Source organism: Benincasa hispida, chromosome 7 (assembly GCF_027475165.1).
Source record: "Benincasa hispida cultivar pf3 chromosome 7, pf3_genome.v1.1, whole genome shotgun sequence".
NCBI lineage: Eukaryota > Viridiplantae > Streptophyta > Magnoliopsida > Cucurbitales > Cucurbitaceae > Benincasa > Benincasa hispida.
The window spans coordinates 47,740,944-47,813,032 of record NC_143484.1 but is presented as its reverse complement, the minus strand read 5'-3'; the positions used below and the strand labels follow the sequence as shown (position 1 = coordinate 47,813,032).

The window sequence follows — 72,089 nt, the reverse complement described above, 5'->3', positions numbered from 1 at the left end:
ATGTTTGAGGACAAGCATTAATAAACATCGCATTGGAAATTCATCGTAGAACTAGAAGTCATAGAAAAATAGTCTAATCTCAATGAATGTTGGCCAACGCATGGTCTCAATCATTTAAAATCTAAGTATGCTTCATTATATCTTCTCAAGATGTATCATATTATAGCTTAAAACACATTTTGAAGTTAAGAAGCATACTTAGAAATTGTAGCATAAAAATCACTAGAAAGCATTCTTCATTTTACATTTAAACTCAACATTTTAAAAAAAAAGGGACTATGTGTCCACACATCAAACTATTTTGGTTAAGGGATGTATTAGGAGATCACTTAGTAAAATCATGTTCTAAATATGTAAACACGTCGCAATTCAAGTATTCATGTGTTGGAACTTCACTAAAACATGTGCCTTAGTTTATAGAAATCAATTCAAGATAAACGTTATGAAAACTAGTCGCTCACTATCTTATGCTACATCCCCAAGGGTTGTAGGCCTCTTCTATTTGTGTTTTCCCTGTGACAAGAATAGGTATCCTTGATTAATGTTATTAGCTCCTTTTTTTTTTTTTAATCTTAACTCTAGTATTCAAACTTAACATCTCACTTAGGAACTCTTACAACTCAACAACGTTTGGCCTATCTCAATGCATCAACCACACTTAGTTATTTACCTTGCAACTTGCGCATAGGCTTGGGTAAACGTTAGGCTACGTTCACCAAACTTAGGCATTAGGCATTTGTTGGGAATCGCACTTAGCGCGTCTCAGCTATTGGTACCTTCTACCATATAACCTTACGCTTCTCCTTGCACACACACTCTCGCCAATGTATAAGCACGCTCATGCACATCTTCGCTTGGCTAGTTACTTGCTTATCCATGGTTGCAGCTACCTGCTTGTTCATCCATCCAAAATTCTATATGTAAGTTTTAGCCTTAATAACATAATTTTCAGACATTATCTCATAAAATTTCCTTCTAAAAATCTATTCTAAACATTTTAATCTCTTACCTTACAATTTGAGCCTCTAATTTCTCTTGGTGAGTTCAGAATTCCCCAATCTTTTCAGCTAGGTAGGGCAATCTAGAAACTTGGAACACTTAAAAATTCTTTAGATTTCAGCTCTCAATCATTGAAATTTCCTCCCAATAGCCAAAGATCTCATTCAGCACTATTTGAACTTCAAATTAGCAGCAACATTTCCCCTTTGGCATGAGAGGATTCAACAAACTAAGCTTCTTCTTCGCAACATCCTTTTATATTAAGCCTTGCATGTTGAAGGTGCCTAATTTAGTGACACCTAGGCCACTAACCCTTGTTTAGGACTCTTAATCACACCACTTAACCCACTAATCGAGTGATTAAGCTAAGTGCTTCAGCTTCACTCCAACGCATAGAGCTAGCGTCCATACTAACACCTCTCTTGGCCAACACTTACTCTTAGCAAACGCCCCATTGCCTGGCCTTAGACACCTTCCTCAAGCCTTATCCGCTCATCCTTACCTCAAATAACCTCCATTGGCAATGCTCAGTGCCCCTCCAAGGTGATGTCGCTCGCCCATACCAATGCCTAGAACCTTGGGCAACCTCAATTTTCTAACCTCTGGTCCTCAACACTATGCCGCTTGCCAACGCTTTCACCTCTTCTACAAATGATCCATACTTAAAAACTCTAAACTCCAATCTAGCCCTCAACACACGCCTTATGCTTCACTTAGCCAATTTTCCTCTTGAGTACTTGGACGAATGGAATGGCATGGCATGACTTCAATTCCCCAAGCTCTCCACTTTCCTTCTAAGTGTTGAGTCTTCCCATTCCACCCAAAAGCCTCAAGTTACATACTTAGAGAATTTCGTTCTCAGTTTTCTTCTCTAAAAAAGGAGAAGAGAGACCACCACCACCATTACAACCATATTAAAGTGGCCACCATTAGAGCTAAATGGAATAAGAAATTGTGACTTGCATCTTGACATTTTTATTTCTTGCTTTTCATTACATTTTTCTTGGCATCTTTATTTTATATTAAGTTGTAGAGATTGAAAAACTCTATAATCTTAATATGAATACAATTTATTCCATATTCTATCCTTCCATATCTTTTTTTGTAAGCATGAGCAACTAAATTCTTAATGAGTTGAGGAAAATAAGCTAGCATTTTTACTAAGTTGGCATAAATAGGCGTTCATCTTGTCAAATGCATACATAGTGAGTTGCTGAGATCGAACCAAGAGATTGGTCTAAGTAGAAAACAATCAATTGCTTGAGAGAGTATGTGATTGTGAAATTTGTTAAACAAGAAAAGGAGTGGCTTTAGAGATAGAGTTAACCTGTTACAATCAAAACTCATTGCATGCATCCTAAAGATAGGACATTGTGGCTTAAAACACTGAGAGGTAAAGTTCATTACTTTATGAGTTTGTAGCATGAATGCATGTCTTATGTACTGCTTAGGAAGATGCTAGTGGACCTTCTCTAACCCTGTCTAATTATTGATATTTTCTCCATTTTTGACACACGCTGCTTCATATAGTGATTGTAATTGTCATCACACATTCACCATCATTCGACGCATTACCATTCACTTGGGTCTAAATAGGAAAACATTGCGTTCAAAGTAAATGATTAATCTCATTTAGGATTCAAAGCACGACATAAGGTTGTCATTCATTGCATAATTCAAAAGCTTAAAAATAATGTATCTATATACTTATATAGTTAATTCTCTTGTTTAATTTGAACAACTCAAATTAATACAAAACTAGTTGATACTTATTTTTTACCCTTACTAAGTTAGCAAGGGGACCTTATGAACCTACAAATTAGAAGCTCTAATGATACGAGATTAATTAATTAAACTCTCTAATTGAATTAATTAACATTCATTAACTGTAGGTCGCTCAACTAAAGACCCATAGTTGCAGTCTTCGCATTGTAGATATATTTCTGTGTCTATGGATATAACCAATCAACAGTTAGTCAAATCTTCACGAATCCCTCTAATGAATAGCTAGATCAATTTATCGTTTTACCCCTGTAATTACATCTAACTTCTTAAGTACCACTAATCCCTCTAATGAACAAGTAGTTCATAGTCCAACTATAAACTAATCTCTCTCAGGCTAGTCAGAGGGTGAGACTTCATTATTCAAGACCTGAAATCAACTACAAAAGGATTCATCTGCTTACCGTAATGACGCGAAGAAGAGAATTCCATCTTGTGTAGCTGTGTTCCAAGGTCCTTACTCGAATAAATCCCCAAAATGGTAGCTTAATGAGTTGGAAAATTTAGCCACCCTCACCTATACTGATCAAATGATCACCCTTATAGACAAGAGTTTACAACTCATCAGGATTAAGGTTGAGTCACCTATGGTCATCCTATTGAAATGTTAATCTTCTCAAGTAGTGGTGTTATAAAGAGAGACAAGTCATTTGGCGGTTCGTTCTTATAAAAACTCTTTATACAGGATACCTCTACTCACATTTCTCCACATGAACGATTAGGATCACATCGTTTGTAACACTGTACAACTATATCCCATAGATTCAGACTCTCCAAGTGACCTTAAAAAACTTCAGTGTGAGAGGCTTTGTAAATGGACCAGCAACATTGTGCTCTAAAGTGATCTTCGTGACAATCATGTCTCCTCAATGCACAATCTCTTGTATAATATGATATTTGCGTTCTATATGTTTTCCTATTTTATGGCTTTTAGGCTCCATGAAATTTACCACAACACCATTATTATCACAATAAAGGGTGATGAGCTTTGACATGTCAGGAACACGTCCAAGTCTATCAAAAACTTCCTAAGCCAGATAACTTTCTTAGGAATAATCTACCTCTATGGTAGATTCAGTAATACAATTTTTCTTTGTGCTTTGCCAGACTACAGCCCCACCATTAAGAGTGAACACTGATCCTAATGTGAATTTCCTAGAATTCATACTGGTCTGAAAATCAAAGTTAGTAAATCCTACAAGGATCAAATCCTTAGCTTCATACACAAGCATGTAGTCTCTCGTTCTTCGAAGATACTTTAGAATGGTCTTAACTGTGGTTCAAAGATCAATCCTAGATTGCATTGATATCTACTGATTATCCCTACTGCATAGTAAGTGTCTAGTTGTGTATACAACATGGCATACATAAGACTACCCACAGCCGATGCATAAGGATTTCATCTCATTGCCTCATCTCTTGAGAAGCCTTAGGACACTATTCCTTAGACAATACAATTCCACGCCTGAAATTTAAAAAATCTCTCTTGGAATTGCGTATCGAATATCTGACAAGCATATTATCAATATACGATGCCTGAGACAAGTCCAACGTTTTGTTTTTACGGATCCCTAATTATCTGGATCTCTAGAACAAATGCCCCACCCAAATATTTCAAATCAAGATGTCATAAGACTTAATCACATTATCAAATGTTATATTCCAAAATTGAGATGTATGTTTCAATTCATAAATGGATTGGTTAATCTTGCAAACCATTTTCTTTTGGCCTTGTTTAATGACTCCTTCTGGTTGCTACATGTAAATGGTCTCTTCAAGATTACCATTCAAAAAAGTGGTATTGACGTCCATTTGTCAAATTTCATAGTCATAATATGTGGCAATGGATAAGAGAATTCAGATCGGCTTAAACATGGCAACATGTGAAAAAGTTTCTTCATATTCCTCCCTCAACCTGGGTATAACCTTTTGCCACCAGTCTAGCCTTAAAGGTTTGCACCTTACCATCTACCCCCTTCGTCTCTTATAGATCTATTTGCAGGCTATAGGTTTTACTCCATTAGGTTGATTTACAAGACCCCAGACGGAATTAAAGTATATAGACTCCATTTTCAGGTCCATGGTCTTAACCCATCCATCTGTGTCCACATCACTCATTCCTGGTTATAGGTTAATGGATCCTCAACGTTGTCATCTAATATGATGGCTAAGGTTTTTGTTAAACCCATATATGGAGCAGGTTGATTCGTAACCCTCCCACTTCGTTAAGGCATCCCCAACTCTTGAGGGGGATGTGTTTGACTAGATGAACTAACATCAACAACTCTTTTTGATGTATTAGCCTCTTCAACGACTTTTATTTAAGTTTCAGTAGTTTCATTGAAAAGCTCATATACCACGACTTTACTGTGCAGCTTATGCTCCCTGATGTGGTCTTTTTCCAAAAATATACCATTTGTCGATACAAATACTTTATTTTATTTAGGATAAAAAAAAGTAACCACTACTCGTTTCCTTGGGATAGCCTACAAATAGACATAATTTTGAACACAGTTTCAATTTCTTTGAATTTTTCTCAAGCATATATGTTGAACAACCTTAAATCCTGAAGTGTCATAAACTACCTTTACGACCTCTCCATAATTCCAAAGGAGTTTTGGAAATACTTTTGGGCAGAACATTGTTCAAAATATATACTATAATTATTACTACATTACTCCAAAATGAGTCAGGTAATTGAGCAGAACTCATCATAGACCGAACCATGTTCAATAGGGTACTATTTCTTCTTTTCTAACACACTTTTTGCTGAGGTGTACCAGGTGTTGAGAGTTGGGATACGATTCCATGTTCTATCATATAGTTCAGGAATCTCAAATCCATAAGCTCTGCACTCGATCTAATCAAAGTGTATTAATGGTTTTACCTAATAAATTCTCAACTTCAACCTTATGTTCAATAAAAATTTCAAGAACTTCAAACTTGTGTTATATTAGATAAAGATACCCATACCTTGAATAATCATCTATGAAATAGATGAAATATTCATACCCTCCTCTTGTCTTAACATTTATTAGACCACAAAGTTCTGGATGTATAAGTTATAAGGGTTTTTTTGCTCTACTCTATAACCTTTTCCAGTAAATGCTCATTTTTTCATCTTGCCTTCAAGGCATGACTCATATACAGATAAAAATGTGTCTTCTAACTCGCTTAGAAGTTCACTCTTAATAAACCTCTTAATCCCGTTGAGATTTATGTGACATAACCTTAGATGCCAAAGATGGACATTTTCTTTAGGAGAGATCTTTTGTCTTTTACTTTGAATTGTTGCAGTTCTGAAAATTTCAATATTGAAAAGCGCTTTAGATGCTAACGAACTTAACATATATAAACTACTCTCTAATTTGTAGAACAAATATTAATACCGTATTTATAAATAAATGCTTTATTTACATTATAATTGATGGTGTAATTCTGTTCCAACAAACATTTGACAGAAATCAAGTTTCTCTTTAAACCAAAAAATACTTAAACATCTTTTAATAAAAGAAAAGATTTCTTAAAGAGTAATTTCATGCCTCCCACTACAGCTGTTGAGACGACCTGTCAAATTCCAAACTGTATAGTCATCTCGCTAGTCCCAAGCTGCTGCCAAAAACTAATTCCTTGAAAATAAGAACGAACGTGATTAGTGGCTTCTAAATCAACTATCTAGGCTGATCTATCATTCTTCACTAGATAAGTTTCCAAAACCAGTAAATCATATTTACCTTATTTGGCCTTATTCTTCTCCACTAAATACTTAGGGCAATTTCATTTCTAGTGCCCTTTCTGGTTGCCATGAAAACAGTTTCCTTTTGGAACCTTGACTTTTTTCCCCTTGTGGGCTACAATTTGGTTAGTTTTATTCCCCTAATTACCCTTCTTTTCTTTCCATTTCTTGGTGCGAGAGGAAGAAGGCACAGACTTTTTCCCAGAGGTTGAACTTCTGTGAAAATTTTATAAGAAGTGGCAATATTTGCCTCTTCTTTCTACCCTTTGACTTTCATCAAGGACTCATAAGTCTGTAGCTCATTTAGAAGGGGTAGTAAAGTTGTAGTCTAGCTTGTTCATAATAGCATTACTATGGAATTGAAGGAAACTCCCAAGAAGAAATTTTAGGATAAAGCTAACTTGATTGGACTCATCAACAATGGTCCTGTTCATTTTCGCCACATTGAAGTGGACCATCATATTGAAAACATGTTCTCACACTGAGGTCCCCTCGTTCATATGGACATTAAAAATGAACTTTAGAACATCGTGTTTGATCTGTGTGGATGATTGACCAAACATCTCTCATAATGAATCCATGATCTCGCATACAGTGACTATGATTTCATGTTTCTTTACTAAGACTTGAGTTAAGCTGGCAAGAATATATGCTCTGGTATTTTCATTTGCCTTCGTCCACCTCTCATATGCATCCTGAACATTTCAAGCTGCATTAGAAACGGGGACCTAAGGACACTCCTCCAGTAAGACAAACTTAAGGTCATCAATAATCAGTACAGTATTTATCGTATTTTTCCAGGTCGTATAATTATCACCAGTTGATTTGTTAGCACATAAGAGGTCAATTGTAGAGCTAGTCAGATTGAAGTTTGTTGAAACCAAACAAATTATTTATATTAGATACATGCATAACCTTTTAAACCCAATCAAGTTAGCAAAATTTTAATGTACCCTATGTGACATCTAATTTTGCAATGATACTTCAGTGATTTAGGGTAAAAGTCATCAAAGGGTGATCAGTCACCCCTTCAATGAAAATAGACACTCTCAACCATTTATTACACTAGAAAAACTACTATTCCTATAATAATCAATCACCATTGATTTAGTCAAGAAACTATTAACTTGCTTAAAATTTTTTGTAAGTATTACCCTTCAATTTAGATTCTAAAGTTCTATCCTAATGAGTCAATCGAAGGGAAAAATCGATCGAAGAAAAAACTAAATTGACCCTATCCATTACTGGAGTTTGAGTTTAATTCTATGCAAACACTTTCCAAAGGGAGACACAAGCAAACGATACCACGAGACCGAGCATGAAATCTCACTATCAAACTAAAGGAGACCATGAGATATGTTGATACACATCCCTCTCCCACTTACTATAAATACTTTTTCCATTCACCTTGATATTGACCTATGATAATACCTTCCTAAGGGGACACGAGCGCAACAAGACCGAGCATAGATCTCATGGTGTGAACTTTTAGAGAGAACGTGAAAAGAAAATGACATATTATATATATCTTTTTCCTCCCACTAAGTGTTTTAAATATAAGGATTTTACTTAAGTAAATCTGGCTAATATGTTATCTAAGTCTTTTGCTAAAATTTGCCCAATATAACTTTTATATTGGATAGTATAACAATATATGACTATTATTTATTAAATACTTTAATAGATTTAATCAAGTATTGCATGCTTATAAAATATTTGACTAATTCACTTTCCAGGTCGGTTCCAAGGTAGAGGTTTCATTTCCATCCGTTTAAATATCTCAATCTTAGACATAACCTTCCTTAGACAAAGGTCCCTTATAGGTAAAAAAATTTTAATTTAATCTTTTATGCTTTCAATTTAATCCCATTAAAAAGAAGAATAAAAGATTAACCTATTTCTAATCATATTAGAAATATTTATAACATAGTCTAGATGAATTAATTTTAAACCATTTAAAACTAATTAAGACCTTATGTTTGCATGCAACTCTTGATTATTTAGATTTTAATCTATTTCATTAAACTTATAACTCTTATAAATTAATGAATTATTAAAACCTATAACATGCATTCTAATCACATTAATTAAATATAGAAATTATATTTACTAATTAATATCATGCTTAATGCATCTTCAATTTCATCATATAATATAACAATTATATTAGTTATTAAAGAAAATCATACATATCCATCATAAAATATAACAACTATATTAAAGTAGAGTGAATATGCTTAATAAAACATGCAATATAATATAACATTTGTATAAAATATGATGCATGTACATGCTTATAACATCATACAATCATATAATATAACGTTTATATTAAATATGATGCATGAATATGTATATCCTAAGGTGGGATTTTAAACTATATGACATACATTACGCAACATATAAAGTTTAATCATACATCATATGCATAAATTAAATAAACAGCAAAATAAACCAAATTTGGCACCCTTAAAAATTAATTAAATTAAGAAAACCAAATTATATCAATTTAATCCATAAATAAATGAAAAAAAATGCAACAATACCGCCAGAGAGAGGACTCGAACCCACGTTTGGATGCCTCCTTACGCATGCGTGTTAGTCTCGAAGCATAGCGACGCTCTAGGGCAGCGTAGCTACGCTACAAGGCAATTTTCCGCAGTGTAGCACTAAGCTGCGGCAAAGCGTTTCTACGCTAGTCATCAGCATTACAACACTATCACCTAGCATCGCAACGCTGTGGCACTGCGTAAGGCACAACATTGCAAAGTTGTATATTACGCTGTAGCACATGATGCTTTCTTCTGCTTCATTCTTTGTCTGATTTGCTCCGATCTTGATCTCCATCCTCAGCAACACTTGTCAAACTTCAAGACACAGACTTACAGACTTGATAGAACAAAATAATTGTCCAAAACACTGGGCCCTTACAATTGATCACATCGAAATTGTAAACTAGGGTGCCAAAAATCAAAATTAACTATTTCACAATATCCTCATACATTATGCAAAAATTCATCCATCTTTTCTCTAAATTTTCGTTTCAAAATTGAAAAACAAAAGCATGACCTGTCTCTGATATCAATTGTAGTTATTAAATTCCAAGCGGAAGCGTGTGAATGTAGTGCCAATATTTATCAATTTTCAAAACTCCAAAAATCAGAAAAACATAGGATAAACATCTGTGATTATAGCATGCTTTTGAGGAGAAAATAAGAGAAGAACATACCCTTGCATATTTTTCTTCACATAAATCATTTTCTTGTGTATGTCTCCACAAAAACACAAACTGAAAACACCTTCGCACGAACTGAACAACATGAATAATAAACTCAACAACGACACTACCACTCAGTTACCTTGCTATTCTCTAGAATAAGCACCAAAGATGTGTGGGCTCCTTGTTTTGGAAGGAAGAGTATTTTATGTTAGAGAGAGTTTCTTGAGAGGAAAAAATTTACAGAGAGATCAACGTTATTAAAAACTGTTTATGTTTATCATTCCTCTTCCTTTTGGTTATCTACACAAGAGAATGAATGAAGGGAGTTATAACTCCCTCCACCACTACACAGAATAACTCCCTCATATATATATAAAGAAATTAATAATGTCAATTAATTAACATTTCATAAATTAACTATTAAATATCACATATTTAATATTATTTGAATCATATTCAAATTATATTCTCTCATATAACCTATAGTTTTAATTTGAACCCTATTCATATTAGTTTTAACCTATAGTTTTATACGAATCTCATTCATATAAACAATATTTGAATCTTATTCAAATATTTATTTCTCTCTTATTATAAAGTACAATTTTGAATCTTATTCAAAACTAACTTTTTATTATAATGTATCTATAACATTAATTGTATCTTATAAAATCAATTCCCTCATTTAATTTAAACAATTCAAATTAATCCAAAACTAATTAATACTTATTTTTACCCTTAATGAGCTAGCAAGGGAACCTTATGGACCTACATATTAGAAGCTCCAATGATACGAGGTTAATTCATTTAACTCTTTAATTGAATTAATCAATATTCATTAACTGCAGGTCACTCATAAAGATCCACAGCTACAATCTTCGTATTGTAGATACATTTTCATGTCTGTGGATATGACCAATCAACAATAAGTCGACCCTTCACGAATTATTACCCTTTTACCCTTGTAGTTACATCTAGTTCCTTAAGTACCACTAATCTCTCTAACGCATAAGCAATTCATAATCCAGCTATAAGCTAACTCCTCTCAGACCAGTGAGAGTGTGAGACCTCATTGTTGAAGACCTGAAATCAACAATTAAGGGAGCAATTTATCTACTTACCCTAAAGATGAAAGAAGTGAATTCCATCTTGTATAGTTGTGTTCCTAGCATCCTACTCGAACAAATCTCCAAAATAGTAGGCTTATTGAGTCGAAAAATCTGGTCATTCTCACCCATGTAGATCAAAGGATTTCCCTTATAAACAGGAGTTCACAACTCACTAGGATTAAGGTTGAGTCACCTACAGTAATTCTATTGAAATGTTAATCTCTTCAAGTAATGACGTTTAAAGAGAGATTAGTCATTTCGCGGTCCGATCTTATACAAACTCTTTGTACAGAATACCCTCACTCACGTGTCTCCACATGAGCAATTATGATCACATTGTTTGTACATATTACAAGTATTGTAACAATTACAAAGCGGGTGTCACCAGGATAAGAGATTGAATTTTATCCATATACTACAGACCATTTAGGTTATTACTTAAACATGATCCATCTATATGTCAACCGCATACATGTTTAGGTTACATAAAATAATCTAGGATTTTAGTTTATTGGATTGAGTTAATGAAAACTAAATGTCGAATAAAATAACTCTTATTTTATTAAATAAATAATTTTTGTACAAAATTTACAAACTACGAGACTCACAAGATTTAGGGTACCAACCCCAACAAGTCACTTAGGAGATGGTAGCTGGAGATAATCAATGCAGTTGGTCGACTGAATTAGTTGTTGAAGTTGGTAGTCGAAGGTAATCGTTGCCGAAGTTGGTTGCTGATGGTGGTCATTGGAGTTGATTGCTAGAGATGGTTGGTGGCAATGGTTGAAAGAGGTGGTCAATGGATGGTGGTAGTAGCGAACGACAACCATAGTGGAAGTAGGGTAGAGGAGTGGTGAGGGTATTTTAGTAATTTTATGTATTATACAAATTAGGGAGAGATTAACCATTAAATATTCAAACATCATTTTCCTAAAAATAGATTTCAAGTATTTCTCTCAGCCAACTTATTTTATGAACTTATTTTTTCAAAAACTATTTTGAGGATTATCAAATATTCTAACTTTTTTTCAAAATATTTTTTTTTTAAGAAAAAGTACTTAAAAAGTTAAAACGGACAAGCTCTTAATCATAATAAAATTAAAGTTTATTTGTATTGAATATAGCACTATTCTCATTCTTGAATATGGCTTGAAACTTATAAAGTTGTTTCTTTATTTATCATAGACATATAATTAAATTTAATAATTTATGGGTTTCATATAAATTAAACTCTACGAGTTTTACTTATATCACACGTATTTCTTACTACTACACAATCCTTTTACATATTTATCCTGCTTATTTATACTGCCTATGCTTCTCTGTTTTGCAGGACACTCTCGACTCTCGACTCCCAAGATCTTAGGATATTCTCCATTGTAACTTCCTTAATATGCCATCGTCGCAATTCGTTAATGTTTGAAAATGGTGCTCCTTTATCCGAGGATCCTGTTGGTTGAGTGTTTTCTCTGTTGGCAGGGTCATTTGATAGCTGGTCTACCTCTTTGACCGTGGGGTACACTAATCAGAATCTTCCTTCGACAAACCTAATGTAGGATATTTTATAAGAAAATGATCAAAGAAATTGATACTTTTATGGATTGAAACATTAATTGTGGTTAATATCACAACATTTAAATTGGATTAAACATCAAATGGATGATGTTTTAGTTACAAATTTAATTTTTATATGTTATATTTGTATTTCATCCATTTGAATGAGTTAAGTTTGATTTTGGTCAAGTAACAACTCAATTGAGTTAAATTTGATAAATGTTTTAATTTTGTATTTATTTGATTTGATTTTTTTTTTTTTTGGAGAATTATTAAGTTGGTAACCTATAAATAACAACTTGTTTTTTCATTTGAAATATCTCGTTTCAATTTGAAGAGTTCTCTCTTTTCTTTCTTTCTTTTGATTTTGAATTTAGTTAAGTACAAGTATCCAAAAGTTCTGCAAAACTTAGTAGTTTGAGGTTGTTGTTCTATGAGATTAGTTATTGTATCCTACTGAGACAATCGTTGTAATTTGTTTGCAATTCATGCAGAGCGAATAATTGTTTTCAGGACAATGTTTTGAATCGTATTTGACTACCTTTTAATCTCCATAAGTTTTTTAGGTTTTTTGGTTAATTCAATTTATAAACCTTATTTTTCCATATGGATTACTTTTGAGTTTGGAAATTATTATTGTATACAATAGTGTGTACTTGTTTGTATCCAATTGACGTGTAGTTAATTTGCTAATGTTATCTAGTTTTATAAATCGTCTTCCCCCAATAACTAAATAGGAGGCGTCTCCTCCTAAGTCTTTAAGGTGAATTCTGATGTTATTGTTGGAAGAGAGATGGGTCTTGGAGCTATTGTTTGTGATTGTAATGGCGAGACCCTCGTGGTCATGGAAAAGTTCTAGCCTTTCATTGGTTAAGTGGAGCTTGTTGAAGCTTTGACCCTCCATGAGGCCATTTCTAAAGATTTAGATAATGACATTCATCCTCTAAGAGTTGAGACTGATTCTTTGATTCTATTCGGTCTTTTGACGAACTCTTCTCGATATTCAAATGAGATTTAGTTTTCGTGGGTTCTTATATGATTTACATCGCTGTGGAATATATCACTGAGGATTTCTACTTTGTTAAGCACCATTTTTATTTTGTAGCTCACGAACTTACTTCTCATATCTGAAGACGTTGGATGTCATTGATTTGACTTGATGACAAACTTCTCATTGGTGGACTCATTGTTAATTGCCAACTGTTACTCTCCTTAGTTCTTTTTCCTTGTATTCTTTAAAAAGAAAAAGTCAATTAAGGATTAGACAATTAATACTATTCTTTCAAAAGAAAAAATCATTAATACCATAACTAACTTTTTTAAATGTTAACTTCTTAAGATTTCATTAATTAAATATAAATCCTAGAAAAGTCATTGATGTCAATTTATTTTTGCAAAGGATTTGATGTCAATTTGTTTCTTAAGATTTCATTAATTAAATATAAATCCAAGAAAAGTTGACATTTTTTCTAATTTCATGTTATTGGACTTATCCCTTCGAATGAAAATTTATTTACTCATACTGCATCTATTTTTTCTCAGATAAAATTTTCACAAATAGAAAAAAATGTCAAAATATTTATAGAAATAGCAAAAAAGTTACGGATAAATATAGACTTCTATCAACGTCTATCAGTAATAGATGTGTATCAGTTTCTATCACTATAGTATCAATGATAGACTTCTATCAATTTCTATCATTGATAGACACTGATATATTTCTATCAACCTCTATCAATAATAGATTTCTATCAGTTTCTATCACTTCTATGTTTGAAGATCTATTAGATATACTTAAAATATAGAAATTTTTTATCTTACATAAGGTTAAAAGTGTAGTTATCCATTAGATATTTTTTTTACGGTCAACGATCCTCTAACTATCTCTACAATGGTATGATATTGTCCACTGGGCATAAATCCTCATGGCTTTGCTTTTGGAACCATGCAAAAAAGTCTCATACCATTGGAGATAGTTGTTTTCCCTTATAAACCCATGATCATCTCCTTATTTAACCGATGTGGGACTTTGATCGCATTCCCATCTAACAATCCTCCCCTCGAACAAAGGACCACCAAGTGTTCCTTTAAACAGTCATTTGATCTCCGTGTTAACTCAACCATGGAGTAATCATCCAGTTGAATTATACTTGAGCACTCTTCCCGTATGAAGGCTCAACCATGAATGGATAGTCTGAACATGATTACATCTTGTTCGACCACTGAGGATTTTTACTGGCAAGGCATGACTTTGATACCAGTTTGTTACAAAAACGACAATTAAAGAATATAAGAGAACGTAAAAGAATTGACACACAAATATACATGGTTCACTAATGGTGTGTTAGCTACGTCCACGAAGCAGAGGGGGAACCGTATTATTAGAGAGAATGTTTTCTAAATACACAAACGGCACCTCTAGGGTTAAAGAGTTTATATAGCGCACTACTCTAAACCCCAAGGCCATAATCGTAAATAACTACAAATAAATAAATGTGCTAAATACGAAGTCCTAATAGATTGATTGGTCGAAGCGCCAACAAACAAATTCAAGGTATTCCAACAATATATTAGACACAAACATGAAAAAGTTTAAATATTAAACTTGTAATCTAACTTTTTCTTTCTCTATTTGATAAGTATATCTACATTAGTTAAATTATGATAGGACTAAGGTTATTTGAACTAATTTTGAAAATCTTTGATACACTTATCTATCCTTATCACTCAATAATTTAAACAACGGTTATATTACTTATTAGATTTAGATACTATCATTTGTCAATGTTAAGGATCTCACATTAAAAAGATTGAGCGACTTTATAATTTTTAAAAGATACATGAATTACTCGTTTCATCGTCAATTAATTTTAGATATATTTATTTGATATAATATCAAAACTTATAAAACTCAAACAAAAAGGGTTGAATTATATAAAATTTTGTCCCATACCTATACGCATATTTTTCTTTCATCTCTACCGCCCGCCTATTCTTTACACATTTCAAAGACCTTTTCATGTATCGCCAGCAGAAACCACATTCAAAATGAAAATCATACCATTTTTTCCTTTTCTCGGGAAAGTAAAGGAATTTTCTATCACTTTCTCACTTTTTTCACGTGAAGTTTGATTGCAGTATTTTCTCATCTTCATCTGAAGTTTTCATTTGAGATATTTAGGAGAATGACGTGAAATTAAATGAGTTGAGATATAAACTCAACTTATTATTTGGGAAGTCAACTTCATATGTCAACGATATTTTATATCATGTTCACTAACTGTGCATTCAACCCCTTATCACCACTAATGTCTCGTTGGTCAACTCTGACAACCACCTTGGACGACCAACTCCGACGACCACCTCCAACAGCTAACTTTGACAATTACCGCCTGCGACCAACTCAGACAGCATCCAACCACCATTATTTTAAATTAAACTACTACAAATTTGACTGGGCATTGCACCAACTCCAACGGCCATTATTTTAAATTATAACTATTATAAATTTGAGTTTTGTTAACCTACGAGTTTTTTTTTTTTTTTTTTTTTACATTCATGACATAAAACCATCAATAAAACCTTTAAAGCTTAAAAATAACTATTAATTTTGAAATACATATAAAACATCAATAAATATTTAAATTTAAGTTGATGCACAAAATTGTTGATAAAAACACCTTTATTGACACAAAAGTACATAAGTTTGGTCAAAAGGTTGAATTCCCAGTTTTTTTATTAGTTCATATATATATATATATATATATATATATATATATATATATTTATAGTAGTTTAACATCAATAAAATCACTTTTGTCATGTAAGAAATCAAACAAAATTGTGCGAAAAATATTTTGAGAAAAAATTGTCGGACACATGAGTGTTTTTATTTTAAAAAGTTTTTATAAAAAGTGTTTAAATAAAAATGACTCAACTAGAAATGCCACATACACAAATTTGTAAAATGATTACTTAAAAAAATGAAATGCATGATCCAAAAGTAAACCCTAAACTCCATTTTCCAAAACTTCCAATAACACATGTGTGCTTAAAAAACAAGAAAATAAAGTGCAATCTTAGTTTATATATATAGAGAGAGAATAAAAAAGTTTCCAAATAATAACCATCATCATAATTAAAACATATTATTTATGTAAAAAAACTACACCAGATATCATATGAACTCAACACCCAAAACATCAAAGACACAAATATATTAACTCCAAAGATATATAAACTCCGCATACATATATAAACTGTACCAGATATGAAGTAAATAAGCTCAAACATTCAACATATTCAACAGCTGTACCCATTTCTTTAACTTTAACAGTTTGTTATTGTAACTACTTGTATCAGAAAAATTAGTATAAATACTCATCATTTACATAGTCGTAGCATGAACATAAAAAGTTTCAAGAAAGCTTGAAATCTGAAAAAGAAAAAGTCGTGACTTAGCTCTTGAATAAAATCTCCTCTCCTTCCTATGGATGTAGGCATCATTTGTCGAACCACGTATATCGTAGACCTCTTCTTTCTCTTTTCCTCTACAAGATTGCATGTTCTCCATCGTCATCGTTTACCTAGCAGTCGCACGAAACAAACAGAAAAATATTAGGGTTAGAGAAGTTCTGCAAAATTCAATAGAGAGAACGAGAGAAAGAGAAAGAAATTAATTCTGCAAAAATTCCATCAGAATAAAAGATCTTCATTCACTTACATCAGGCAAAAGTCAGTGAAGTTTTTCACGTGGAGCACATCAGCTGGAAGATCGTGGACAAAGCATATCCAAGAACTCTACCAAACCAATTTAATTGGGGCAAAATTCTTGGGTTCACGATTTTGGATCAGCAAAGCAGGGCTATTAAATTCATCATTTGGGCTTTTAAATCACAATCAACAGAAAGTAGGCCCAACAAAGTGGTATCAGAGCAAAAGACTTACTAGATTGTAGTTCTTGAAGATTCAAGATTCAAGTTTTTCATTCCAAGATGTCAGTCGCAAGATTCGAAGTAGAGAAATTCGATGGCAAAGGAGATTTTGGCCTGTGGAAGGCCAAAATCAAGGCAATTCTCGACCAACAGAAAACTCATAGAGCCCTCTTTGACCCATCAACACTCCCTGCCACAGTGGCAGCTCAAGAAAAAGAAGACTGGGAGCTCGCAGCTTATGGTACGTTGGTTCTAAACCTTAGTGACAGTGTTCTAAAACAAGTTTTAGATCAAGAAACTGCCTATAAGATATGGACTAAACTAGAAGAATTATATGCTACCAAAGATCTTCCTAGTAAAATGTACCTTAGGGAGAAATTCTTTACATTTAAAATGGATTCATCAAAAACTTTTACTGATAATTTAGATGAGTTCAAGAAAATTGTTGCTAAATTCAAAACTTTAGGAGAAAAACTTGGTGATGAAAATGAGGCCTATGTGCTTCTAAACTCTTTGCCTGAACCCTATAAGGAAATTAAAAATGCTCTAAAATATGGAAGGGACAGTATAAGTACTGATATTATAATTTTAGCCATAAGAACTAGAGAGCTAGAGTTACAAATTGATAAAAAGGATCATCCTAGTGGTAAAAGGTTATTTGCTAAAGGAAACTTTAAAAAAAAAATCATTCAAATGACAGAAAACCACATAATTCAGATGATAATAAGTCTAAACAAAAAAATAAAATGTAAGTATTGCAAAAAGAAAGGACATTTAATCAAGGACTGTTTTATGCTAAAAAGGAAGAACCAAGAGAAAGAAAATGACTCCAAAGGCAAGCAGCCCGAAGCATCTATTGTAAAAGATTTTTTTATCTACTCAGATGCTTTAGCCTCAACTTTAGACAAATCCAACCACGTAAATCCTCTAGGAAAATATGATTGGGTCCTAGATTCTGGATGCACCTACCACATGACCTCAATGAGACCATGGTTCAACACCTTTAAAGAAATTGAAGGAGAAATGGTTTATATGGGAAACAACCAAGGTTGTAGGATAGAAGACATTGGCTTAATTTTTTTGAAATTTAAGGATTGAACTATTAAACTCCTTAGGAATGTGAGATATGTTCCACTTCTTAAGAGAAATCTAATCTCCTTAGGTATGTTTGATGCAATTGGGTGTAAGTATAGTGGTAAAGGAGGAACACTTAAGGTGCTAAAAAACTCTAAGGTGATACTAGTTGGGGAAAAGATAAATGACTTATTTGTGGTCAAAGGAGTTGAAATGATGACATGGGCATATGTTGCCACCACAAATAAGATCACAGAGGTTGATGTTTAACACAAGAGATTATCTCACATTAGTGCTTAAGGCCTAGAAGTTCTATCTAAACAAGGGATTCTACCTAAAGGTCCCTAAAAAAATCTAATCTTTTGTGAACACTGTGTTTTAGGAAAAGCCACAAGGCAAAGTTTCACTAAAGCACAACACACCACAAAAGCTATCCTAGATTATATTCACTCTGACATATGGGGTCCAGCTCTTACACCTAGCCTAAGTGGCTCAAAGTATTTACTTTCTTTTACTGATGACTTCTCTAGAAAAAAGTTATGTCTACTTCCTTAAAACTAAAGACCAAGTATTTGATAGGTTTAAGGAATGGAAACTCATGATAGAGAAGCAAACTTCTAAAGAAATTAATACCTAAGAACTAACAATGGACTGAAATTTTGTAGTGAAGAGTTTAACAAGTTCTGTAAAGAAACAGGAATAACTAGGCATAAGACTGTTAGATTCACTCCTCAATAGAATTGAGTTGCTGAAAGACTAAATAGAACAGTCATGGAAAGGGTTAGATGTCTTCTCTTAGATGCAATCCTTAGTGAAAAATATTGGAATGAGGCAGCAAGCTACACAATGTACACCTTAAATAGGTGTCCTCATTCCTCCCTAAACTTTCTAACTCCTGAAGAAAAATTGACAACACATCCACCTAACCTAGAAAATCTAAGGGTATTTGGATGTGTTGGCTATATTCACCAAAATCAGGGGAAACTAAAGTCTAGGGCAGTAAAGTGTATGTTTGTTGGGTTCTCAGAAGGTGTCAAAGGCTTTAAGATGTGGAATCCTATTGAAAAAAGGTTTTTCATAAGTAGGGATGTCACTTTTAGAGAAAAATAGATGTTTATGCAAAAAGAAAAGACAACTTATGAAGTTTCTAAAAGCCCTAGTACTGCTAGGATTGAGGTGGAGACACCTAAAGATTCTCCCACTAGTCATAACCCTCCTAATGAAACTGAAGAAGAAGAAGAGGAAAACTCAAATGAGCATACTGTGAATACTGAAGTTGTACCTGATCTAAGTTAGTATTCTTTGGCTAGGGATAGACAAAGAAGAGTGATAGTTCCTCCAACTAGGTATACTGAAACTAATTACATGAACCTAGTCCTAAATGTCACAATAGCTCCTAATGACTAAGAACTAGCTACTTTTGAAGAGGCAGTAAACTGTCCTAATGCTAGGTCTTGGCTTCAAGCTATGTGTGAAGAAATGGAATCACTCACTGTCAATAATACTTGGACCCTAGCCCCACTTTCTAAAGGATGCAAACCTATAGCCTCTAAATGGATATATACTAAAGGAAGGTTCTACCAAAGAAGAAAAGCTTAGATACAAGGCAAGGTTAATGGCTAAGGGGTTTACTCAAAAGGAAGGCATAGAGTATTCTGAAATTTTTTCACCAGTAGTAAAAAAAACCTCCATTAGACTTCTTTAATCTCTAGTTGCTCAGTATAACCTTGAACTAGATCAACTAGATGTTAAAACATCTTTCCTTCATGGAAAACTATAAGAGGTTATCTATACGGTTCAACCTAAAGGGTTTGAAGAAAGAAGGAAGGAAGACCTATACTGTCTCCTAAACAAGTCTATATATGGTCATAAACAATCTCCTAGATGCTGGTACAGAAGATTTAATGATTACATAGAGAGTATTAGATTTCAAAGAAGTTCTTATGATATTTGTTCTTATATTAACTCAACTACCTATAAGGACAAAGTCTATCTACTACTCTATGTTGATGATATGCTACTAGCAGGAAAATCTAAGGAGGATTTAATTCATGTCAAAGATCTCTTAAAGATAGAATTTGACATGAAGGATTTGGGTCAGTATAAAAAGATACTTGGGATTGAAATTAAAAGAGATAGGGCTTCCTCTACTCTTACCATTAGTCAATTAAGCTACTGTGAAAAAGTAATTAACAGATTTAATATGTCTAATGCAAAACCAGTCACTATACCTATTGTTAGTCATTTTAAACTTTCCTCAACAAAAGAAACAGACATAGAACATTTGACTGAAATGCAATTAATTTCATACAATCAAGCAGTAGGGAATCTAATGTATCTAATGATATCTACTAGACCAGACCTATCATACAGCACTAGTCTTGCCAGTAGATACATGTCTAACCTTGAAAAAAGGCATTGGGAAGTAATAAAATAGATTTTAATATATCTAATTTGGTACAATCAAAATTAACATATCAAAGTACAAAAGAAACAAATTTAGAGCTATATGGATATGTTGATTCAGATTTTTGCAGGTGACCAAGACAAAAGAAGATCATTAACAGGTTATCTATTCTTATTTGGTCCAAATTTATTGTGTTGGAAAGCAAATTTACAGTCAATCACAGCATTATCAACCATAGAAGCAGAGTACATAGCTTTATCAGAAGCAATAAAAGAAGCATTGTAGTTAAAAGGGTTGATGAAGGACTTTGGTATTAATCAAATAGGAGTAAAGATCTACTGTGATAACCAAAGTGTCATTCACCTATCCAAAAACCCTCAATATCATTCAAGGACCAAACACATAGATATCAATCACTTTGTAAGAGACAGAATAGAAAAAGGAGAAGTTGGAGAAGTTGAAGTGCTAAAAGTTCATACCATCGAAAATGTTGCTGACATGCTTACCAAAACTGTGTCCAAGCTCAATCTAGCAAACTGTCTTGGTCAGATCGACTTCTAGCTTCCTGAAAAAGGGTGAGAACATGTCAAATCTGAAAGAAGAAGAGCTTGCATGTTGAGCTTAAGGTGGAGATTTGAAGTAAATAAGCTCAAACATTCAACATATTCAACAACTATTTACATTTCTTTAACTTTTACAATTTGTTATTGTAACTATTTGTATAAAAAAAATTAGTATAAATACTCATCATTTACAAAGTCGTAGCATACAACATAAAAAGCTTCAAGAAAGCTTGAAACCTGAAAAAGAAAAAACTGTGACTTAGCTCTTGAATAAAATCTTCTCTCCTTCCCGTAGATGTAGGCATCATTTGCCGAACCACGTATATCATCGTGTAGACCTCTTCTTTCTCTTTTCTTCTACAAGATTGCATGTTCTTCATTGCCATCGTTTACTCAAGCAATCGCACGAAACAAACAGAAAAAGATTAGGGTTAGAGAAGTTCTGCAACGAGAGAGAGAAATTAATTCTGCAAAAATCCCATCAGAATAAAAGATATTCATTCATTTCCATCAGGCAAAAGTCAGTGGAGTTTTCCACGTGGAGCACATCAGCTTGAAGATCGTGGACAAAGCATATCCAAGAACTCTACCAAACCAATTTAATTGGGGCAAAATTCTTGGGTTGATGATTTTGGATTAGCAAAGCAGGGCCATTAAATTCATCATTTGGGCTTTTAGATCACAATCAACAGAAAGCAGGTCCAACAAGATATGATATGAACTCATCCCCTAGCATATGCTAAGGCTTTTAAACTTTTAGATGGAATAAAAAAGGACTGATATAATAGTAATTTTGGTGTTTAGTAATTTTCCTATGTATTGTTTGTTTTCACTAGAAGGAGCAGTTTGTATTAAGTTCTTCTTGATACTAAGACTTTTGCAAAGTTTTGATAGTCATTTTGCGTTAAAAAGTTATTAAGTATTTGAGTTTAGTTGTATGGATTAGATAAAAGGACTAGGTAAAACTTAATAGAAGAAGCAATCTTTATGTCTCATTGTTGTTTGTTTAATCTATATGTGCCCAGCTTGAACAACCACATGAATGATACAAAGAAGGAAATTAAAAGAGAATCCGCTCCATATATGGCAGTGGATTAAATATAAAAATAGGGGATCTCGAGAAGAAGGATTTCTCAACGGTAAGTTGAATATTGGATTTCTCAAGAATCTATCATTTTAATTTATTATATTGAACTCTCTTCCACTTCTATAGATATTCCATTATCTCATATCATCAATGAAGTCTAGAAGATCTTCTCATTTGTTAGATGTTATTATGGGTCTTCTATATCCTGTAATTTCCTTGCAGGTATGCGAAAACCAACTTCTGCATTGCACATACTTGATTGATTTAATTGCAAGTTGCAAAATTTTAATCCAGTGGATGAATCATTTAGAGAACTTTGATGGACTTCTTACCACATTTCCTGCATCTTTTGAATAAAGGGACTCATGCAATTTGTTTATTGTATCTTCTTGCTAACTTGGTTTATTATAGCATGGCTAAAAGGGTATAATCTACATATATGTTACTTATAATCATTATTTTATTTTTTATTTTTTTTTCCCCCTCTGTGGTTATGAAGGAGACATCAAATAAAGATTTTTCAGTATTGGCAAATGCAGGTTTTGGATTGGTTAAATGGAGGGTCTTCTGGGGAACCCCTCTGCAGAAGATTATATTTGTAATTCTCTCCTCAGCTGGTGATTCTAACTGGAGAAGAAGATCTGCTACTTTGACATATCTTCGATCATTCAGGTACAGGTAGACTGTTAATTGGCTGCCCACTAACTTTACTTCCAAGCAATGCCTCTGTTCTTTGAATTAGTTCCACTTGAAAATAAGACCACAAATTCATTGGTCCCTGTTCTGTGATGACATTCTCACACGTTGGAATCTTAGTGTTTTTTTCTTTTTTCCTTGCCTTCTTTTTGGTAATAAATACAGGCACACGTACATTCTCACAAGTTCAGAGAAACAACAAATTTGGAGAACTATTGAGAAGCTTCTTATCGACAACCAAGTGGAAGTATATTAGTAAAGATATTATAATATGTTTTACATTGTTGTGTTATATATGCTTAGTTGGTGCAATAAGTTCAAAACTTAAAACTTTGGGTAACTTGTTCGAATCTTCTAAGTCCAGAACTTACCATTTTCAAGATAATCATGTTCTAATAATCTCCTATAACTATTGAGTTTGGAAACTGCATATGACTACCACAATTGCTTTAATTTTTTTTTTACAACTATACATACACATAGCATTTCAAGTTCGCTTCATGATTTATAGATTTTGTTTTTTAATTTCAGCTAATGCATTTTATTACTCGATTTTAACTTTTTAAAAAAAAATTTTTGTAAGAGGTTAAAGTGATATGATGTATCTTACTGTGGTCATGTATTCGTGATTGGTGATGGTTTGGCAATTTGGATCTCACTCGCGGCAAAGGTCAGTGACTCTTCTTCTCTTTCTTGGTCAATTAATCCATGTAGGTTGCATTCTACAAAAAAAAAAAATAGTTTTTCTTTTTATCATGACGGTTCTTAACTTGTTTGCCTCTTTTGGTGGCTTCCCTCCACTAAAGTTAAGTGCGACATGGAGATCCACTATCGTACACTACTCATAATTTGTAAATGTAATGTTTCATTTTTATTTGGTTTGGTTTGATTCATAGAGTTCAATTTCCACTTCGAAGGGGTGGGGTACTTATCACTTTGAAGATTCTTGAATTACTTTTCGAGAGGAGGGAGAGAGGTGTAGTTTTCAATATAGAGTTCCGCTAACTACACTTTCGACTTTGATGCTTAACCCTTGTTTGAAACTAATATATAAAATCTAATAAGAGAGGTGGATTGGAAAGCTTGGCTGAAATGAAGTAATTAGATGTAATATGTCATGTTGCTTCACATAATAAGGGTGCATATGAATTGCCTTTTTACATCCTTTTTCTTACTTAGTATGACTTGATTGGAATTAAATGCTTAACATCATTAATTTTCTAGTGTTACAAACTTGAGGAATTGGAGACTTTAGAAAGTCTGTTGATTTCTTGATTGGAATTAAATGCTTAACATCATTAAATGCTTTCTTTTGTAATTTTGGTTATGCCTTGATGTAAACTTTATATATATATATATATATATATATATATTTATGGATCACCAGGTAAAGTTTACAGAGGAGGAGTTTTGTAGGCTTATGGACTACAAGCATCACATTTGTAATATGTTTGTTATTGCTCATGTTGCTCATGGTAAGATGTTTGTCTTTAAATTGTGTTCGATGAGTTAGCTTCTTGATTGTTTTTTGTTATGTCCATCATGTATGTTATGTTCATTATGATTTTTATTACTGAAAAGGATTGGTTTCTTTCAAAGTTGAAGTTTTAATTCTTAAAGTTCATGCTCAATTTGTCTCTAGCGTAACATACAATTATGGCTCGGATGTCATTGACAACTCATTGATTGGAGTTCACTTGAATAATTTTCATTGCTTTATTATTTTAAATTTATCTAGTTTTTATGACATATTCAAAGTTAAATTTCTTGTCCAACTTCTTATTACACATTTCTGTGTATTAATATATTGTTTCTATGGTAATTTTGTCGATTATTAATGAACCACATCTTTTTAGGTTGTTTTGAGAGTCATAATGACAATTATGCATTTTTATGTAGTTTTGACATTCAATTGTAGTTTTGAGAGCTAAATTGATGCTAATTCACTTTTTATGTAGGTAGATGAGGATCAAAGATGGAAGCTCAATTCCGTGATGCTATAATCTTCAAAACTTGATAAATTTTGTATCCTGTGAACCTTGTATAGTTGAAAATTATATTTGATGTATTTCTTGTATTATTGGATAATTTCTTTTGTTTCTCATGTAAATTGATTACTAAATTTTAATAATGAAAGGAAGTCATTGTATTTAATGCATACATTGTAAATTATTTCACGTGTCTATTTAACTTAAAATAAGTGCTCGTAATGTAAATAGACATAATTTCAATATTTTTATTATAACATAAGATTAAAGTTATATATATATGATATAATAACCTTAAAAAAGTTATAATATGTCAAAGAAAGCATTAAGAAAAGACTATTATATAATAAAGATAACATTGAAAACAAGTTATTATATGTTAAAGATAATTTTAATGATTAATGCTTAATGTTTTCATAGTCATGTATACATGTTATATCTCCATACTCTATTATAGCATCCATTATAGCTCTACAAAAAGGTTATAAAAAGTCTCAAACTTTTAATAACATGAGTTGTCAAGACTTTTCGAAAAAGACTGCAAAAGGTCTTTTATAACTTTTTTTCGTTAGCTTTGTTGTTTGTAGTGTCATTGATGAAAAACGAGTGTTTTTTTTAGTCCAATAATTATGAGAGTACTTTAAAATAATGTTTGTTAACTATAATTTAGTTTTGCCTACCCAGATTAACTTATGTATTATAAGGGGAAAAAACACAAAATTTCCATATATTTTTTTTCCCTAAATAAAAATTATGCAAAATGAAACAAGTTTTGACAATTATTTAAGACGTGGTTAAATATTTAAATAGGATATGCTATGCTTAAAATTTAATAAATAAATAATCATTAAACTTGCATCTAATTAGTGGGTTGTATACGCTATATATATATGCATAGTAATCCCAATACTTGTGTACTTCTGTACTAATCATGAGAGAGAGTACATGTGTTTTTTTGTGATAATTCAGCCTAACATTTTATTTTTTTTTTAAGTATAATACTTGGGGGTATTTTTGTAATAAGCATAAGATTTAAAAGTCATGAAACCAATTTTGATAAAAGGATTTGTGAATTAACTTCCTCTTGGCCTCAAAATTTATTAGCCATTTAAAATGGTTAAAATCATTTTTTTTATTTTTAAAATCCATTTAAAACACATTTTTAATCTTTCAAAAATTACATTTCAAAAAATAAAATTAAATATTAAATTAATTTTTGAGTGATTAAAGATGTAGTTTAAGAGAGATTTTGAACATGATAAAAATTATTTTGAAAATTTTAAAATCAATCCCAAATAAAGTAGTAATTTCGCCTTCAATCAACTATTGAATTTTTATAACTAGTTAAAATACCATTTTGGTCATTGAACTTTTCACAAACTTATCCAATATTGGTCCTTTTACTTTTAAATGTTCAATTTTAGTCTTTATACTTTTAATAAATTTTTAAAAAGAAAATTATTATCTATTGAAATTTTCACTATAAATTTTGAAAATATATTTACATATTATTTTTTTCTTAACTAAAAATTATTTTTTTATTATAATTCTTTAACTAATTTGATAAGATTAACTTAAATGGACTAAATTAATTAAGATTAATTAAAAGTATAAGAATTAGAATTAAATATTCCAGAATACAAAAGATTAAAATTAATTATGCATTTTGGTTCATAATATAATTATGCATTTTAAAATTTAAAATTCAAAATTTGGATAAAATGAAAACATAAGACCAAAATAGAACATTATTCAAAGTTCAGAGACTAAAATAAGATTTAAACCTTTATTTTCTTACCTCAAAATGGTTGAAACGAAGAAAAAAAAAAACCGCCCGTTACTTTCAATTGATAAAAAGAAGGTTAAATACCATTTTGGTTCTATGTGTTCAATTTTAATCCATATATATTCAATTGTCCACTTTTAATCCTTGACTTATAATAAATCTTAAATTTAGTCCATCAAAGTTAACTTTTTCCAAAATTGATTTAAATAATAATAATAATTTTCATGTAAGAAGATAAAATATACGGATATGTTTTCAAAATTCATATTAAAAATGTTATAGATAACAAAATAAACAACATTGATGACTAAATTTAAGATTTATTAAAAATATAAGGGACTAAAATTGGATAATATTTTTAAATACATGGACTAAAATTAAACAAACTCGAAAATGAAATTTTAACCTAAATAGAATAAATGTGAAGTGTTGGAATAACATACGTGTGGGATTGGGTTCCTAGTAGAAAATTAATTTTAATTTAAAGAAATAGAATTAAATAAATTTGTGATTAAATAGTTAATTTTCAATCGAGAATTTCATTTATGTTGTGAAATTGAGGAACACAACGGAGCACAACGGATATGAAGAAAATATAATATATCAATATATAAATATAATTAAAAAAATTAATATAGTATAATATAATAATAAAATAAAATTATGAAAATTTAATGATACGAAAATTTAGTGGAAATTTGAAGTGGATTTCTCACCAATGTAAGTGATTTTTAGATCCACAAAATATACTATTAATAGGTAAAGTGGCAAGTAGGATGTAGTCTTACATGGACACTAAGCATGAATAATTACAAGGCACATGGACAACATGAAGGTTGAAGCATGGCTTTTAGGACAATAAGCAATGGGCATCTATATTTATAGTACTCCCCCTTAGATGCTCATACATATATGAAATATGTCTTGTTAAAATCTTATTAGAAAAAACCCAATGGAAAAAAAAAAAAAAAAACTCAGAGAAGGAAAAAAAGTACATATTTCATATAATATATAGTCCTAAAAGAATACAATATATTTACTCCCCTCATGAAAACATCACTTAAGATCTCTGAGTTGCCACATTCCAATATTATGCACCAATTTTTCAAAAGTTGTGGTTTGTAATGCCTTTGTAAATAAGTCTGCCAGGTTATCCTTCGAACAAATTTGTTGTACAGTGATGTTGCCATTTTCTCCAAGATCATGAGTGTAGAAAATCTTTGATGAAATATTCTTTGTTCTATCTCATTTAATATATCCTCCTTTGATTTCGGCTATGCAAGTTGTGTTGTCTTCATATAATATTGTTGGAAGATTTTTGTTAGAAGATAAACCACATGTTTCACGAATGTGTTAGTCATTGATCTTAGTCATACATATTCTCGACTGGCCTCATGAATTGTAAGAATTTCAACATGATTTAAGGAAGTATCGGTTATGGTCTGTTTCACCGATCGCCATGATCTAGCAGTTCTCCACATGTGAATAGATAACCTGTTTAAGATCTAGCTTTGTGTGAATCAGATAAATATCCATAATCTGCATAACCAACTAGGTCAAAATTTGATTTATTTGAATAAATCAAAACCATACCGATTGTTTCTCGGAGATTGAAGTATATGCTTAATTCTGTTCCAATGTCTTTTTGTAGGAAAAGAACTATATCTAACTAATAAATTTACTAAAAATGCAATATTCAATCATATATTATTAGCAAGATATATAATTGCACCAATTACACTAAGATATGGTACTTCAGGACCAAGAAGTTCTTCATTACCATCTCGAGGTCGAAATATATCTTTCTTTATATCTAATGATGACTTCCATTGGAATATTATGTGGATGTACTTTGTCCATATAAAATATTTTTAAAATTTTTCCTGTATAAGTTGACTGATGAATAAATATTTCATCTTCTAAATGCTCAATTTGCAAACCAAGGAAAAATTTTGTTTTTCTGAGATCTTTCATCTCAAATTCTTTCTTAAGATATTCCATTACCTTTGAAAGCTCTTCAGGAGTTCCAATTATATTCAAGTCATCAACATATACAGTTATAATAGCAAATCCTGATTGTGATTTCTATATAAAAACACACGGACATATTGGATTATTTTGATATCCTTCTTTCAATAAATATCCACTCAGGCGATTGTACCACATCTATCCTGATTAATCCATATAGTGATCTTTGTAACTTTATTGAATACAATTCCTGAAAATTTGATGTATATGTTTCAGGTATCTTAAAGTCTTTTGGGATTCTCATATAAATATCACCATCAAGAGATCCATATAAATATGTTGTGACTACATCCATAAGATGCATATTCAAACTTTCATACACAGTTAAAACAATTAAATATCTTAGTGTAATTGCATCCATCACTGGAGAATATGTCTCTTCATAATCAATACCAGATCTATGAAAAACCTTGTGCAATTAGTCTTGCTTTGTATCTTGTGATCTCATTATTTTCATTTCTTTTTCTCACAAATACCCATTTGTATTCCATAGGTTTGACACCTTCTGGTGTTCAGACTACTAGTTCGAAAACCTGTCGTTTTGAAAGTGAGTTTAGTTCTATCTCAATTGTTTCTTTCTACTGAAGTCAATCTTTTCTATATCGACATTCTTCAACATATTTTGGTTCAGGATCCTTGGTTTTAGATATAATATCAAGAGCAACATTATAAGCAAAAATGTTGTCAATAACTATATTAGTTCGACTCCATCTTTTTCCTATCATGACATAGTTTATTGAAATCTAATTATTATCTTTAGGTATTTCACCTTTCTCACTAGTCATATCGAGGATTTTTTCATGGGTATTTACATCCTCAACCAAGTCTTTTTTACTATTAATTATTTTTCGTTTTCGAAGATTTTTATCTTTGAAACCGATTGGTCTACCACGCTTCTGACGTGTTCCAGACTCATTAGTGACAACTTGTTGTGTTGTGATATCATTTTTTTATGGAACATTTGCAACTAATGTATGTGACTTAGTTACTTTCTTTGCATCTATAAATGTATATGGTAATTGATTTGCTATACTTTGCAAATGAACTATTTTCTGAACTTCAAGTTTACATTGATCTGTATATATATCTAAATGAGACAATAACGATGCATTCCACGTAATTTCTTTTTCCAATTTCTTAATTCCTCCCCCTAATTTTGGAAAATTTGTCTCATTAAAATGACAATAAGCAGATCGTGCAGTAAATATATCACCTGTCAAGGGTTTAAGATATTTAATAATTGATGAAGATTCATATCCAACATATATTCCTTCTTCTTTGAGGATCCATCTTAGTGTATTGTGGTGAAGCAATTGGAACATATATTGCACATCCAAAAATTCTCATATGGGAAAGATTTGGCTCATAACCATAAGCTAATTGTACAAGTGACGTTGCATGCAAAATAGCATGTCCCCATATAGATTAAGGAAGCTTAGCTCTCATAAGTAATGGTCTTGCAATTAATTGCAAACATTTTATAAATAAATCTGCTAAACCATTTTGTATATGAACATGAGCTACAGGATGTTCAACACTTATCCTAATCGACATACAATAATTATCAAAAACTTAGGATGTTAATTCACCAACATTATCAAGACGAATGTTCTTAATTGTATAATCAGGAAATTGTACTCTTAACTTAATTATTTGAGCAAGTAATCTTGCAAATGCAAGATTTCGAATTGATAAAAACACACGTGTAACCATCTACTGAATGCATCTATTAATATCATAAAATATCTAAATGGTCCACTTTGTGGGTTAGTAGGTCCACATATATCACCACCGTTCTAAAAGTGCAGGTGATTTAGTTCCCACTTTAGCTGGTGATGGTCTAATTATTAATTTGCCTTGAAAGCAAGCATCACATAATAATTCATTAGATTGAAGAATCTTCCGACTCTTCAATGGGTGTCCACTTGATTCTCTTCATTTTTCGATTCCTATCTAATGACCCAGGACGTAATCCAGGGCCTAAAGAATAAACAAATCATATTTTTTTCCTTGCTTGATTTTGAAATGATTCTTGAATAATCCATATCACTTTTGCTTCTATTGTAACAAAAGATTCCTTTTTTATGTGGATTATGTGGAAAAGGCCCGTATTAATAATTATGATTTTACGTATGGACAATTCTTCAATATCTTGTTCATTCACAACAAAATATTATTCTCAATAATTCTTCTCATCATTATAGACCCTGGATGACCCAATCTATCATGCCAAATAGCAAATATATCTAGATTCATGAACTTCATGTTCATTGTTGCATATGTTTCAATTACTCGTATATGAGTATAATACAATCCAGAAGATAAAGCAGGTAACTTTTCCAATATAAGTTTTTCATTTGAGACAATAGAGATAATATATAGATATTCCACATTATTCTTACTATAAATCTCAATATAATAACTATTGTAACGTATATCTTGAAAACCTAGAAGAATTCTCTTTGATTAACTAGAGAACAATGCATTGTCAATTGTAAATTTTTTTTTCCTATAGGCAAAATAATATTTGTTTTTCCAAAACCATCAATCAAGTTTTCAGAACCTCATATTGTATTTATTTTTGCTTTCAATATTATCAATTTGAAAAAGTATTTTTTATTTGTAAATATTCTGTGTGTAATTGTGTTGTCTACTAAACATAGATCTTCGCTCATTTTTTAATCACCCAGCATATGAAAATGATCCATGTTTCTTCATTAAAAGAAAATAATTACAATAAGAAAAACAACACTTGGATTATACAAAAGTTACTAAAAAAACATGAAGATACATAAAAGAAAACAACAACATTAAGTCTAGATATTCTCAAATACAAAAGAAACACTTGAAGTTCCATCAATTGTGCCAAATTTCTCTTTGGGAGATTCAAAGAAGTCTACCACATCCAAATTTGTCCTATGGGATGGGTCAAATATGTTATTATCCTGGTATACAAAATTTGCTTCCACATTTTTCTTTTTTTCCTTCAAGAATGCTTGATAGAGGTCAACTAAGTGTTTTAACATACGACAGGTATGTGACCAGTGCCCAATCATTCCGCATCGGAAGCATTTATTTCAAAACTCTTTGAACTCTTATCTTGTGGAGCTTTTCCTTTGTGATCATCATTTTGTGTGGTTCTTTTGAAATTTGAATGATTAGAGCGACCACCACAAAAATAATTATTATTTCTTCCTCTGCCACGGTCACAACCTCGACCACGATTATTAACATTTACAGCATTCACTTTAGGGAATGGTGTTATTCTAGTTGGTCAAAATTTGTGGTTCTTCATCAATAATTCGTTATTTTGTTCGGCCACGAGAAGACATGAAATTAGTTCAAAATATTTTTTAAAACTTTCTCTCAATATTTCTGTTGTAGGAGCATATTCGAGACATGAAATGTAGAAAATGTCTTCTCTAACATATCAACATCAATAATTTTCTCTCTGCATAACAACAATTTTGAACTAATTTTAAATAATATGGAATTGTAATCACTTACTCATTTAAAATCATGTAGTCTTAAATGCATCCACTCATAATGAGTTTTTGGAAGAATAACTGTTTTTTTATGATCATACCTTTCTCTCAAATTTTTCACAAGATACAGAGATCTTTTATTGTAAGATACTCCATTTTTAATCTCCCGTAGAGATGATGACAAAGGAAAATTATAGCTTTTGTTTTTTTCCTGACGGGATGTCATATTTCCTTCTATAATTGTTTCTCCCAAGTTCATAGCATCCACGTGAATTTTGGCATCGAGCACCCATGACAAATAATTATTAACATTAATATCAAGGGTTGCGAATTCTAATTTTGTAAGGTTTGTCATGGCAACACTATCACAAAATATTGTATTTATATTAGAAATTTAATATGTACTAAATATGCAAAACAATATTTAATTTATTAATTATAATAAAGAGGAAAAAATCAACCTACCTTCAGCAATGGAAGCAACAAGGAGCTCTGATAACGTGTTGTGAAATTGAGAAGCACAACGGATATGGAGAAAATATAATATAATAATATGTGAATATAATAATAAAATAAAATAACAAAAATATGAAAATTTAATAATATGAAAATTTGGTGGAAATTTGAAGTGGATTTCTCACCAATGTGTGATTTTATGATCCACCAAATGCCACTATTTATAGGCAAAGTGGCAAGTAGGATGTGGTCTTACATGGACACCAAGCATAAAGAACTGTAAGGCACATGAACAACATAAAGATTGACACATGGCTTTTAGGACACTATGCAATGGGCATCTATTTATTTTTATTATATTTATAATAATTTAAGATTTTTTTCTTTATATATAAAATTGAAATTAAAAAGGAGATCGAGAATTGGGACTTGGGGAAAATTCCACCCTCCCCTCTGCACCCTAAGCAAGTTCCTTCAAGGGTATGATGTGATATTGGGTGAGAAAGATTTTAAACTTACATTCAAGCATAGTAAACATATTGTGAGGGAATAATTTAGTGATGGGGAGGGAGAAAGATAGGTTGGGACTAATATCTAAAGATAAGGGAGTGAAAAAGAGAGATTGGAATGTGTGTTTTGTTAGATAGTTGAAGAGAAAGAAAAGGGCAATTGTATGTAATAGTTCGTCATTTGTTTACCCCCTTGGGTTTGGAATGTAAAGAATGCAACCCTTTGCACGTTTATGTATCAAATATAATGTGTCAAACCGAGCATAACTCAATTGACATACGAGTGTATTAGTAACCATGAGGTCGATAGTTCGAGTCCCCATATTCCCAATTATACTAAATAAAAATGTATCCAATGTAATTTATTATTTTCTTTTAGAAGTATAGCTTAATTTAGAAGCCACTCACTTTCTAATCTATTCACCCTCATCTACACCTTAGTTGTAAATGAGGAACATGGAACATCCAAAACTTCTTGTCTAAGATTGCTATGAGGTGTCCAAAAACATAATTAAACTCATCAAAACAATACTATTATGTTAGAACTAATGTCGTGAAGAGTTGTTGCGCTATGGAGAAACCACTATCCTGAAAGTAATTGTGGCGCGACCTCGGTGTTGATCTACCCTTTAGGCATTGCTAAATTTTCCAGTGTGGCTAAAGCTCTCCCACTCTCTTAATTTTGTTATGGGCCTAAACTTAAAAGTCATTTTCAACAATCCCCCACAAATGACTGTTACGAAAAGGTTAACAAGTAAAACAAAATAACAAAATAATTTAAAGAAACTATTCTAAGCAAATAAAGGAGATCAAACTTAAACATTTATATGTAATGATTTGAATTGATATATAGTGAAACAGGGCAACAACCTTGTTAAAGAGAGTGAGTTACCTCTTGAACTTTCAATATAGTTGAGACCCCCACAGCACATGTTACTCATAGTCTTTTTCTTGATTCTACGATATAGAGTGTGCTTGTTATGGCCATGCACATAATCCTTGGGTCACCGTGAAAGCTCTAGAAAGAGCCCTTTAAACTCTTTCATAGAAGACGACCATACCTTCACTATCACGTCACATGCTTCATCAAGTTTGTTAGAAACAAACTACTCATAACTGAGCTATGAAAACTTTGTCATCTAGTCTGTGTCACGACCATCTTCATCAAGTCTATCAAAGAAAAACTACTCAAATACTGAGCTATGAATATTTCATCATTATCCATCAAGTCCATATCAGGACCACCCAAAGAAAGAACTATGGATCATTAAAAGATTTTAGTATTATCAATCAAGTTCATCCTAGGACCACCTTCACAAAGGGCTATGGACCATCAAGTCTATCGCAACAGACCACCCAGACAAAGGGCTATGGACCATCAAGTCTATCGCAATAGACTACCAGATAAAGGTCTATGGATCACTATAAGGGTTTAAGCCCCATGTTCGCTAAGGATTCTAAAAGTATTTTCCTTGTTAGTCCTTTGGTTAAAGGATCAACCAAATTCTTCTCAGACCTCACATATTCTAAGGAAATGACTCCTCCCTTTAACAATTGTTTCACAGTTCCATGTCTAAGATGTATAGTCTTCTTTTGCCATTATATACACTATTCTTAGCAATACCTATGGTAGCTTGTGAATCATAGTGTACAAAGACTGGTACTAATGCCCCTCACAATGGTACATCCCTTAGTAGGCTTCTACGTCATTCAGCCTCTTGTCTTGCTAATTCTAGAACAATAAATTCAGATTCCATGGTGGATCTAGCTATACAAGTCTCTTTGCAGACTTTTGTGATATTACTCCTCCTCCGAGTAAAAATACATATCTACTAGTAGAATTGATCTCGCCATTTTCAATTACCCAGTTTGCTTTCCAATAACCTCCTAATACAGCAGGGAATTTATTAAAATGCAAAAAGTAGTCTATTTTTCCCTTAAGATATCTCACAAATGACAAAAAGCACCCATTGATCCTTATCAGGGTTATGTATATATTTAATCAATCTACTCACAACATATGCAATATCTGGTCTAGTATAGTTCATTAGAAACATAACACTACCTATGATCATTGCATATTCAAATTGAGATATACTATCTCCTTCGTTTTTCTTAAGATTTACACTAACATCATAAGGAGTTCTTACAGAAGGATCATCAAAACAACCAAATCTCTTTAATAATTTTTCAATGTGGTGTGATTGACACAGAGAAAATCTATTTTTAATTTATCTTATTTTAACACCAATTATACTTAACTTTCCTTAGATCTTTTATTTCAAAATGCGATGATAATAACAACTTGGTCTTACTTATTGTCTCTATGTTTGTTCTAAAGATGAGCATATCATCAACATACAAACACATAATCACACACTCGGCTACAAACAACTTTGAATAAACACACATATTAGAGGAGTTTACCTTAAACCCATTGGTCATTAAAGTATAATTGAATTTTTCGTACCATTGTTTGGGAACTTGCTTAAGACCGTAAAAAGATTTTTAAGTTTACATACTTTATTTTCCTGACCGACAACTGTAAAGCCTTCAAGTTGTATCATATAAAGCTTTTCCTCTAGATTACCATTGAGGAATATTGTTTTTACATCCATTTGGTGAATTCGAAGTTCATGGATGGCAATTAGTACAATCAAGGCTCTAATAGTAGTTATCTTTGTTACAGGGGAATACGTGTCAAAGTAGTCAATACCTTGTTTTTGTGTATACCCTACTACTACTAATCTAGCCTTATATCTCTCAATTGAACCATCTGGCTTTGTTTTCTTTTTGAAAATACACTTGCACTTAATAGGTTTACTTTCTTTAGGAAGATCTACTAAGTCCCAAGTTTGGTTCATGGTTAGAGAACCCAATTCACTCTTAATAACTTCCTTTTATAAGCTAGAGTCTACAAAACTTAAAGGCTTCTTGGTAAGTTTTAGTATCCTTATCTATTTGATACATATATGCAAATTGACAGTCAATATCATTTGGCCTCTCAACTAAACAAGTAGTAAAAAAATCAGGACGAAAAATTTTCTCAATTCTTTGTCTCTTACTTCTTCTAGGTTTTATATCATGCGATCTATCAGAAGTGCTAACATCTTCAGCTTCAGACATAATGCCAGAAGCTATATTATTTCTTGTTTCATGCATACTATTAGACGAAGAATGCATAGAAACATATAAATTCTCATAATTAGACGTTTTAATATATTCAATTTTTTCCCTTTTCAATGGAAAAACATGCTCAAAGAATTCTACATCCCTATATTCACATATGGATCTAGCATTTAAGCCCAAAAATCTATATGTAGCACTATTTTGAGCTTAACCAATAAACACACAATCAAAAGTTTTTTAGATCCTAACGTAGGTTTCTTGAATGCAAGATATGGTATCTTAGCCAAACATCCTCACACCCCCAGGTAAGTGAAAGGTACATAACCTTTCCAAAGTTCATAAAGTGACTTACTCACTTTTTGTGAGGTACCTTGTTAAGAATAAAATAGGCAGAAAGCACAGCTTCCCCCCACATATTATCAGACAATCTAGAACTTAACAACATAGCATTCATCATTTCCTTAAGAGTTCTATTTTCACGTTCTGTTATACCATTTTGTTGTGGTGATTAAGATGTAGTAAATTCATGAATCATTTTATTCACAAAATTCTTTAAGGGAATTATCACTATATTCACCACCTCTATCTGACATTAACTTTTTAATTTCTTATCTAATTGATTCTCTACTTTTGCTTTATACTTAAAATGAAGAAAATCTAAAACGGGGATTTCCATGAGCAGCGGAAGGGATCGTTCCAAATTCTATTTAAATTGAACACAAATAATTACATACTTAAACGGAAACATACAGATTATGCATCAATAGAAATTACAACATGCTATAAGAGAATCAAGGGATAGAGTATGTGTACCTTTGAAGAACCATTCTTCAAGAATCCCTCGATCAGTCTATAATGCGTCCACAACAACACTCGAACGCAACGAACAACACACAACACGTACACGAACACAACGATTGTCTAAATAAGCCTCGACCCCAATCGAGTCCAACTCGATTCACTAACTGAGTTTAGAACACCACCACAAGTGTTACCTTGGTATTCTTGATGTGAGAATCTAAGATTTGTGGACTCTGTATGATCTTGGCTTGAGGAAGAGAGGAGGTATGTGTTCGAGTAGACGATCGAGTAAGTGGGAGATAAGAACGTTGTCTATCGCATAGACGATACTCGATCATTTAGTAAATTAAGCCTATCGCATAGACTTTGCTAATCGATCGTGTAGCAACGATCAAAGGTCAATGATCGTATTGTCAACTCTTAACCGATCGTTCAATCCCTCAATGGCTATCGCTTAGTAAAAAACAATTTTCACTTGATAGCCTATTCCGTGAGAACTTTCCGAATAAAGCAACTCCCAGTTTTGGAAAACAATTTTTCTTTTTATCTCATGGTTACCATAAAACTTCCAATAACCTTCCACTCAATTGGTTATTAGAGAAAAATAATTAATTATCATATAATAAACATATTATAAATAAATATGATAACCAACTTATCATATTATATTTATAACCTATAGCTTTAATATTTCATCATATGAAACAAATAAATCATAGTTCTTTTTCTATTTTATGGTACTTAATATAAATCATATTTATATTAATTCCTCCAATTAATATATCTCATACATCATACCAATTATATCTTATATAATTGAATTTCTTCTTGTTAATTTGCACACTTCAAATCAACCTCAAAATCTGATTCTCAACTTGAACCCATTGAGCTACCAAGGGGACCTTATGAACCTGTAGCTTGAAGCTCCAATGGTACGTGAATAACTGACTAAACTCTTTAGTCACGAGATCCACCATCCGTTAATTTTCGGGCACTCCACTAAAGACCGATAGCTGCACTCTTCTCACTACAGATATATTTCTATGTCCATATTAACCAATCAACAGTGCGATAACCCTTCATAAATCGCTCGTAAGTATTGTTGGGCCAATTTACCATTTTGCCCCTGTAGTTAATCTAACTCCTTAAGTACAACTGGTTTCTCTAATGAATAATAACTCATAGTCCTATTATGACTAGGTCCTCTCTTCCAAAGAGAGGATGTGGCCATTATGTTCAAGATCCAAAATCAGCTGTTAAGGGAACAGTTTATCTACTTACCCCTACCTCGGGGAAGGAGTGAATTCCGTCTTGTGTAACTGAGTTCCCAACTCCTCAATCAGACAAATCTCCAAAAAAGTAGGCTTGCTAAGTTGGCAATCTGGCCACTCTCACCCATACTAATCAAAGGACCACCCACATAACCAGGAGTTCCCAAAACACTCAAGATTAAGGTCATGTCACCTATGGTCGTTTAGTGAAATGTAAGTCTCAATTATCAACGGCGTTATATAAAGAGACTAATCTTCTCATGGTCTGGTCTTATACAAACTCTTTGTATAGGACACCCCCACTCACATGTCTTCACATGAATGATCAGGATCATACCATTTGTAGCACTTTACAACACTTGTAAATATCTACAAAGCGGGTCGTATCCGTGTTGTCACTAGGATAAGGTGTCCCTCCTTTATCCTTATACTATAGACCTTTTAGGTTATTACTTAAGACATGATCCACTTGTATATCTCACATACATGCTTAAGTTTACATAAAATAACCACGGATCTTAGTTTATTGGATATGAGTAAATACAAATAAATAACTCTTATTTTATTAATAACAATGTGTACAAACTATTTACAAACTACGAGACTCTAGAAGATTAGGACACCAATCCTAACAATCTCCCACTTGTCCTAATGCCTCGGGAGACTAATGTACAATACCTAAAACAGTACAATATACAATAAACTAGAGCATTCTCTATACCCCAGTATCATCTCCCAGTTGTCCTAGACAAGGTGTCGCATGTCCCGTAGACCCAGACTCTCCAGATGACCCTCGAACACTTTAGCAGTGAAAGCCTTTGTAAACGGATCAGCAACGTTGTGCTCCAACGCAATCTTCGTGACTATCACATCACCACGATGCACAATCTCCCTGATCAAATGATATTTCCGTTCAATATGCTTGCCTCTACAGTGACTTTGAGGTTCCTTAGAATTTGCCACAGCCTCGCTGTTATCACAATAGAGAGTGATCAGCAAAGACATATTTGGAACAACTTTCAAATCTGTAAGGAACTTCCTAAGCCAAATAACCATTTTAACAGCTTCACAAACGGCTACGTATTCGGCTTCCATAGTGGAGTCCGCGATGTATCCTTGCTTGATACTTTGTCAAACTACAACCCCTCCATTCAGAGTGAACACTGACTCTGATGTCGATTTCCGAGAATCTCTATCAGTCTGTGTATCCTGTAAGGATCAAATCCTTATCTCTATATACGAGCATATAGTCTCTCGTTCTTCGAAGATACTTGAGAATCGTTTTGACCACCATCCAGTGATCTAATCCTGGATTGGACTGATAATGACTGACAATCTCTACTGTATAGCAAATGTCAGGTCTAGTACATAACATTGCATACATAAGGCTTCCAACAACCGAAGCATAGGGAATCCGTCTCATTTCCTCAACCTCTTGAGGTGTCTTAGGACACTGCTCTTTATACAAAACAATTCCATGTCGGAAGGGTAATAAACCCCTCTTGGAATTATGCATCCTGTATCTGATTAACATTTGGTCAATGTATAATGCCTGAGAGAAGACTAACCTCTTGTTCTTACGATCTTGAATGATCTGGATCCCTAGAACATACTGCGCCTCTCCCAAATCTTTCATTTGGAATTGGACGGCTAGCCACGATTTAATGTCAGTCAGAAAACCTATATCATTCCCAATGAGTAAGATATCATCCACATATAATACCAGGAAACCTACTGAGCTATTGATGATTTTCTTGTAAACACAAGGCTCATCAACATTTTGATCAAAGCCAAACGATTTGATCGCACCATCAAATCTAATATTCCACGATCTAGATGCTTGTTTCAGCCCATAAATGGACCTATTAAGCTTGCAAATTCTTTGCTCTTGATCTGGAACAATGAACCCCTCTGATAGGATTTATACTTTTAAGACTGCTTCTTGTTATTTTTTAATCTATCTTTGTTAACAACTGAAGATTCAACCAAGTTAGCATTAATTGAATTCAAATTTCCAGAAATTAGCTTATCTTTTAGCCTGTTGGCTTCTTTTGGACGCATGTGACTAATCAGCTCTAGAAATGTATGATTCTTCTTTTTGTGTTTCAAATGGTTTTTGTAGTCATTCCAGGATGGGGGAAATTTCTCAAGTAGTACATTTGCTTGGAGAACCTTACACATCTTCATGCCCTTAGACAGAACATTGGCCACCAAATTTTTGTATTCATGAATCTGCTCCACTACAGGTTTTTTGTCCGTCATCTAAAATTGTAGCAATTAGCAACGACGTATTTCTTGTTGTCTTCATTATCTCCTCCATATTGGACTCCAGCGTATTCCAAATTACCTTTGCTGACTTTTAGACAACGAAAAGATCGAACATCGAATCTTTCATATGACTCAACAGATAGTCACTGATCATTTTGTTCTCTTTCTCGTATTTATCAGGATCAATAGCGGAGGGTTGCTTCGGTTGGTCAGAAATAATAAAGGGTTCCTTGGAGTATTCTAGATCAGATACATTTGTCACCTTGTTGGTATCAGTTGGCACTTCTGTAGTGATGATATAATCAACCTCTAACTACTCGAAGAAGATCAATAATTTCTGAGACCAACGGCAGTAGTTCACTCCATCGAGTGGTTCGAGTTTGGACAGATTGAGGAAGATCTTACCATTTTTTATCAACATCAAAAAATAATTGCTTTCAGATTGTTAGAACATATGTCGTGAAGAGTTGTTGCGTTGTGGGGGAACCACTATCCTGAAAGCAATTGTGGCGCGACCTTGATGCTGATCACTATGCCAATTGTTCCCCAAGGTTAACGCAACCTCTAAATTCAAGCCTGCACTCACCAGAAAATGGACTAGAATGGAGAAAAGTTTGCTCGGGACAAAGGAATGAGAAAACAATACGAATGTATAGATTTGTATCTATCCTAGATCTGATGAACCTATTAAAAAGAAAAAGAACGTTCACAAACATAAACTTGTATGGATAAGTGTAATAAAAACGTAGTTCTTTTTCGTGCAAGCACGATTACCCGAACCTACCCACTCGCCCAAGCATACGATGACGATGCGCACATGTGGTGAAGAAGTTATGCTTCCACCAACAACACATTTTAAACTTACATCTAGCATGCCTTGGTATTTATACCCTTTAGGCTTTGTTAAATTTTCCAATATGGGACAAAGCTTTGCCACTCCCCTAACTTTTATTATGGGCCTAAGTCCAAAAGTCATTCCCAACATATTAATATTTAAATATATATTTTTCTCAAATCATTAATATCTATACTCACCCCCAAACCATCTTACTCTTACCACACGATACTCAAATGACCTACCACACCATTTAAAATATTTTTCTAAATAAAATAACTTAATATCAAACAATAACAACTTAGATTAAAAAAAAAATAAAATCGGTAATGCAATATCACGTATTCTAGGGTTGTATTCCCAATGGAAAGAAAATTTACTGTATAAAGAGTTAAGCAATTACAATAAAATACTTATATGATAAATTCTCTCTTCAATGACTCACATAAAGCCTATTTTTTGGTTTTAACTTAGTTTTCCCCAAGTTTGAGCTCCCCCATTTCCACAATAAAACTTCTTTTAGACTTTGTATGAGATCCCCTCAATAAAACAAACTTAGGCTGATCTCTCTAAATGTGAGCTCTCCTCATTTTCACGAATAAGTTTCTCCCGAGTTTAGTATGAGATCTCCTCAATACAATAGGCTTAGACACCCCATCAATGTAAGATCCATTCACTTTCGCTCAAAGTTATTTACAATACTTATAAGCAAATTGTTTAATCTACACGACTACAGGCAACACCCTCAATAATGAGGAGCACAAAGATCACAAATAGCGCATGTATATATTTTTCTTGAATAATCTCTAAATCCCTTAAGACATACTTTTTTCTCATTTTAAATTGATTGACTCTAAAAAATAAATAAGAGCATAATATATATGGCTCGGTCTTGAGAAGATCTTCAAAAAAGAAGAAAAAGAAAACAAACCAGCGAATCTATGCTACACGTATCACCAAATAAGGAAAAAAAAGTTTTGCCTGATATGGAACATGATGCTTGACATAATACAAGACATGTTTTAAAATATGTTGCTCAAGTTCTACTTGTAATAAAATCAGCCCGTGATACTTAGAAACTAAATGTGACTCTTATAAATTATTAGGATAAATAGACATCAATTTTAACCTATAGGACAAAAATGGTACTTTGTACTCTTTTTTTTTTTTTTTTTTAAGATTTGTATAATTGAGAAAATTTGTCAATAGAATATAATTTTTGCACTTAGAACATCAATTTCAAGACGTATTGAAATTACTACAATAGATGTCTTAGCTTTTACATACTTTGACAGAGACACTTCTAGATTCATGTTTTTTTGTATTCTTTTCATGTTGACGTGAAAGAAAATGATTTAGTGTTTGGTTTTGTGTCAGTTATTCAATTTTCTTTCCTTCTCTAAAATCATAAAACGTAATTTTTAAGTTGAATCTATTAGGAAGAAACTAAAATTTCAAACAACTTCATTTTGGGTTCATCATTCATTTGTTTAAAGTTTTTCATTGGCTTTCTTCCCACATGAAGGCCTTGAATGCTACTCCTATAGAAATTTACTTGAAGAGGTTTGAATAGTAGAGTATCTCTACTTATATATAACATGATAAAACCATGCATTAATTTTGCCATTCCAATTTCCTCATAAAACAAAACAATTATATATATATATATATATGATGTTTTTGCTTTAAGAATTGAAGTAGTAGTGGTCAATTTTGATTTGAGAGCTTTAGCTTGGACCACTGTTTAAATGAAATTTGTAAAGCCACATGAGTGGAGTAAATAATTGAATATCATACATTTTCTCCTTTTACCTTTCGTGCATATTTGGCGTTCATTTCATAAGATACAAATTGATTCAAAATTATGAAGATGTCTCTCTTTTATCTTCCTATCACTTGTTTTGTTATTCTTGAAGGCGATCATACACTCTCTCTTTCTACAGTGTTCTTTTGCTCGTCAATTTTGGAATGCCAATATGTTTGGTCAAGTTATCAAATTAAATGGGACTCTACTAGATTCCATGTACCACATTATGATATGAATAATTGCCTTCTTTTTTCCATTTGTTGAAATTAGTTTTTATCACGTGCCTTCACGTTATATTTCAATTTTATTTATCAAATATTCAATTCTCTCTCTAAAAAATATGATGTCATTTTAATTCCACAATATATGCAATGAACTAATCAAGTTGTCCATTCTCTTTTTATCATATCCAAGATTTAGTTGAAGGATCAATTTTCAATAAAATTTAAACTAATTATTGAATCTAAACACTATCAATAGTCAATTTCAAAACACAAATTAGAAAAATTAATTAAAACATCTTCTTCATGTGCTAGATCTTGTTGCTAGCATAGAAAAGGAGGGTTTCATTTTAGAATAGGTTAAATTATGAAAAATGTCCCTGAACTTTATACTTTGTGTCAAAAATGTTTTTCAAAAGTTTAAAAAAATATCCTTAAATTTTTAAAAAAAAAAAATCAAAAAATACCTTTGTCGTTAGTTTTTTATGTAAACCGTTAAAGTTTTGTTTAAAAAATAACCATGAACTTTCAAAACATTCAAAAAATACCCTTAACTTAATAAAAGTTCAAGAATACCTCCACCGTTAATATTTGAACAAGAATCGTTAATTCCTCGTGACAAAAATGACTTTAAAAATTTTTAAAAAAATAAAAATAAAAAATACCCTTAACTTAATAAAAGTTCAAGATGTTTTTTTAAGTTCATGAAGAACCAATTTTAAAATAAATTATATAAATATCCTCTTTTTTTTTCATATAGCTATTCTCATATTTCTCTTAGCTTTTCAACTTTTAACTCATATCAATTTTCTCAACAACCAAAATGAAACCAAAATTTTAAAGATACCAAAATTTCAAAATCAAAATCTCCTCTTGAAACATACCAAATCGATAAATAGTCAAATAAAAAAGTATCAACCTAAATCATGTTAGTTTCTAGGAATTTAATATTTATTTTAGTTCTTAGATAGATTATCGAGCAAAAGAAACCCGAAGTTTTGGATGCAATTCGGGCTTAAATGGAGCAATTAGCAACCAACAGGAGGCAAAACAGTAAAATCGAACAAGGGGAGGCACGGCATTGCATAAGTGCTACGACACTTGTGTCCCGCACCATTCATAAAGACAGTCGCTAGGCAAGCGTCGCAGTCCTACCCTGCGCGCCGCATCGCTGTCCATTTGATACATGTGCATGAAGAGATACTCCTTCCAATTTGCTCTCCAAGGCGCTTCATGAGGGTTAGCGTTGCAGCATTTTGGTTGTTGAGAAAATTGGTGTAAGCTAAGAATTAGAAGATTAAGAGAAATATGAGACTACCTATATATACGATAAATAGTCAAATACTTTTTTTATTTGACTACTTATCGTTTTGGTATGTTTCAAGAGGAGATTTTGATTTTGGAATTTTGTGAAATTTTGTGGTATTTTATGTTTTAACTTAGATTTTTTGTTTTTATTTTGGTTGTTGAGAACATTGGCATTAGCTAAGAATTGGAAATTAAGAGAAATATGATAGTACCTATATGAAAAAAGTGAGGATATCTATATAATTTATTTTTAAATTGATTTTTTTGAACTTAAGTAAACTTTAAACAAATTGATCAATATGAGCATTTTTTTTAATTTTTAAAGTTATTTTTGTCACGAAAAATTAATGATTTTTGTTCAATACTAACCGTGAAAGTATTTTTTAACTTTTATTAAGTTAAGGTTATTCGTACGAGGTTTCAAGAGAAATTTATTTCGTGAAACTTGAACTTTGTATTTGTATTAATTTTGTGGAAAGTAAATACAATCTCTAATACATAGTATTTTGATACTTTCAAAATAAACTATAATCTTTAAGCTGGTTGATCTTCTTGAATGATCGACCTTTGGGCAAGGGCTTGTTGATCTTCTTCGATGATCGGCTTTTGGGCTTGTCGTACGATCAACCTTTGGGCTTGTTGACCTTCATCGGCCTTCGGGCTTGTTGATCTTCTTGGACGATCGGCCTTTGGGCTTGTTGATCTTCTTGGAGGATTAGTGTTTGCATGAGGTTTCTGAGGAAACTTGTTTCGTAGGGTTGAACTTGAGTTGGTGTTGATGTTGACATTGATTTGATGCGATGTGGTTCGATCTCTAGTACTTGATCCTCTGATTCTCTCGGTTGGATGAATGTGCTTAACTTGAAGAAGAAAGAAGAAGAAAAGAGGAAGAGTGAAGTCTTGGAAGAATTTGAAGAAGAAAGAAGAAGAAAAGAGGAAGAGTGAAGTCTTGGAAGAATTGCAGGGAGTCTTCTCTTCTTGATGAATTCTCTTTGGGCTCTCTGAAAGTAGAAAATGCTGACCTCTCCAAATGAGAAGTGCTTCTTTATTTATAGAGTTCACAGGTGGTCTTGGGTTTGGTTGATCTATGGGCCTGGCCTTTGGGCCCAATTAATTGGACTTGGACTTGGTTGGTCCATAGATCTGGCCTTTGGACTCAATTAATCGGATTTAAGCTTGATTTGACATTTGGGTCAAATTCAACTTTGGGCTTAGTTGGACTTTGACCCAAATAATAATATCAAATTGGGTCAAATTAATCTTATCTAATTCAACGGTCACGATAAAACCACGTGGCGTCATCGAAATTTGTCTCCAACTTCAATTTGGGACATATGTCAACTTCTAATTGAGCCCAAATTTAATGATTTGGAATTTCGTCATTAATTTAGTAAATAAAAATGCTCTTTTCGAGATTTATGTACATATATTGGTGGATAAATCTCTTGGAATCAAAATCCAAATATATTTGTCCTTGAATTTGACCTTAGTTGATGCATCGATCAAACTATGAATTTAGTGCATAAGTTTAACTTGAATTTAGGATAAAATTTAGAATATCGTCAAATTTATGAAAAATTTTGAGCTTTGTTCCAATTTAATTTGATTTGGATTTAAGATAAAATTTGGGATATGCCCAAATTTTAATAAATGATCAATTGAGATTTTTTTTCTTATCCACAATTTTGTGTGATTGAAGATAAAAATACTTGAATTTGGAATATGATCAAATTTTAATTTGGGATGAATTTTAGATCTTTCCCACAACTTGATTTGGAAATAGAGATAAAACTTAAATTTAGATGAATTTGATATAAAATTTAGAAGATGCCCAAATTCTAATTTGAGATTTTATCCTTAATAATTTGGGTTGAGGATAAAAGCGTGGTGATTTGATGATTTAGATTTGGGATAAAATTTGGAATATACCCAAATTTTAATTTGAGATTTTATTTTTAATAATTTGGCTTGAGGATAAAAGTCTTAGATTTGGGATAAAATTTGAATTTGGAATATGCTCAAATTTTAATTTGAAATTTTATTTACAATTTAAGTTAAACAATTTGATTTTATATAAAAATTGGAATATGGCCAAATTTTAATTTGTGATTTTATCCACAATTTAAATTTGATTGTGAATAAATTTGGAATATGTCCAAATCTTAGTTGAAGATAAATTTAAGAACAACATCTAATAAAATTAAATTAGATAGAAAATTTGTTTAATTTAAATTTTTTTTATTTTAATTTGAAATTAGGATGGAATCAAATTAGGAAATTTAATAAAAATTTAATATTTTAAATCAAATCTTTATTTGATTTGGATTTTCTAATTTGTTATGGAATTTAGGGAACCTCTATAAATATGACCCCCAAACCTCTCCATTATTTTCATCCCTCCTCTTCTTCTACAGTTTCCTTTTTCTTATTTTTCTCTTCTTCTTCCAACTTTTTTGTTTTTTTTTCTTTTTTTTTCTTTTCTTTCCTTTTCTTTTCTGTTTCCTTTTTTTCTATTTTTCTATTTTTCTTTTCCTTTTTTTCCTTACCTATTTTTGTTTCTTTCATCTTTTATTGTTTTTTTACTAACTTGTCCCCTTGCCCCTTTTTTACATGAATTACTTGCACTTAGTTATTTCACCTACTTCTTCATATCTTTGCACAAAAGGTGGGTTCTTTTTTTTTTCTTACATATATATATATATATATATGCACATATACTGGCAGAGGCATTCGACGTGCGACTGACAGCTCCACCAACACGATCTGATTCCTGCTAAACATAGCCCCTATGCGGGCGACTGTGTAGCCCGTAGGGGTGGTCATTAGCTCCGCCTACAACGATCTGACTCCTATTAGACACGGACCCTATGTGGGTGACTGTGTAGCCTACAGGGGTGATCCACCAACAACGATCTGACTCCTGCTAGATACAACCCCTTTGTGGGTGACTGTGTAGCCTGCAAGGGTGGTCGTCAACTCTGCCAATAACGATCTGAATCTTGCTAGACACGGCCCCTATAGGGGTGACTGTGTAGCCTACAGGGACGGTCGTCAGCTTCGCCAACAACGATCTGATTCCTGCTAGACACGACCCCTATGTAGGTGACTGTGTAGCCTGCAGATGTGGTCGTCAGCTTCGCCAACAACGATCTAACTCCTGCTAGACACGGCCCCTATGTGGGTAACTATATAGCCTGTAGGGGTGGTCGTCAGCTTTGCCAACCACGATCTGACTCCTGCTAGACACGACCCATATGTAGGTAACTGTGTAACTTACAGGGGTGGTCGTCAGCTCTGCCAACAACGATTCTGCTAGATACGACCCCTATGTGGGTAACAGTCGCACGATCATTTTAGAGATGAAGCGAAGTCACACCATCATTCTAGAGATGAAGCGAAGCCGCACCTTGACTTGTGAAGATGAAATGAAGTCGCATCTTGACTTGTGAAGATGAAGCGAAGTCGCGCCTTGACTTGTGAAGAGGAAGCGAAGTCGCGCCTTGATTTCTGAAGATGAAGCAAAGCCACGCCTTGACTTGTCAAGACGAAGCGAAGTCGTGCCTTGACTTGTGAAGACAAAGCGAAGTCGCACCAGACCATGGAGAGGAAGCGAAGCCCACCAGACTATGGAGAGGAAGCGAGTCGTGCCAGACTATAAAGATGAAGCGAGCACCAAACTTTGGAGACGAAGTAAGCCACGCTAGACTTTGGAGACGAAGCGAGCGACGCCGGACTTTGGAAACGAAGTGAGCCACGACGGACTTTAGAGATGAAGCGAGCCACGCCAGACTTTGGAGACGAAGCGAGCCATACTAGACTTTGGAGACGAAGTGAGCCACGCCAGACTTTGAAGCCAAAGCGAGCCACGCCAGAATTTGGAGCCGAAGCGAGCCACGCCAGAATTTGGAGTCGAAGCGAGCCACGCCAGACTTTGGAGCCGAAGCGAGCCACGCCAGACTTTGGAGCCGAAGCGAGCCACGCCAGACTTTGGAGCTGAAGCGAGCAATACCAGACTTTAGAGGTGAAGCGAGCCATGCCAGACTTTGGAGGTGAAGCGAGCCATGCATACCGACCATAAACTTGAAGATGTGGAGTCATACACCCCAACCTTGAACTTGAAGATGGAACGGATCCATGCGCACCAACGTTGAACTTGAAGATGGAAGTGGAGCCATGCACACCAATCTTAAACTTGAAAATGGAAGCAGAGCCATGCACACCAATCTTGAACCTAAAGATGGAACGGAGCTATGCACACCGAACTTGAACTGGAAGATGGAGCAGAGCTATGCACACCGACCTTGAACTTGAAGATGGAAGTGGAGCCATGCACACCAATCTTAAACTGAAGCAGATCCATGCACACCGATCTTGAACTTGAAGATGAAAATGGGGCCATGCACGCCAATCTTGAACTTGAAGATAGAAATGGGGCTATGCACACCGATCTTAAACTTGAAAATGGGGCAACATCGATGGAAACTCTGAACTTGAAGATGGAGAAGCATCGACGAGACTTTTGCGTTTAAGTTTGACAAAGCATTAGCAAATCCTTCGCATTTTAGTTTGACGAAGCATCGGCGAATCCTCTACACTTAGAGCTCGAAGAATCGGTGAATCCTCTACATGTGAGTTTGAAATATCAACGAATCCTCCGCATTTGAGCTTGACGAAGCATCGGTGAATCCTCTGCACTTGAGCTTGAAGCATCGGCAAATCCTCCGCACTTGAGTTTGACGAAGCATCGATGAATCTTCATATTGAGCTCGACTTCGCAACTTTGAGCATGAAGATGGCATTGCAAAGCCTCTAGACTTGAGCATGAAGATGAAGCATCGATGAAACCTCTGAACTTAAAGATGGAAGAGCATCCAAGTTTGATTTCGAAGAGGAAGCAAAGTGCATTCCAAGTGTGTTCCTTTTATTTATTGTGCTAGCTCCTTACAAAGGATGAACTTCTTCAATCCATTGTGTTACTCTCAATAGGAATGAACATCTTCAATATGGAGTGTCATTCTTTTACGAGGATGATCAATATCAATCTTGTAGTATCATATTTATGTGATTGTGGTACACTTTCTAATGAACTAAACTTAAATTTCTTTAAGTTGTCCTCATACCCTTAAAGAAAATGATCAAATTATGACGTAGTTCAAGTTTTTTTTTTAACTGGATTGAACTTGAAGTTTCTTTCAAGCTGCCTACGTACCCTTCATAATGATAGAGATCAAGTCATAATGTAGTTCAAAAAGAATGTTTTTTTATGCGCGACTGAACATAAATTTCTCAAAGTTGCCTACGTACCCTTTATAATGACAGGGATCAAGTCGTAACGTAGTTCGTACAAAGATTTTTTTTTTTTCTTTTGGGCCATTCACATTTTAAGCTCATACAGGCTAGGAGCATCATGCAGTTTAGGTTCTTGCGATGAGGAGCTTCTTCATTTAAACTTCAGAAGCTCTTATTTCATAATGGTTTTGATCATCCTCTTCATTTGTAGGATTCGTCAATATGATGAGTTTTGGCTTCACTATCAAGGAACCTTTTGTACTTATGTCAACAGAAAATTTCCTCTTCATGCGTGAAAGGACATGACTGTGAATCTTTTCAGTGTTGTTTTCTTCATGGAATGACGTCGCCTTCAAGATTTTCATCCTTTATGTTGATCGCTTATTATCTTGAGAAGATCAAAAACAAATGCTAAAGGTCGATCTTTCTTTGATGTGGATATATTTAGCCTTTTGAAGGTTGAAATTCGAGTAGAAGTAGTTGTTGGACATTGGTCTTCTTCTCCTACCATGGCCATACTCAATCTTTGAAAGACTAAAGATCGAGCACTTGAAGGCTTAATACGATCAAAAACAGAAGTTATTTGCTTCATTTCTTCTGAGTCATTGACTTCTTCGATAGTTATATGATTGTTGTCGACTTCCACTATGTCGACAGTGTGACATGCAATAACTTCTGATAGTTTCTCTGGATGATTATTGAGAAAGCTTCTTGAGAGAAATTCTGCCAAAGTTGTCGGTCGTCAGAATTGAGGAAAGTCCTTGTCTTATTTCTTAGCAAGATTAGGCTTCCATGTCATCTTTTTGCCTTTCTTTTTATGAGTCTTGTTCCTTCTTCTATAGCTTCGATAGGAATGCGACTCTTTTTGGGTGGAGTTTGGTTGTCTTCTTTTTCGGCGAGTCACAACTATCCAACCTTTGTTGTCATCTTCAACGAGCTCATCTTTCTTTTTGAAATTTGTTGTTTGAATCTCTTGCTGGAACCGAACAACTATAGGCTCGAAGGCTCCAAACTGGATCAGGCTTTGTCTTTAAGCATGGGACACAGACAGTGTTAGAACACTTAAAGTCACTGTTACTATAGTGTGATTTGTTTGAGCTACTTCATCCAAATCTAGCTAGATCTTCTTTTCATGAGCCAACTTCAGAATTTGTTCCTTCAGCACGAATGACCTTTCAATTGGGTAACTAACGACCTGATGATACTTGCAGTAGTTAGGATCATCTACTTTTCCTGTTTGTTTCGGTCGCTTGCATTCCGGCAGCTGATTAAGTTGCTTCTCTAGTAGTTGCTTCAACATATCTGCCACATTAGAGTCAGAGAATGGATAAACCTTATCCTATCTTTCTTTAAGAGTTGGACAGCACTTCTCGTTTTCATTGTGTCTTCTTTCAAATTTTATTTGTTTTCCTTTGAAGGAAAATTTTAGCAGAGTCACATGAACGATCATAGATTCTTTTGTGACACTATCCACGATCTTTTCAATGCCCTTGGCTTCATTCTTGTATTTTCTCCCTTCAGGGACTAGGAAATCTTTAGTTCTCCTGTTGGCAATGCTCAGCTTCATATCATGAGTGCATGTTGCCAATCCTCAAACGCACGAGGTTTTATCCCTTGTAGGATGTACAGAAACTCTCAATGCATGCCTTGAGTGCACATCTCCACTGCAGATAATTTAGTGAGTCTATCTTTGCAATCCAGACTTAAAGCTCTCCATCGGTTGATGTAATCGATGATTGTCTCTCCCTTCCACTGTGTGGTGTTCATCAGCTCCATCATGCTAACAATGCGCTTTGTACTGTAGAAGCGATTCAGGAACTGCCTTTCTAGTTGTTCCCAATTGTCAATCAATTCTAGCTCCAAATCAGTATACCAATCGAAAGCATTTCCTTTCAAGGTACGGACGAACTGCTTGACTAACTGGTCTCCTCTGGTCCTGCATTTTTGCAGGTTTCAATGAAGTCTACAACATGTTGTTTTGGATTGCCCTTTCTATCAAACTGCTGAACTTTAGAGGTCGATACCTAACTGGAATTCTCAGGTTGTCAATTCTCTTGGTGAACGGCTTGAAGTACATAAAGGAGGACTATGATGGTCCTCCGTACTGAGCCCTTATGGAGTTTTTAATCATATCCTGCAGCTGTTGAATTGACAGGGTGGCGACAGAGGTAGATTGTTGCGACTGATCTTCCTACAAGACAGTCTTTCCTTTGTCATTGGCTTTTGTAGTTGGAGATTGACTCGACTCAGCGGTTTCTCAAGCCTGTATTTGATCTCTTAAAGCAATGATTTCATGATCTTGCTCTTCTATAGTTTTCATTAGAAGATTTATCTTTATCTCCATCTTTGCCATGGTCGACTCAGTCAATACGCCAGTCATCATGACAAACACTACATCAAAATGTGATTCTTGCTCTGATAGATCAGTAGCAAAAGCATAGTTGTCGAACAAAGGATTTTCTCTGATGACGATCCTACCTTTAGAATATTCCATCAGTTGATCCCAGATTTCCTCCGTGATGATAGAGCTTATGTAAGTGTTGCTTGCGACGGTGGCTTTGGATGTAGCTTTCTTTGGTACCATTTGTAGATTTGTTGACTTGAATGACGAGAGAGAGATGAGAGGTAGAGATGTCCCACTGGGCGTGCCAATTTGTTCACACGAGATTTCAAGAGAAATTTATTTCGTGGAACTTGAACTTTGTGTTTGTATTAAATTTGTAGAAAGTGAGTACAATCTCTAATACATAGTATTTTGATACTTTCAAAATAAACTATAATCTTTAAACTGATTGAACTTCTTGAACGATCAACCTTTGGGCTTGTTGATCTTCTTAGACGATCGGCCTTTGGGCTTGTTGATCTTCTTGGATGATCGGCCCTTGGGCTTGATGATCTTCTTGGATGATCGACCTTGGGCTTGTTGATCTTCTTCGATGATCGACCTTGGCTTGTTGATCTTCTTCGAGGATCGGCCTTTGGGCTTGTTGATCTTTTTGGATGATCAGCCTTCAGGCTTGTTGATCTTCTTGGACGATCGGCCTTCGGGCTTGTTGATCTTCTTAGAGGATTAGTGTTCGCACAAGGTTTCTGGAGAAACCTGTTTCGTAGGGTTGAACTTGAGTTGGTGTTGAGGTTGAGGTTGATTTGATGCGGTGTGGTTCAATCTCTAGTACTTGATCCTCTGATTCTCTCTCGATTGGATGAATGTGTTTGGCTTGAAGAAGAAAAGCACCGAACGTTCTTGAAGTAGAAGTCTTAGAAGAGTCTTTATGTCTTCAAAGGTCTTCTGTCTTCTAGGATTACAGCTTTAGGAGGCTTGGGAGTCTTCTATTTCTTGATGAATTCTCTTTGCTCTCTGAACGTAGAAAATGCTGACCTCTCCAAATGAGGAGAGCTTCTCTATTTATAGAGTTCACAGGTGGGCTTCGACTTGGTTGATCCATGGGTCTGGCCTTTGGGCCCAATTAGTTGGACTTGCTTGGTTGGTCCATGGGTCTAGCCTTTGGGCTCAATTAATCTGATTTAGGCTTGATTTGACATTTGGGTCAAATTCAATCTATTTTTGGGCTTAGTTAAACTTTGACCCAAATAATAATATCAAATTGACCCAAATTAATATTATCTAATTCAAGGTCACAATAAAACTACGTGAGTCATCGAAATTTATCTCCAACTTCAATTCGGGACATATGTCAACTCCTAATTGAGCCCAAATTTAATGATTTGAAATGTTGTCATTAATTTAGTAAATGACGTGGTAACTTGTGATTGGTCCAAAATTTCTCATTCAACAAGGATATTTTTAAAACGTTTTGAAAGTTTAGAAGTATTTTTTAAACAAAGCTTTAACGGTATCCATAAAAAACTAACGTCAAGAGTATTGCTTGAACTCTTTTTGAAAGTTGGTATTTTTTAAACTTTTGAAACTTCGGAAACATTTTTTACACAAAGTGTAAAGTTCAGGTCCATTTTTTATAATTGAACCTTCAGAATATGGTATTTGATACGGAAGATATTTGGACAAAATGAATTAGAGTTCATTTCTAAATTCTACAACGACAATGGAATTATAGAAAATAACAAAAATTACTAAAAGAAAAAATTGAAGAATAAAAATAAGAAAAGTAAGTTAAACCTCTTACTCACAAAGTTAAAAGTTAAAACTTCTTCTAAAATAAAAGAGAGATAATTAAACTCCATGCTTATATTCAAGAGTGTAAACTTCTATTTGTGATGACTCATGACACTCTTCACCATAAATTTTCTCCTCCTTTTATGTGTGTTAATATTCACAATCTCTGTTCAGTCACATTCTACAATATTTGATTGTCCAATCTTGCAATGTCGCTACAATTTTTAAAATATAGAATAATTAAAAAGAAGTTAAGCATAGTAATAATAATGAAAAAAAATCCTCGACAAGCTGTACAGAGCTATCTTTGGGTAAAACCTCAATTTCTGATGAGTGTTGACAGTGCGTGAACCATTATCCGATAGAATCATGTGATAGTAGAGGATGATGTTTGCCTCGTCCCGTCGGACAAAAGAGGATGGCATTCTAGGTGGCTTACTTGAATGTTCTCCCTTATATTTCATTTAATAAATGCATGAGCATCATGAAAATATTACTATCTTAAAAAAACATATCTAGAATAAATTAGATACAACAAGAATAAAAATTATGCATAAGAGAATAGTCTGATATATTTACAAAAGATTTGAGAGGCGAAGGAATTCGAAGAGTTGAGGAGATTGTAACGATAGGAATAAATAAAAGAGAGGAATGTCAATGGATGAATGAGAAAGAGATGGAGAAGTAATGAGTTTTTTTTTTTTTTTTGGAAAGAAAGTTATGAAAGAATTAATTAGAGAAAAAAGTGAGATTTTGGGAGGGTGAGGCGAGGCATAGAGAGAGTATTATAAAGTTAATTTAGGTATTAGTAAAATACACAAAGGCAAAATTATTAAATATAATATATAGTGTCATATCCTGTCCCCAATAGCAGTTTGACATAATCAGAACTACAATTGCATACCATTTCAATATTCTCAACTCAAAGTCAAAGGTGACGCGTTAGTATCACATTGGACTCAAAAGTATGTTAGATTGATTATGAATGATATAACCAACCAACATAATTTGAAGTAATTTTGAACCCAACAATAAAGAAATCAGTCAGAAATTATTTGTAATTTGATTGTATGAATCGATGATGCCAAGCCAAGCAAAAAAGGTTCAGAGGAACCAACAAAAATGTAGAACTTCAACAGGAATACGACCAAGAACTTCCATATTTTACTGCCAATAAGCACAAAAAGTATATATATAACTCATTTTGCTGGTGGTACGGGGTGGGCTTATATTACTAGTTACAGATTTCTATACATTGGTTTAACATTATTCTTCATCCATCATGAAATCCATCATGAAATCCAACTCACTTGGGGGGGTAACCCTCTTCCTTATGAGCATTTCAACAGTTGGGCAGATTCTTTTCCTCCCTCCCCTTGGCTTTGAGCGGAATTGTTCATCAGCTTCTTCAAAATCCCCCTGATTCCAGAGTACCAACACACTCCCTTTAGTACACTATCTAAAGGTCAAAGAGTACACAAACACTAAGAGTTAACTAAATAAAAACTTACATTAGTGTAAACATGCTGGCCACTTTTCTCATGGTTGTCTCTCACATGCTTGTACCCAAATCTCATCCCACAACCAGGGAAACAACATGCAAACGGCTTTTGTCCCAGATGCACCACCTTCATGTGTTGCTGGAGATTTGAAGCCTGAGAAATCAATAAAATACATGTCAAAATACCATCCTATCTAAATAATCAGGAATGTCATTCATTTGAAATCATCCCTATAGCTCAGCTAAAAGTAGTTTCACCAGTTTAAAGGCTACTTACTGTTGAAAAAACCTTGCTACAGCCCTCAAACGTACATGGAATTGCCTCCAGTGGACCTTCACTTTCATGCTTTTGTCGTAGATGTTGCTTCAAGTTCTTTCTTAATTTTTTTTCCCCACAAATTTCACATTTGACATATTGGTGGCAGGACTGCATATGAGCCCTTAGGCATTGCTTGTTGGTAAATGTTTTCATGCAACCGGGTTCAGTACAATATGCCTCTATCGAGTCTAGCTTGACTACAGTATAATAAATCTTGATATTAATACACAAATGTGTCAAAACAAACAGTCGGAATTTAGTGCTCATAAAAAAAGGAAAGGAACTGACCATGCGAATCCTCATGCTTTTGCAGTTGTGACGCATATCTGAATACCTTTCCACATCCATCTTCGGGACACACAAACTGCTTCTGACATTCTTCAGAAGAAGCTTCATCTTCATGGCATTCTTTCAAGTGTCTATTCACACATGATATATATGAAAATTCACGGCAACAGCTCTCAATCGGACATTTGAATATAATTCCTTGATGGTGGAGAAGGTGACGGGTCAGATGATCCTTTCTCCTATAACTGGCTTCACAACCATCTACGGAACAAACATATGGCCTCTACATTAAAGTAATGCAAAAAAGTGGGTCAACTTTGAGTTTATTGAATGAAAGCCTCTCCCAACACACTCAATTACACAAGACTTCCAACCTCAAACTACTGTAGCGTGACCGAGGCCCACTTGATGGAGCTTCTCAGGTGGTCTCCCAACCTGATACTGATCCAGTCAAGCGAGGAAAATGCAGCCTCATGCATTTTGGAGTTCTTAATGTGGGATCCAATGCTTCACGCTGAGATTCCAGGATCTTTCACATTATTTTATTATATTTAAGGGTTTTTGTTCCTGCAAAACTAATAAACTTCAATGCAAGAATAAAAGATATTGAATTCACAGGAAGAAACCTTAAAATAATTCATAATTCATAATAAATGATGATTAACATAACACCTGTAAAAATGATGGCTAAAATCAAAGATCAAACAATAAAACTTGACTGTTGATATTAAAAGAAATCTTTAGCTACCAAGAACACAACCCAATGATGTACTTTGACAGCCGTATTTAACGATAAAGCACACTGTTCAAAACAATTTATGAGATCTGTAATGGGTCATTTAGCTAGAACCGAATGCAAGCATGTAGATAACCAACCATACCCACATGACTAATATTAACCGTTCACCAACATATCATATTATTTCTCATAACTATTGGTAATAGTATATTCCACTTGAAATATATCAACCTTGAATGCCTTGGATGATAAAGTATGTTGGTGCATTCATCAGCGTGCAACTAATTATGTAGAATTTTCTGTACTAACATCTCTGTGAGTATGAGTGAAACAGATATACCAAGAAGCACATGATCAAGTAAACTAAATTAATAGGAAATATCTTAAAATACCTCGAGCGAATGGCTTTGCATATGTTGCTTCAAGTAAGCAGGCTTTCTGAACTCAGCGCCACATTCCTGGCAAATATTAGATTTTCCATTTTTTGTTTTATCATCTCCATCATCATGTTTCCCGATCTCCATCTGCAGGAGTAAGGTAAATAAATAATGCACTCGAATAAACAGTTTGCCTCCACTTAACATCCGATAAACATAAATGGAACCTTTCAGTAAAACGTAGAAAATCTTCGTTTCAAACGAAAGTACTGCTTGAAGATAAAAACTCTCAACCTGTCTTAATTACTCTCCTAGTACAGCCACGACACAAACAATAATTCCTAACATGAAGCTACGCTGACTTTGAATGAAAACCCAGATCCCGATGAATACTCAAATCAGACCCAAACAGTCAATAACGATGTAAACGAACGAATCCCTCGCCTAGTAGTAGACTCAATCAAACTCTGAACAGAAGACAACACTAACCCTCTGTTTCGTTTCCTCGAATTCAGGAGGAATTCAAATTAAAATTAACCTAAATCCAAATCTTTCTTATTTTAAAGTTGATTGAACCAGAGAAACCAAAAAGACTAAGGAAAGAAGAAGGAAAAAAAACTTTACGATCCGGCCAGACCTTAAGGACGAAGAGCAGAGAGATGGGAGGGCTGGCAGGCCGGTGAGCGGCGGCAGCAACAAGAGAAGAAAGAGTGAGTTAAAATGGGGCCACTGAGATTTCAGCGGTGTTGCTCTGCTCTGCTGCTGTCTTCTTCCGAACTCGTGGGAAGCTGAATATCATTATATATAGAGAAGAAGTGTACAAACCCTAGAGAACCTCATACATGGACAGCGCACTTCTTCACTACTGAGCCCAGGCCCAACAACTCTATTGGATAATGTCTTTTTCTTTTTAATTTAAAAACAAAAAAAAAAACAAAAACAAAAACAAAAACAAAACAAAACAAAACGAAATAACATAGTGGTAGTTACAAACTTACAATTTCAATTTTAAAAAATATATATGAATTTAGTGTTGTATTTCATCCTTAAATTTTAAAATGTTACCTATTTTACTAGTTTTAAGTTTAGTATTTATTTGGTTGCTATGTTTAAAATGCTATGTTTTAATTATAAAATTTTGAGTTCGGTTTTTAATTTATATTTAAATTTCAATATTTTACATTTTACTCCAGAATTTGATGTTAAAATATTAATGCTATATTTGAAATTTGATGTTAACTTCAAATTACCTAATTTAAAATAACTACAATATGATTTTTTTTAAAATTTTAGTAGTAGTGGAAATTAGTAAAAATTAGTTTAATTCTAATTAATTTAACTATTTTAAATTAATTAATACCATTAACACCAAGAACTAAAAATTAGTATTTAATAAAAATTATAAACTTTAAAGCTCAAACAAAACTCAAAACTTTATCATCCTTTAATACTTATGTTTTTTCTTGAGTACAATAATTGCATGATTGAGGGATTAAACCTCGAATCTTTAAAGATAGAGTACATGCTAATACTAATATAGCAAGTTCACTTTAGTTTACTCAACTACTCCACTATTAGTTGACAAGTCTTTTTTCCTAAGGAAAAATACGTTAAATACCACTGAATTATCGATCCTTGCATTATTGAGCTTAAGAAAATAAATAAATAAATCTATATAACTTGATCCACTTAATAAAAATAAATAAATAAATAAAAAAGATAGATAGCAAGTTGTTTCGTTTGGATAGCGAATATATTTTATATGTTTGGATATTAAATTTCCTTTTTCTTTTTCTTTTGGATTATTGAATATTAAATTTCGAGGAGTAAATACATACATGTGTGGATATTAATTTCTAGGAGTTAAAAAAACTATATATGTATGTCATCTCTTCAACACAATCTACTTTTATACCGAGTAGATTAATTGTTGTCAACGTTATTCTTGGGTTTGAATGTATCCATGCTATCAATAATAAATGGCAAGACAAAAAGGGAATTATTGCTATGAAATTTGACATGAGCAAGACCTATAATAGAGTTGAATGGATTTTTATTCAAAAAATCATGACAAAATTAGGCTTCAATGAAAGATGGAATAGCAAACATTATGAATATGACTTCAGTAAGTTTTCTTTTGCTTGTCAATGGGTTCACCCTAGGTTGAGTTTGAACCCAAAAGAGGTTCGAGACAAGGGGATCTGCTCTCTCCCTACCTGTTTCTTCTTTGCGTCGAGGGTCTCTTAGCAATCATAAACAATGAAGCATCTCTCGCTAAGCTTAAAGGTTTGAGTTGCACTAAATTATGCCCCCTCCCCCTCATTCATCTCTTTTGTCCAGATAATACTCTTCTTTTTTTTAGGGCCATGCAACCTGATTATGATACAATCAAAGAGATCCTAAGGGCGTTCAAGAAAGCAACGAGTCAAATTATCAACTTTGATAAGTTTTCCTTCATGACAAGTAAAAATGTAATGAAAGAACAAGTTGAAAGATTTAATGAGATTTTCGAAGTCAAGCAATCAACCTCTTTAGGTCAATACATTGGGATGTCATCCCAAACGGGTCATAGCAAGTACAAGATTTTAAAAGGTGAAAGACAAAGTCTGGAAAGCCCTTCAAAATTGGAAGGAACACATTTTCTCTTTGGGGGGAAAAAGGCGCATATAAAATCGATTAATCAAGCAATTTCCATTTACACGATGAGTTGTATTCTGATCCTTATGAAGATTTGCAAGGAGATTAATCGCTTTTGTGTACAGTTCTAGTGGGGTCTTTAAAAATCTTTGCAAAAGTAAGATTGGGGGGGGGGGGGAATGGGTTTCAGAAATATTAGTATTTTCAACCAAGTTATGCTAGCAAAGCATAGCTAGATAATCTTGAGGAACTCGGACAGTCTGCTTTCATGAACTCTAAGAGTTAAGTACTTTAAAGATGGTGACTTCTTAAAGGCATTTCTGGGAAACAACCCATCATTAACCTAAGTAGTATTATGTGAGAGTGTTATGGTGTATGTATGTGTCTATTTTGAACTACATTAGAATGTCCATACGTTGACCTTATTAAGCACCCAGTTGTAGTTAATCATACACTTGTCACAAGTTTTCTTAAAGTTTGCCAAGTATAAACAAACTACAAGTTTCTCGGTGTGAGCCAAGGTCAAACTCAAGGATTTGTACTATAAAAGTTTAGAAAATATGTGAATGCGGAAAGAATTAAGATAATTATAAGAGAGTAAAAAATCATGCGATTAAATAATCTATGTGATGAAAGTATCTAGACAAAGAAGGAATACTTCGAGTTTTGTTCTAAGAAAATTAAGATAGACAACAACTTTAACGTGTGTAAAATTATGGAAAAGGCACAGTTTGGAGAAATCAATGTCACATCCCTAAGTTTAACTTTTAAGGCTAATCCTGGCTCACAACATCCGTTCATCGCACACCTCTTGACATGCAACCACACTTGTCATATTTCTATGATGCGTGAGTGATGTTGCATTGAGCATAAGGTTATTTCTATCTCTAGAAACACTTTTTACTTTGCTTTATAAGATCCACAACTACTCACCCTCTCGGACAGTTAGTCATAATTTCTTGACTCAATGAGTGATCATAGGCAAGCATTTAAATAGTCATACACTAAGCAAATAGGGTTAACCTTTAAAGTTTTAACTTAGTTCATAGCATTAACCTTCCTCCTTACCCCTTGAAGATTAGCTACTCATGATATATGAAAAAGCAAAGGTATAGATAGAGAAGATGATGAAAATAGACATGATGATATATACATAGATAAAAATAGAGTAGTTGTTTACAAAATGAACAATCTCTTAGTCAAAATGCAATACAACAATAAACAAGAATAAAGAAGTAAAGAAAAGAGCAGTTGTCGGCAATTTCTTGCTTCCAACAGATGTATGTCAAGGTTGCTAGTGATGAGATGGTAGTGTGGAGTGGAGAAGGCCCTCTCAGACTCTTGCTCCGGTGAAGCTCCAACAATGAATTGGGGTGGAGTTTGGAGATGGAAGTTCTTAGAAAAGTGTTATCTGTTCTCTCTTTGCTTGTGATGCAAGTATCAGGCATAAGGTTTCTCTTAGGAAAAATCTCAACTCTTGAACATTAACTAAGAAAGTGTTATAAAGTGAAAGAAGACATCCACAGAAAGATTGGAGTGAAGTCGCTGTAGGGATTCTTCCACACGGACGATCAATCTTGCCTACCTGGTTCAATGGTCTCCTTGTCACGATCTACAGAGCCTCCATGATAAGGTTTCACTCGGTGACCATTGACCTTGAAAAAGTTGTTGCTATCTTTTTCATTCAAATTCAGAGATTCAAAACTAGAGTCAGATTTCATCAACACATGGACTTCCTTCATAACCAAATCATTTCCTTCTTTTTGAAATTCATCTTTCAAAACTTCCTAACAATCAACTCCCACAACATCACTGTATTGGCATGTTTCCAATTCATCTAGGTACTTCGATACGTTAAACACGTTGAATTTAACTTGTTGATCACCAACTCAGATGGTCAGTTCTCCTTTTTGCACGTTTATCAATGCACATCCTTTGAACAGGAATGGGCGCCTCAGGATGATGGAAATTTTCGTATCAACCTCTTAGTCTAAGATAATAAAATCGATAGGGAAGATAAATTTGTCAACTTAAACGAGCACGTCCTCAATCTTCCCTCAGGGTGCGTTATTGATTTATCGGTGAGCTATAAGGTTACTGTGGCGGGTCTGGCCTCACCAATCCTTAACTTTTTTAAAATAGATAACGACATTAGGTTGATGCTTGAACCCAAATCGCATAACGCATGGGCGACTTCTTTGCCTCCAATGAAATAGGGTATAGTGGAACTTCCTGGGACCTTCATTTTCGTAGGAATGTTATTTTTTAATAATGCTCTACACTCATGGGTCATCGCAACGGTTTCAAATTCGCATAGCCTACATTTATGTGATAGAATGTCCTTAAGGAAATTCATATAGCTCGAAATGTGTTCGATAGCTTCTACTAGGAGGATGTTAATGTGGAGCTATTTTAATACATCCAAGAATCTCTTGAACTATCGTCTATCATCCTTCTTTTTCAATCTGCAACAATTGCAAGACATTGTTTGCTTGGTTTTTCTCTTTGGCCGCATCAGGTGTCTGCGACAAATGCTCTAGACTTGTTGTTTGAGAGAAATTTTTATCATGAGAATTCATATTTGTTAGAGTTTGGTCTGTGGGTTGAAAATAAATAGTTAGAAGATTTCTAGTTGATTTGAAGGTAGTTGATTCATGGTTATTGGGTTTATCTGTAGTGGTTGGAGCTTCAATTTATTCTCTTACTAGAGTTTGAGGTTTCGTTAGTTTAGCTTCTCAGGTTTCAGTTGTCGAGTTAGTCATTGTTCTTCCATTACGCAGTTTCACAGCTTGACATTGTGCCTTACCATTTCCACGTAGAGCCTCATTGTTACTAGGTAGAGTGTCTGGTTGCCTAATTCTTGAGATCATTAGCAATTTGCCCTACCTGAACTTCTAGGTTCCACATTGAGGAAGCTTGAGAATAGATCAACATATCGTTCTTCTGAATGTATTCATTTAGAAACATCTCTATTAACGACGATGCGTTGGAACTTGATGTATAGTTGTGATTATAATGAGAATGGTTCTGATTATATTGATGGCTCTGGTTGTGCTGATTGAATCCAGGTGGATGCTCTCTATTTGCTTATTGCTGCTATACATATTTCTATCTAGTCTATTCTTGATTTCTTCCCCAAGAGAATTTGGGGTGCTTCTTCTAACCGGAATTATACGTATTGCTAAACAGGTTGTTATGAATGGAGAAAATAACCTGAGGATCATGCAGGCAGGCTTCAACAAAGTAAGGCTCTCCGCATTGTACATAACTTACTGTTGCAACCTTAGTCATAGTGTTAAGCTGAACAACATTCTTGTTGAAAGTACTTTGATGTATGGCCATAGTTTGTAAAAGGGAAGTGATGGTAGCCATCTGGGCAACTAACGAGCTCACCGTATCTAAATGCATGATTGCTCTTTCTATCTTACGTCTATTAGCATTCCGTTTTTCGTATCCATCATCTACCCAATCATCAGTATTTCTAGAAATCCTGTCCAATATTGCCTTAGCCTCGGTGTAGGTCTTATCCATAAGGCCTCCTGCGGCAAAGGCATCAGTCACCAATTACGTAGCTCTATTAAGCTCGTTGTAAGAAGTTTCCATCAATATGCAATCAAGGATATCAATGTGCAGGCAGTTACAAACAAGACGCCTAAATCTGACCTAGGCAGCACTCAAAGTTTTGGAGTCTTCTTTTTCAAAACTCATAATGTCCCTTCGTCTCCTTATGTTAATGGATGGAAGGAAGAATTTCTTCATAAATCGTTCAACTAGCTGGTCCCAAGACATAATCTCATTTGGCTCCAAGGAATAGGCCCATTTCTTGGCCTCATCACGGAAAGTGTAAGAGAAAAAAGAAAGCCTGATTCCCTCTGGCGTTACATCAAGAATAAAGAATGTATTACACATTTCTACAAAGCTTGTTAGGTGGGCATGAGGATCTTCACCCTGCATCCCTTTGAACTGCCTCGTAGTTTGAATCATCTGAAGCATAACTAGCTTAATCTTGAACCTTGCGCTCTCGTTGATGGTTGGTTTCATAATACCAGGTGAAAAATCGCACAAATTTGGGGTCATATAGTTCCTCATGGAAATGTTGCGATCTGCGGTTAGAAAGATAGGGTCCTACTTACCTTGCCCAAATAATCTGTTTCCTCCAGCCTGGTTATTCTGGTTGTGTTATTGGCCATATCGACAATGAAAAGTTCTCTCAATCTCAGGATCAATATTGAATTCAAATTTAGCACCCATACTCATATACTGTTTACCGCTTGGTCACACAAGCTACAACACTCTTATAAATCAAGAGATGCATGCAAAAACACAAATTCAACTCAATCAGTTGTCAAATCCCCGACAACGATGTCAAAAACTTGTTGTGGTGTATGTATGCATCTATCGTGAACTACACTAGAATGTCTATGTGTTGACCTTATTATGTGCCCAGTTGTAGTTAATCATGCGCTTGTCATAAGTTTTCTTATCATTCGCCAAGTATAAACAAACTACAAGTTTTTCGATGTAAGTCGAGATCGAACTTAGGGATTTGTACTATGCATTTGGAAAGTATGTGAATGAGGCAAGAACTAAGATAATTATAGGAGAGTAAAAAATCATGCAATGAAATAAATATCTACGATGAAAATATCTAAACAGCAAGGAATACTTTGAGTTTTACTACGAGAAAATTAAGATAGACAACAACTTTAACGTGTGTAAAATATATGGAGAAGACAAGGTTTAAGGGAAATCAATATCGCATCCCTAAGTTTAACTTTTAAAGCTAATCCTGGCTCGCAACATTTATTCATCGCACACCTTTCGGCGGTCAGCCACATTTGTCATATGTTTATGATGCGTGAGTGATATTGCATTGAGTATAAGGTTACTTCTATCTCTAAAAACACTTATTACTTTGCTTAAGGAGATCTAAAACTACTTACCCTCTCGGGCAGTTAGTCATAGCTGCTCCGATGAATACAGAAACAAGCAATGGAAGAAAGCAGGATCATTAAGCATTCTAATTCATTAATTTTGATTTCAAATTCAACATGCTCATAAACTAAAAAGAGGGTTTCAACACTAACCTTTGAATTACCTCTTGAATCACGATCTTCAGCTGCAATCTTCTTTCCCTTTGGTTGTGAACCACCACAATGTCTTCCCTACTATTCTCTTGGAGCCTTAGATCGAGTTGTGGGACTCAAACAAGGTTGAATTAGGGAAAATGGAGATGAAGAACTGGTTTTCCAGCAGTGTGAAGAACACTTCTTCAAACAGATTTTTTAACAAAAATCTCTTCAAATGCATGCCTGATTTCCACTTCAGTTTCGTTTATTTATTGCATGACTTTCAAGCAAGAAACCTTCTGCATAAATTCTTGCTCAAGCTTGAGAATTTGAGTTGTAAATCTAATGGATTGGTGACTAACCTACTAGATGAAGAAGTGGAAAATTCCTACTTTTTCATTTTTTCATTTTTTCATTTTTTATTTCAATTTTGAAAATTTTTCAAAATTAGAAATAAAAATTAAATTTTCAATTTTAATTCTTTAATTAAACTTGAGTTTTTATTAATTTTTTAAAAAATTAATTCAATAATTAATTTTTCTAATAAAATTAATAATAATTAATTAAATAATTTAATTAATTTTAATTAATTTAATATCAAATATCAAATTAATTAATCACCAATTTCACTATCATGAATCCATGTTCATGAATTTAATATTTAAATTACATTTAAATATTAATCGATTATCCAATTTGTTTAATTCCAAAATTAAACATGTAATTATATCATATATAATTACTAATTCCATTAATTCGTATTTGGACGATTCAAATTAACTTATCATGCTATTCTAAGGCTTATCCATTTGTGAGCTAGTAAGGGGACCTAATGGACCTATAGATCATGGGCTCCAACAATCCGAGATTAATTGGCTAAACGTTTTACACCGAATTAACCCCTATTCGTTAACTACCAGGTCACTCCATTAAAACCCGTAGTTGCACTCCCCACACTGTAGATATATTGTGTCCACTCAATATAACCACATTAGTAAGTTGACTCTTCTCAGGTTGTTCGTAATAACGGTTGGGTCAAAAAGCTGTTTTACCCCCGAGATTACCTCTTATTCCTTAAGTCCCATTGATCCTCTAATAAACCATTGGTTTATGATCTGATCATCAAATCGAGTCCCTCTCGGGTTCATAAGAGGGTGGGGCTCATTGTTCAAGACCTGGAGTCAACACTTAAGGGAACGATCTCTTTACTATCTCAGAAAGTGGGTAAGAGTGAATTCCACCTTGCACCTTATGTCCCCAACTATCTACCCGGTCTTACCCCTGAAATTGGAGGCTTATTGAGCTAGTGTTGTTGAGCCAACTCTCACCATGCAAATCTAAGAATAATTCCGAATAAACATGAGTTCATAGTTAGCTCAAGATTAAGGTCAAATTACCTAGGTCATCATTTTGAAATAGTCAGTCTTAAACAGTAAACAACATTATAAATTAAGAGTGACTTATTTCTTGGTCCGATCTTGCACAAACTCATTGCACAAGACGTCTCCACTCCTCATGTCACTATATGTACGAATTAGGATCACTTTGTCTGTAGCACTTTACAACTTCTTGTAACAACTACAGAGTGGGCCCCATCCGATAGTGTTACCAGAATAAGGCACCCAACCTTATTCATATATTATAGATCATTTAGACTATTTACTCGAACCTGATCCATTTGTATGTCTCCACATAAAGTTCAAGTACTCATGTAATAGTCATGGATCTTTTAGTTTATTGGATTTATTTCTAAAACGAAATAAGCAATTAATATATTCAATAAAACTTTTGAATCAAATTTCAATAACAACTTTATTGAATTACAGAACGAGTTTATTGTTTACAAACCACGGGTTTTAGGACATAAAACCCAACAATGAGGATGTCAACACTACTATCATGGTCAACATTCTAAAGGTTTCAACAGAAGATCTGCTAGCACAGGGTCAGAGATCTTGAAGCATGCGATGAACTATTTGTTTATCGAGTAGAAGATCAGTGCATGCAACTAGATCCTGCGGTCAACTGCAAAATAAACACTTTGACGCAATTTACTCATGATATGCGGTCGGGGGGGGGGGGGGGGGGGGGGGGGGGGTGGTGGTTAGTGTACTTCAGTGCAAGTATAATATTAAACATGAATTCTTGATATAATCAACGCATATCTTGCCTATCTACCCTTACTATTCTCAGTAAAAGATTACAATAATTTGTATATCTACAAGTTATCAGGGGGTAGAGAGCTCTTTGCTCAATGATACAAATGGAATGTGTAGGATCGTATAGCAACCCTAGAGGGAGGTAGATAAGGTTTATTAAAACCAGTGAAACTTTTTTTTTTCCAATATGGGCCCAATCAAGAATTATTAATACACTTTTAGCTAATAAGTAATTTAAATATGAATTTCATACAAATACATTCACATAAAATAGATCAATAAATTGACATAAACAAATTCAAGAAAAAATTATATCAATTAATTTTATGCAATGAAATATATGAATTGTAAAATTACATTGGAGAGAGATAGAGAAATTGACACCGATAAATTTATAGTGGTTCGACACAATCTGGCCTACATCCACTCATATGTGTATGGTATTTAATATAAATCATATTTATATTAAATTAAATTATGTAAATCTCATTCATATGAATAATATTTGAATCATATTCAAATATTCAATTTCTCTCAATTAAACTTTATAATGTATCAAATATATTATAATAATTGTATCATATATACTTATTTTAAATTAATTATATCATATATAATTAATTTGAAAAATTCAAATTAATCCAAAATTAATTCTCAATAATTCCTGTTGAGCTACATAGGGGACCTTATGAACATGTAAATTAACGCTCAAATGGTACTTGAATAGTTAACTAAACTCCTTTAATTAAATTATTCAACATCCATTAACTGCCGGTCACTCCACCAAAAATCGACAACTGCAATTTTCGCACTACAAATATATTTATGTGTCCATTGGATACAACCAATCAACGTGCGATGACCCTTCACAAATTGCTCGTAAGTATAGCTGGGCCAAAATTGCCGTTTTGCCCCTATAGTTACATATAACTTCTTAAGTACTTCTGATTCCTCTAATGAACAATAAGTCATAGTCCAACTATGAACAAACCCTTATCGGGCCAAGAGAGGATGTGACGCTGCATTGTTCAAGCCTCGAAATTAGCCCTCAAGGGAGCAATTTATCTACTTACCCAGATGTTAGAGAAATAGTATATTTCGTCTTGTGTAGCTGTGTTCCCAGCTCCCTAATCAGACGAATCCCCAAAATGGTAGGTTTATTGAGTCAACGATTTGGCCACTCTTACCTATACAAATCAAAGGACTACCTTCATAGACAGGAGTTCACAACTCATTCAGGATTCAGGTCATGTCATCTATGGTCATCATGGTGAAATGTAAGTCTCTATTATGTACGACATTATATAATGAGACTATTCATTTCGTGGTCCGTTCTTATACAAACTCCTTTGTATAGAATACCCTCGCTCACATGTTTCTACATGAATGATCAGGATCAGATCATTTGTAGTACTATACAAAAATTGTAACATCTACAAAGCGAGTCGTATTCGTAGTGTCACCAAGATAAGGTACCCAACCTTATCTATCTTCTACAAACCATTTAGGTTACCACTTAAACATGATCCACTTATATGTCTCTACATATATGTTTAAGCTACAAATGATAACTTTGGATGTTAGTTTATTGGTTTGTGGGTTAATGCTATTAAATGACGAATAAAATATCTCATATTTTATTAAATCAATAAAATTGTTTGTACATTACAAATACAAACTACATGACCCACGAGATTTAGGGCATCAACTCCAACACTACCATGTTTTACTCTTCCATTGCTCCAAGTGATACCTTTCAATTGGTCCACTTTGATGAGAAAAATTCTATCATGTCATCAACTCGGGATTTTTTCTTAAGCTTGTTTCGGTCATATATTCTTCGTTTAAACTCTGATTTGAGTGATTCAAATTGCATTGAAACAGTTATTCCAAGCCCTATATAATGGAATTTTCAAAACACTCAGATTGTTGATAAATAAATTAGGTTTGTTATCATCAAATATTAATTAATTAAATTTGAGATTAATGGGCCAAAAAAACCAATAAAAGGTGGAAATGGTGCTCACATCTTAATAGGATCTTTGGACCTGTTAGGCGGGAAATTGTAAAAGTTGTAGGTAAGTAATGAGCTCAAAGATAAAAAGGTGAAAAATCTTTTAGAGGACAATGATGGTTGGAAGATCTCTACCATAAAAAACAATTTCATGTTTTTGACATTGAAGGTATTCTTAATGCACCCCCGGGGCGGAAAAAGGCAGTTAAAGAATGAAATTATCAGGAGCAGTGACATTAAAGGACCTTTTTTTTTTCCTGTTAAAGGTGTCTATCATCTAGCTACCATTATTATTTCTTCCAAAAAATGATCCTCTTCCTCAACTAATGGTGGAAAAATTTTTGGAAAATCAAGGTCATCTAAAGAGCAAAGATATGTATGTGAAAGATTATTAATGACTCGATCCCAACTCACACTAATATTAAACAAGAGGCATCAATACTAACACTTGTTGTTTGTTTTGCAGGAACTTGAAAGAGTCGTCTCACCATGTTATATGGTTGTGTAAGTTCTCTAAAAAAGTGTTATGTAAATACTTTCCCATCTTATTTGATTCCTTTGATTCTTGTAGGGAAAAATGGTTGACTTTGGATCTTTGGTCTTCGATTATGAGCAAGTTGAGGGTTGAGGATCTTCTAAAAGCTATTTTTTTGTGGAATATTTGGAATTACATAAGTCAGCTTCTTATTCGGGAGCTCGTTGTAAGATGTCTAATGTTTATCAAGTGTTCAATCATATTAACAATTACCTTCCTCTCTCTTCAGGTGGCACTAATGTGATCTCCAATCCAGTAAGGTTCAAGAACTGTGTGAGTCATGAAAGATGGTCTCCTCCTTCAAGTTGATTCTAAAAGCTCAATGTTAATGTCTCTTGGTGCAGCGAAAAAATGATCGATGGTTTAGGGTGGACGTTTGTTACTCTCAAGGATCTTCTATCTGTGTCAGGTACAAGCAGTTTGATCATGGGTTGCTCATCAAAGCTCTGAAAAGCAAATCTACCAGAGTTGGTTTATTTTCTCTCCTTCAGCTTAGAGGGGAGTCGTTGAAGCTCTTGATTGTGGAATTCGATTGAAACATGCTCTTAATAAGTCGTCTGTTGATATCTCAAAAACAAAAAACATGGTTGTTGCCTTGTTGGTTCTTATTACGTTGAAAATGGTTGGTGAAATAAGATTGTCTTATGTCGTGCTTTAGTTCCTGGATACAATGAATGATCTTATATTAAACGCAAGTTTCTCTAACTAATCCAAGTGTAAGTCTAAAAAGAGTTCTTGGTGAGTTCAGAGTCGAACACGAGAACTTAGATTAAAAATGTGTTTGAATTGAATGGACGATCTTAACGCAATGAGTGCTTGATAAATGCGTCAAACGAAGTTCTGTTTAAAAGATAAATTAATTACAAATGATGGTGCAAATGGATGATGATGATTGATGAAGCTGATAGTGGTGTAATGATGCGTTGAGTGTATGTGATGGTGACGATGCGCAGAATGATGGATGCAGTCACAATAAAAGCAACGTGAGTGGAAGTAAAGAAAAGTCAATTAATAAAGCAGGGCTAAGAAGGTTAACTGACATTTTCCTAAGCAATGCATGAGTATACATTCATGTTATTAACTCATAAAATGAAGAACTCATCTATCAATGTTTTCATGCCACATTTGTCCTATCTCTAGGCGCATGCACCGATTAATTTCAAACAAGATGTTAACTTTATCTCTAAAACGACTTCTCTCTTTGTTTAATGAACTTCACAATCACTTGCTTTCTTAAGCAGTTGATTATTGGTACTTAAATCGATTTGTTAGATGAACTTAAGCAATGTAATAAGCACACATTAAACAAGATGAACTTTAACTCATGCAGAACTTGTGAAAATGCTAGTAAAAATCTTCTCAACCCATTAGGAATTTAGTTGCACGCTATGAAGACAAGAAGAAGTATGGATGGATGAAAGATAATGGAAATCACATTTATATTAAGAAATGTAGAGTTTCTCAATTTCAAGACTTAATACAAATTGCAAATAAAAGAAATATTAAGTTAGGAAATGGAGATGTCAAGCCATCGATTGCAATCTTTTGCTCCCTTTGGCTTGGTGGGGGTTGCTTCAAGGTGGTTGTAAAGGTTGGCAGTGTTCTTTCCCTTTTTGGAGAAAAAAAAGACTGAATTCTCACTCATAATTCTCTTCAAAGAGAAGCTCGAGAGATTGAAGATAATGGTGGAAGTGTGGAGAAGTTTGGGTAGAATTTTGGTCAATCATTTGGAAGAAAGTCTAACACTTAAATGATTCTCGATGAGCTATTTATAGGCATCACATGAATGTTCTTTGCTTCTTTCTAATGATTGTTTGACACCTTTGCATTTAATTTCGATTGTTTGACACCTTTGCATTTAATTTCATGTCCTGCTGTCCCAAATATTCGCATCATACGTCCATTCACTCTGGCACAGCTGTCTCAAATTAGCTACCAACTTGCATCTTGAGTTGACATCCACCGCCCACGCAT

General features: G+C 33.7%; 1 protein-coding gene across 1 annotated transcript; it reads right to left on the bottom strand.

The window, feature by feature from the left end:
• Window positions 1–55,619: 55,619 nt before the first annotated feature.
• Window positions 55,620–58,479, bottom strand: LOC120080768 (transcription factor IIIA-like). Its single transcript, XM_039035393.2, has 6 exons — window positions 58,339–58,479; window positions 57,717–57,848; window positions 56,586–56,868; window positions 56,256–56,494; window positions 55,989–56,132; window positions 55,620–55,896 (listed from the first exon to the last, which is right to left on the bottom strand). The coding sequence occupies exons 2-6, from the start codon at window positions 57,846–57,848 to the stop codon at window positions 55,744–55,746; spliced, it is 951 nt and encodes a 316-aa protein (XP_038891321.1). The 5' UTR covers window positions 58,339–58,479; the 3' UTR covers window positions 55,620–55,743.
• Between the last annotated feature and the right edge of the window lie 13,610 nt (window positions 58,480–72,089).

Bases quoted from the DNA above. Each gene is read 5' to 3' on its own strand.
- LOC120080768 (XM_039035393.2), bottom strand. From the start codon at position 57,848: ATGGAGATCGGGAAACATGATGATGGAGATGATAAAACAAAAAATGGA. The intron at 56,133-56,255 runs GTAAGTAGCCTT...TTGATTTCTCAG, and splicing joins GTAGCAAGGTTTTTTCAACA to GCTTCAAATCTCCAGCAACA. The intron at 55,897-55,988 runs GTAAGTTTTTAT...CTCTGGAATCAG, and splicing joins GCCAGCATGTTTACACTAAT to GGGGATTTTGAAGAAGCTGA.